Source organism: Lucilia cuprina, chromosome 4, assembly GCF_022045245.1.
Source record: "Lucilia cuprina isolate Lc7/37 chromosome 4, ASM2204524v1, whole genome shotgun sequence".
Taxonomy (NCBI): domain Eukaryota; kingdom Metazoa; phylum Arthropoda; class Insecta; order Diptera; family Calliphoridae; genus Lucilia; species Lucilia cuprina.
In genome coordinates, this window is record NC_060952.1 from 17,049,168 (window position 1) to 17,121,256 (window position 72,089).

Consider the following 72,089-nt stretch of genomic DNA (forward strand, 5'->3'; position numbering starts at 1 on the left):
CCTTAAAAAACGGAATTTTTTTGAAATATCTTAGAATTCCCTGAAACAAAATTTAAAATATTACAATTATAATATTAATGTTTTAAGTTATTTAATTAATTATTATAATTATTATATAATAAATTTTTATACTTGTTTTATAAACCTTTGATAAATTTTTATAAAAAAGGTTTTACGTTAATAGGTTTCGTATAAAAAACTATGTTTTTATAAATTAAAAACCTGTCAAGACCAACATAGACCAGCAACGACGAGTCAAAACTAGAGATATCTTCGTATTCAGTTCATTTTTGGAAACGATTGTGGAAAGTTGATGCAATAATTAGCAGTTATATACTCGATTATTCAGTGTATTCCATATCATGGAAATGAATAAAAAAAAGGAAAAAAATCTCATTCATACACTGAAAATAATCCATGCTTAACTTTACGAAAAATATGTTCGTAATATTTACTAAAATTTCATGTATAATACGAAATAGTAAAAAATTGGTAAAAAACTATTCATATATGTCTTTATATATATTATGAAACTTTATTTTACAAAAATTACGTTATACACAGAAAAAAGTTTCACCGTAAATATTATTTACTAAAGTTAATAATAGCAACGAAGTCTTAAAACTAAAGATATCAGTTATATTCAGTGCACTCCATATCATGGAAATGTAGTGATTTGTTGCATTCATACACTGAAAATAATCCATGCTTAATTTTACGAAGAAATATGTGCGTAATATTTACAAAAATTTCATGTATCATACGAAATAATAAAAACGTGGTAAAAAAACTTTTCCTTTTTTGTCTTCGTATATATTAAGAAACTTTATTTTATTTTACAAAAATAATTTCGTTATACACAGACAAAAGTTTCACCTTAACTATTATGCTTTCATTGACTAAAGTTAATAATATTTAAGAATAAGTTCCTAATAGTATGATTTTTTTAATTTTTATATTTTTAAACATAATCAAGAAGGCTTTACTTAAAATATTGCGAAATCTTAATATTGTTCTATTTGTTAGAAATATTTTCTTTGAAAAATTGTTTATTTCTTTATAATATTTATATTGAAAACAAGGAATACCTTCAACATTTTCTGAAGAATGAATGTTTTTTATTTCATATTTTGTTTTCCAATAGTTTTATTTATTTATCATAAAAACTCCTTAATATATGTTTATTTTCTAAAAAAATTTTAGACTTTCCAACTATATAACATGAATCTATGATCTTGCTACGTAAAGTTCAAATAATAATTGCTCTAGAAAATCTATCTATTTAACAGCTTTTTCTGTAATTAAATATTAAACTGATGATTTTTTTTTATTTATACACCAGACACAATTTTAAAGAAAATTATTGCCTTTAACTTTTCAGACATTCCATTAAAAAAGATTTCTGTAGAGATAAATTTTAAGAAAATAACTTTCTTAAACAATTGTATTTTAAATAAAAAACAAACCTTCAGAATAACTGTCAACAACATACGATTACACATATACTCGTATAGACAGACTTGATGGGTAGACTAACTTTTATTTTACACACATTTTCTAAGCAAAATTTACAAAGTAAATAACATACATACTTAAGTACTTGTTAAAAGGTTCTGCAAATATTAGTGTTTTTTTAGAATTAGTGAAAAAATGCCGTTTTTATTTTTTTATTTTTGTTTATAAACTGATAAAAATATTGCACTTCTTCAACTTAATATTAACGTTTTTTAAAGGTAGATGGGAAAACAGTCTATTAAATTCATAATAAATAACCTTAAAGTAAACGTAAATTCCGCTACCCAAATTTATAAAGATGGACCATATTTACCCTTACTCTTCTATGAGCCATCTTGTAGAAAATCAGGTTTGAGAGATCATTACTTAAATCTTTTTCGCAGTTCACTAAAGGACCTTTAAAGGATTTTGGCTCAACTTAACCTAACCTCTACTTTTCTGAAATTATCTCAACGGGAGTATTATAAAATTTATGTTCTTATTGGGCATATCCTTAGAATCGTGTAAAAACGAAACTTTAAAGAGTATCAACTCTTCACAACGCAGTCACTGGAAAAATGCGACCATATTTCCCTATAATTTCATAAAATTTATCTGTTACATGATCATGCGATTTAACACCTTTGAACAGTATTAAATATTGAGTTTATACGAAGACGAGTTATAACGATTACAACATCATTAGCCTCGACAATTCTTAAGCTACGTTGATACCTATTAAACGTTTGATGAAAAAGACGTAACCACTAATTTTTGTAAATTTATTTTTGATTTTTGTAATTGCAAATATTGTCGAATAATAAAGACGTTCTGAACTGATGTCGTCAAAGATATATTATGTTTATGCAAATAAAAATATATTTTAAGAAAATCAAAATGTAGATATTTTAGTGGTCACGTTATTTTCGTCAAATATTTGATAGGTGTGAACGTAGCTTTATACAATCCAAATAAAGGCAAAAGTCTCCCACAACATTATGATGATGTTTAACACTTATTTGTCATACCCCCTATACAAATATACATACATTCACAAGTATGTAAATGTAAAAATATTTTTACAAAATATTATGAATAACTTTTTTTGGCAAAAAATTAAAATTATTTTCTATAAAATATAAAGAAAAACGAAATCATACAAAAGATATACTTTCAGCACGTCTTCCTACAACAGCAAGCCTAGATGTCTTATCTTAATAATATACGTATAAATTTCTAAACAACAACAAGGACATGTGGCAATGAACGGCAGCAAAAAAAAAATAGGCAATTTTCCAAATAATATGCAAAGCAAAAAAGTAGGAGTAATATAAAATATAGAAAATTGTATCAGTATGAAAGTAAACTACATATATTCATAAGAGTGGATGTGTTTGTTCTATATAGTTGTGTATGTACATGTGTCATTTTCAATGTCAAATATGAATAATTCAGCGGAAGTTATTACTTGTACCAGTGTGTGTATGGTTAGAGGCATATAGGAATGCTTACGCATTTATGTAAAAGTGTGTGTGAGTTGGCTTTTGCTTTGGTTGGAGACATAACCCAGTAAACATTTGAGTTTTACTTAAAAAATTAAAGTTTCATTTTTTATCCACATCGACTTATGATTACATATAAAAATTTGTTATTTTATAATTTTCTAAATCAATATTATATCTTTGTTTCAACATCATTTTCATTTATACAAATGTTTATCTGGTTACATATTTATAATTTACATACGTATGTATGTATACTTTTGCAGACATGTGTGTAAAATATTTATAAAATTATTTGTAAAATTACATGTGGGTGAGTCACGTATAATTTATAAATTGTTTATGCGTGTTTTATCATTAAAATGTATCAAGATACATATTTTTTTCATTTTAATATTTTACTTTCTCTTTTTCATTTTCTACAGATTTCTAAAATAAATTTTTATGTAAATTTTTGATTGCATTTTAAGTGTAACAAATATTAAGAAATATTCATGTAAAAAACGACAAAATCTCAAAGGATTTAAAAACAAACTAACAAAATTGTTTGAAAATTATTAATATGATTTTTTTGTGTATTTTTGCTCCTTTCAAACATTTCACACATGTTGACAATTTTTCTTGTGTAACGTTTTCTTTTTTAATGCTTTTTCCTTGCAGTTGTATTATAATATTTCAATTTCATTATCCTGGCACTTTATCATTTTGCGGTTAAAAACAAATACGTAGAAAAGAAAAACATGTGTGTGAATTTTTATTTTATTTTTTATATCCTCAGAAAAAAATTCGTTAATGCTGGAAAATTCTCGCGAAATTTGTGGTGACATTTTTACGGGATAATTCTTTTTGATATTAATCACTAAAAGAAAAAAAATTAAGGCAAATGTTTTATATGTGAATATAGTAGTATAAAAGAAGTGTAATTTTGTCTACAGCTTTTATAAAAACGTATTCGTGCGTATGACTTCACGTTTTTATCGTAAATTTTCTTAAACAATTTTTCACTTAATATTAAGGAAACTAAATGGAATACTTTTTAGTATTAAAAATAAAATGCATCTGTGGTGTAGTTTATTAGAAGGTAAAATGAAGAAAAGTGCATTTGCAAATGTATGTATGTATGTACTATATAAAATATTTATATTACAAATTTTATTTTAATGTGATTGTACTTTTTAAAAGCTACATATATACACAAAGAGAAAAACGCTAAAAAAAACAGAAATTGATACAATCCTTTTCAATAGTAAGCTTACCACGTTTGTTTACATTTAGGAAACGGATGTATATAAAATTTAGATTTCGACAAGGAATTGTTGCAATTTTGGCAATGTTGTATTGTCGTGTGTATGTATATACTTTGACAACGGATGTTATTGAGAAATTTTAAACACTTTGGTGTCAATTTGGTACCAGGTAGGTTAATTTTAAAAGAATTGTTTCCTTACACCATTTTATTTCAAATCTTGCGAAGTCTAAAAATCTACATAGATCTACATAGAGCCCTTTAACTAAGAATTGAGAATTGAAAAATATAGTTTGTGAATAAGAGTGGTAAAATAATAAATTAATCCCAAAATGATTTAAGTTCGATTTGTACCTGATTTTAGATCTCTGATTATTTTAGCAAAGATGGTAATTGCAAACATTCTTTTTTATATATACAGAGTAAGTTTTTAAGATTTTTTTCAATCAGTACAGAATTCATTCGTTCCAGTGAACTATATGCAAAAAAAACTTTTTTGAAATAATTAGGAACAGTCTCAAAACAGTCGTTCTTTTAATCAGTTTCTTTCCGTTTTATTAATCATTTAAAATTTTGTATTTTTCATTTATCGACAAAAATTTAAGGAAAAACTTTAAAATGAGGTTTAATCAGTGTTATTTTTAATTTCCGTATATATTGTTTTTTTTTTTAGTGTAAACAAATTGCTGTTGCACAGTGTTATGATTTACATTATTTCCTTTATGTAATTTACATGATGATTACGATTAGAAGCTGAGACCACTTATAGAGAAATTTCAATCTTTTTCCTAAACAAAAAAAAAAAAAATAAGCAAAAGATAACTTTACACATTTAATGTTTAAAATTATTGTAATATGTACATTGTTAGATCATAAACATTTGTGTATGTTGCGAGTTAAGCTACTACATACTGGTACAACAATAACTACTATTGCTGTTATTAAACTTATTATTGTAGTTTGTTGTAAGATAACATTTCCTTTAGCAATTATGTTTAAGCTACATTTTTATTATGAGCTTCGTAGGGGATTTACAGAAGTTGTATAGAATCTTAAGTTTGTTGAATAGTTGGTCAAATATAAAATATAATGAGCTATGGGAATTGTTAATCATAGTTTGGAAAACGTAAAAGCAAAACAATTTTTTATTGTCAGCTAGATTTAAATATAAATAACTTTTATTATGTAAAAATTTTATTTAAAATTTCGGAAAACAATTTATATATTTTTTTTTTTTTTTGAATGCAGGGTATTTTAAGATCAGTTTTCATCTTCATGTCACTTTTTATAATCACTACTACTACTTATTCTTATTATTATTGTTGTTGTTCATTTAGGCCTTCCTTCTAAAAGTTTTTATGGCAAACAATCATGGCGATCATGATTTTTTTCCTTCTTGATTTTTAGTCTTGCAACCAACAAGCAACTAGCCATTGAGACAGACAACAACAGCAGCAACTGCAACAACAATAACATATAATCATAATATAACAACAAAAATAATAATAACAAGTTACATTGCTGGCCATAAGAAACGTGTACAAAATATAATCATACTAATAACCAGAGCAGAATAAAGATGAAGTTGAAGTTGCAACAACAGCAATAATAATAATAACAACAGACACAACAAAAAATGCTTTTTTTATACAGCATTATAAAAAAACACCAATAGCAATTTTTAGTACAAAATTAACTTAATTTTTGTTGTTGGTTTTTTTTCATTTCAGATCGTTTTTGACCGTGAAACTGCCAATTTCATTTATGGTGTTTTGGGTAAGTAGAAATCACATTTTATGCCAACACATCCATCTATATATTTTTGCCATTTGTATCTGTATATTATATAAATATGTATATCTGTATGTATGAACGTTTTATTATATTGTTATAATTTCCAGTTTCCTTTTTGAAAAGAACTTTGTAGCAATAAGTTGCAAGAATTCTTCGTTTGCGTTGCAACAATGATTATAGTTGTTGCAATTTTACAGCAGTTTTTGTTTTTTTTTGTTGTGTGTAGTTTATGTTATTCGTTTTCACATGTTGATGTTGATGATGATTTTTGTGCCACGCCTCAAATGATTTCGAAATCATTTTTCATCTGAATTGCATTTTAAATTGAAAATATATACCAGACTTTTTTTTGGTTTTATCGTATAATATATTTTCCAATTCATTCATATCTGTTCGTTTTAATTTTGGTAATCTGCTGTAGGCTTTAAATGTTGTCATTAAGATTGTAAGGATTAATATATGTATGTTTAGTGTTTAACTTTTGGGTTGAGAATATCAAAGGAAATTTAATATTTTTTAATCTTAGTTGATAAAACATAACTTAAAAAATTGTTATGGATGAAAAATTGTTGGGAATATTGAGAAAATAGCTATCTAATGTCATGTGGACACTATTTCTCCGGGACCCTGTATGATCGAAATGTCCAACTTTAACCCTCTGTAACTCCAAAAGTTAGTGACAGAGTGGGTTGTTAATATCTTAACTTTCATAACATACTATTTATATTTGTTGTAATTTTCAGTAGGTTTTGATCAGGTTTTGGTTGCATATAAAGAAATATTTTTAGCCTAAGAGGGAGATGATTGTTTACAGCAAAACTCTAAATTAAAAAAACGTTTTTGAATATATACTCAATGTAAAACTGGATTACATATTTTTTGGTTAAGGTTTTACTTTAATAGGATTTTATAAATGCTGATTCTACACTTCTGATTTTCGATCTTCATAGCTACTACTACACAGCAAAAATAAAGCTAAGTACTTCCATAAGAATAACGTCTATCACCACTTCAAAAGTGGCAATTAGTAAGATTTTATTTATTACATACAATATATCAGTGCTTCATAAGGTAAATTTCCCTTCTTTTTTGCCTCTTTGTAACTTATTTTTTTGCTGGGTACGCATGAAGTCATAGAGGTTAAGCTTTAATGACTCTAGTTCCTAGGCATAATTCTGCGATAATTCGTAGACAGCGGTTGAGTACAAATATTAAGTTTGAAGAAAAGATTTGGTTAATTTCCTAGTAAATTCATATCATTTTTCAAATTCAAAATATGTAAAATTTAATCTCCAAAATAATTCCTTTTTGTTGTTAACTAAGTTAAGTCTATGTACATATATACATACTATGTAATGTTGACAACGCAATGTTGTCAATATTGCAACAAATCCTTGTCAACATCCGTAGCCAATAGTGAGCTGCCAAGTTTGTTAACATTTAGACATCGGTTGTGCTTAAAGTTTAGATTTCGACAACGAATTGTTGCAATGTTAGCAATGTTGCGTTGCCAACATTACATAGTGTCGTACGTTTGTATGTATTTTGATAACGAATGTTATTGAAAAAATTTAAACAGTTCGGTTTCAATTTGGTACCAAGTGTGTATTTTTTTCCTTGGTGTACACTACATTAACTCTATTTTTATATATTATTATTAAAAAACCCATTATACATAAATTTCTAATCATATTGTTTTTGTTAAACGAATTAAATAAATAAGTAATTAGATGTACTTTTATGTTTATTCCCCCCCAATAACATATGTTTAACCCAACTTAAATACCATTGTCAATTAGAAGTCATTATATGAGAGATATAATAGACAGGAACTAACTACTTTATAAAGAATCAAAAATGAGCAAAATTGTTTTGTCTAACAATTCACTGTTTTGTTTTTTTTTTTCTTCTTAAAACTTTTCCTTTTTCTTTGTTTTATTTTTTTTTGTTTCCAAATTAGTTAAATCCTTTTCTAGCCCTTCTGTTCGTTATACCGTTAACGAATGAATGTTATTAGAATTTGAATGATTTGTATTGTATTATATTTTCATGTGTTTTTCATTAAGTTTTCTTAACATTCCGAACACGCATTAAGTTGAGTATATTTTTCCTATTATTTTAAAGCAGTCATGCGTCAAGGTGGTACTAATTTCCTTAAATATACACTTCACTTCATTGCAATTCAATTGAGGGAAAGTGTTGTCGATGAAATTGTTTTCTTCTTCTTCCTTTAAATATTAAGATTATTTTTTTCTTACTTATTACTTATCTTTGTAAATTCTTATAATTATTATTTTATGTTTTAAATAAAAACTTCAGTTTTTTAAGAATTAGCTTAAATCTAATAGATGAAATTGTGTAAATTATTTTTTATTACAATAAAAAATTCAAATACTTTTATGAAACATTGATAAACCTAATTTTCATCTTTTTTAGAATTTCTTTGATGGAAAAATGGTCGGAAATAGTTTTATTATTATTTCTAAATAACTTATTTTTCCACTTACCGTTGTAGAGTAAAAGTGTTAAACCATTAAAATTTTCAAAAATTTAAAACCATTTAAAATACACTGCAACATTGGTTCTACGTACGCTACTTTTTCACCACCTACCATTAAAATCTTTGGCATTTTTCGTTTTTTTTAATAAACATATATTATCCATTTAAAATGCGACAAATATTAACCAAACTCCAATAAAATTTGAAAAAAAAACTTAAAAAAGTAACAACCAACATTTGCATTAAAAGCCACAAAAAATTAACGATGGCGGTCAATAACAGCATGAATGTATGCAAGAATGCAAGCAGCATCAAATGAAATACCAGTCATGTTGCACAAAATTTTCTTCCTAGTTCTCACTCTAACTGAAACACAGTCGCATACGTACATACTATATACAACCAAACTAAAGTGACAAGTGAAATGTCCGATTATTTGCAATAATTCACAATTTATTTATAATATAAATATATGTATGTATGTACGTAAGTATGTAGTAGTCACTGAATCAATGTATGTATTTGTTTATGTATATTTAAGGATACAAACCAACATCAAAGTATTTTTATTAAATTTGTTAAATTTTATTTTTTTTTCGTATTTTTTTACCATTGCAATTGTCAATGCTTGTGGCAAAAACACAGTCGTGCAGAAATTTTTTTGTTGTATTTTTTTTTTTTTTGTTCTATCGTTGTTATTGCTGCTGCATTTTGTCGGTGGCGGATGTGAACTTTTACATAAATGGCTACGTTTCCGTTTGTCATTGATATTATAGATACGTATGATTATTATTGTTATTTTAAATATTTTATAAAATTTATTTATAAGTTTTATATCATTTCAACCAGTAGTTTATGTATTTTTTGCTTTGCTTTACATTTATTTAATATTATTTCGATGAATTTGTAGTTAAATATTTTAATGTCTGCATCACTTGAATAAGGAAATGAAAAGTATGGATGAGATTTTTTTCGTGAAAACGCTATTATATCCATAATTGGTATTTTTTTTACCAAAAATCTACTTTTCATCTAAATTAATCCATAAAAAAGTTAATTTTTTTTCTTATAATTACAAAATATTTAGAAAGTTTGTTTATTAAATAATGTTTGGTTTTTGTTTCGATTAACTGTTCTGTATTAGATGGAGATATTTTTACATATAACACATTGATGAATTTGAATGCAAGTATTTCCATGCTCGCTTAAAAAAAGGGAGTTAAAGAAGTACTTGCAATTTTGCATACAAAGAAGTCATTAAGTAAGATGAGCCATGTCCGTCCGTCCATCTGTATGTTGAGATCACGATAGGGAACATACGCGAGGAGCCCTATCGATAAAATTCGACATAAACAAGTTTTTTGTATAAGCCTAAACTCTCTACAAATTTTGTGAGGATCAGTTTTTATTACACCCTTACCACATATAACCCCTTCAGAAAATTACTTGAAATACAAGTACAGCAACGAGGTTCTGCACAAACAAGTTTTGTAAGAACCAAAATCTTTCAAACTAATTTTATAAGGATCGGCCAATAATTGATCCTACTCTCTTCAAAAAATGACTTTTCGTAAAACACAATACAAAATGGTAAAGTCGATAATACAGTACTGCTATATAAAGTTAAAAAAAGTCATTACTACAGTACAGTAATGCTTTGAAAAGTAAATTGTTATGTAAGTACAAAACATTACCGAGTTCTTGCTGGGATCTTAATGGATGTAATATGTAGCATAGTAGTTTCCCAATAACTTAATAGTAAACAATCCACCTAATCATTTTAATTACTTAAAAATTTCTCCCATAGAAATTTATCAATTTTATTAAATATTTACCGAAAATATATCAATTTAATCTTCTATAGAATATAAAATTACAATTAAACTAATATTTAACCCCTTTCGTTTTAGTTTTGGGAATTCTTCTCTAAAGCATCTGTTTAAATTCCCATTATACATGACATTGCAATATTTAAGACATTCTAGGAGTTTGTTTGCGTATTTCGAAAAGAAAAGTAAACATCTTTGTAGTTTTTTTTTTTAATAAATAAACATACGAATACCAGTAGTATATAGAAAACTAATATTATTGACTTTGTGACCAAAGTGATTTATGTCCCCGGAGAGACATTTAATTGTTCCCCAAATGCAGTGAAAGGATTATATACATATATACAAACAACACAGACATACACACATTTGTAAACAAATGCACACATAAAATCCCAGAAACACACGCAAACATTGACGCAAAATTGCAATTAAAATGCATTGTAAAGCAATAATTCATTCGGTAGAAAAAAAAACTACAACAAAGGCAAAAACTTATTAGAATGACAGAAGGACAGACGAGAAGATAAAGTAGCAATGAGAAGTCCAAAATGTAGAAAAAAAAACTACACGAAATGGTCATAATTGAGATGCAGTTAAAATAAAGTAACTATTACACTGTTCTACTACTACTACTTAATGTTGACTTATATAGTGACCTTTCACTAATCAGAAATGTTAATGAATAAATTCATTGATGGGAAAAATTTGAACGTGCCATTTTAAATTGCAGTTTTTAGGGAGATCGTTCGTAGGATAATGTTGGTGTGGATAAATCTGGATGGCGTTGTTATTGCTGTAGTTAGAGTAAAATATAGCTTAAAACAAATTTGATGTAACTCCATATTGATACTGTTTCTTCTAGCCTAAAAAACTCCTGATATACGTTCTATACAGTCCCAAGTAAGTATGCTTATTGGAAGCTATTAAGAATTGCTATTAAAGCGTAAGAACATTTAGTTGTTCGATACGACAGCCAGGGGAATAGGAATATATTTTGAGAAACAGTTTCTTCATCTTCTTACACCCATATCAAGATGACAGGGCGCGGTCTAAATTGGTTGTACTTGGTAAAAGGAATACTGTTGCTTATGGAGTTAGCGAGTTAGACTACTAAGTATAACTTGACAATATCGACCTGGTTTCGATTCCCAGCAGACGTCGATCAACATAAGTTTTTACATTGGAATTTCCGAGCCAAGACTCGTTAAAGTTTCTGAACCGTAGGTGTATACTGTGATACTTTAAATTCTAAGAATTCAGCTATTTACATAACTGTCTAATGTTTATGGCAACAGTATCTTAATATTTCAAAACTTGTAAGAGAATAGCAACAGAGCTGTATTTGTACATTTGTAATTGTAATAAAGGGTGAGGACTAGATAAAAGGATTTGCCAATAATTATTAGCAAAAGTCAAAAGGATATCAGCATTAAAAACATTAACAAACACAAAAACAACAACAGACGTATACAATAATATAAAGGGTTGCAAAAATACGCACTGGGAACGCTTACAAACCCATCTGGAAAGGGTGTGATTTTCCATTCAGAGAGAGAGGGGTACAGTGTGGGTGTCATGTAGAATAAGCAGGAAACGGGTTTTGTTTTGTGAGTCTTTCAAATTCGTATTTAAATTTATATTTAAATGTTGTTTTACACCCTGCTGTTTCTTGTCGTTGTTGTTGCTGCTGCTGTTGCTGCTGTTGTTATACTCGTTCAAGTATTGGAATTATTAACAACGCATTTCTTTAATAATAGTAAAGTAATAACAAAATGTTTTCGTTAATGTTATTGTTGCTGCTGATGTTGGTGGCTTAATGAAAAACAGATGCCTTACATTTTCCTCTATTATTTCGGTTTAGCGTTTATTTTCAATTTACTTTAGAATGGTATGGGGGTCCCGTAGAAAGGGTAGAATGTTACATAATTTAAATTTGTGTAATTGTATTTTACTTCTTGAAAATAACACCTATTGCGTTGCTAGTCTTTTTTTTTTTTTTTTGTGTTATGGAAGAGCTTTAGCGTTAAAAAGGAATTAAAATTATGTCATGTTACGCTTATTTTCCTTTCGCAATAAGATAAAGGCATCACAGAAGCGCGCAAAAGGATTTTCAGAAAATGTAATGTAATAATGAAAATTCATACTACAAGTAAGAACAAGTTTATTTGACAATAGACAGCAGGGTAGGAATGTTTTCTGTACAGAAGGAGGAACAAAAAAAAAAAACAAAGGAACAGGTTGTTTATGAAGGAGCCAAGTCGTTGGATTGTAATTTTTAGGTAAAAAATACAGTGGAGCAAGTTTTTATTAACAAATATCTTAAAATTATTTGCATTCCTCGTCTTCTAAGCTGCTTAAATGTCACAACCTTACTTCAATAATTAGAAACGCACTGCTGTCACTTTTGGTATAACTTTTATTTAAAGATACTACAGGTATCAACTATATTATAAAACTTTGGTTATATGTTCTTTAATTTTATTATCCATCCCTACAAATATTTAATCTATCACAATCATCCGCAGTTTTCTTAATTCATAACCACTGTTCAAACACTTAAACACTACGTACTTACATATATACTTATTCTACACTTTAGTTCATCCTTTTAATATACATTTATTTTTCAATTTTCTTTAAAATGTTAAAATGCGGCATAATTAAAATTTTCAACATTAATTAGTTAAAATAACAATTTTAATTTGAAAATAACAGACATACATTTAACGACATTCGCAGGGCCTAACGGCTAAAGTGGTCATAAAAATTCTAGTAATTTTCAATTAAATTACCGAAAATAGACAATTATGTACATTACTTTTTTTGCAGTTTTAGCATTTAGACAAGGCAAGAAAAATTCATAATTTTAGATAAAGTTATGGCCAAAATTAGAAATTATCATGTCATATATTTAACAACAAAAAGCCCTTTTTTATTTTTAATATAAATTCACATTAACTCTAAAGAAGCTTTTAAAATAATTTGAAAAAAAACTAACAATTAAAATGAAAACATTAATTGACATTTAGAATGATAATAATTTAGTGTAAATGAATATTTTAATATCATTTACAATGCTATAAATATTTGAATGGTTATATTTTTGTCGAAATCCTTTTCTGTTATAGAATGTATTTTGTTTAAATGTAGGAATTTGTTCACCTCCCTCGAGATTTAAATGCATATTTGCATTTTTGTTTTATTTTTTTTTTAATTATTTTGTCTAGGCAAGCATATCAAATAAAATATTTAAAATTTAACCGTGTAATTAGTTGGAAAATAAATAATATTCATTTGCCATTGTGAATTCTGTATATTAGGGGGCAAAAATAAATTTATGGACTTTTGCAAATATGATTATGTACTGGAAGCAAATCAAGATTTAAGGTGTTTTTCAAATTATTTATTTTACGAAAAAAATGTTTGTTTTGTTCTTCCGTCATTGTGATATTAGTATAATGGTATGCAACAGTGTTTTATAATCATAAGCTATTTTGATCTGACGTGGAATGGTGGAAAATGTTGAAACATACATGTATTATACTAATGCTATGTATACACGGTTGTTAGATCTTACAACGTTGGCAGTAAAATGTCTAATAATACTGTCAACTGATAAATTTTGTCTTACAATATTTTCGGTAATGCCTCTTTTGACAACGTTGCAAAAATTGTAATTTCGGACGATTATTAGAAATTTTCTGAACATTTTACTGACAACGTTGTAAGATCTGACAACCGTGTATCACGGCTTTAAGGAAGCTTATTTAAAGTAGTCTATATTATCGTCCAATTGTTACCTCATTGATAGTGAATATCCACAATTGCCGAAAAACAAATGAATCTATAGAAAGTTAAAATTTTGTGTTGATATTTTAGTGGTGTTACCATTCAACCGATCTATATCGAATAAGGTTTAATTGAGGCCATTGCATTATGTATGTGTGTGTGTTTGTTCGAATATATGTTTGGTTAAAGTCTTTTCGCAAGGTGCCACGCCCACATACAAAATAAATATTTAATGTTGCATATAGCAGACAGTAATATTTAGAGTCCTAAAATATGAAATTTAGAGTCTTAAATTTTTTGGAGCTATCTTAGTATGGACATAAAAAGAGCTCCTCCAATATCAATTAAATGCAATAGCTTTTAATCAGGGAAACTATTATTGCTGGAATATTTAACATCCGTGTGAATTAGAGGGTCTTCGAACCGCCCTTGTTCATTTAATACAAAAATCCGTACATCCTAGGAAGTAGTAGAGTTTAAATCCTCAAATTTGTACGAGCAAATCTAAAGTGCATAAGTATGTTTGAGATTTAAATATAAAATGTGATTATCTGTAAAACTATTAAAGCTTGAATCTATAATTTTGAACATATGAGGCAAATTGTATAATCCAAGTGAATATTTGGGAACTAGCAATAGTTGGCATGTCTATGTCTATATATAAAGTAAATCAAAAAATAATTTTGTGAACCCATTATTACGCACATTTTTAATACAAAATTTCTATAATAAACTATAAATAATTTTATTCTTTTTTGAATAAGGGCAATAATCTTCATAAATCGTAAAGTGAGTTTATTATTTACATCACTTTTAGGTTGCGAAACTCTCTGGGTTTATTCACAGAAAATTCTATACAATTGTATGTGACATTTGTACGTTTGTACAGTGGAATAGATTTTATAAAATAGGAGAAATTAAAAAATAATGTTGTAATCTTCTTCAATAAATCTGCTGAAAATGCTTTTGAGAAGTTCGTTAAAATAGGTCCATAAGTAATAGGGATATTAGAAAAATTCCGAGACAACCTCTGAAACCTATTCGTGGGTTACAGTTGTATGGGGACTAGGACCGATTTCAACCATTTCTAATAGAATTCCGAAAATTGCGACCTGTAGCGTGCGCACAAGGTTTACATGGATACACAGACGGACAGACGGATATAGCTTAATTAACTCAGAAAGTGATTCTGAGCCGATTGTGAAAAACACACTTCATATTAGCTTTTACTCGCTTGTTTTAAAAAGAACAAAGTCCATTACTTTATCTTTACCCCTAATTATTTATTACTTAACGCAAAAAAAGAAGACATAAATAAAATACTACCAATGTTCATGTGTCAATTTGCCATCATTTGGCAATAAAAAAATAACAAAAAGGTTGCTGTTCTGGCTTTTCTCTTGTCTATTCTTTTTTTGTGCCACGTAGCTTCCACAATTTTGCTGAATTATGCATTTACTTCGAATTTATAGAATGATTTTGCTCTCTTTAATTTTTTTTTTTTTTTTTTTTTTGTTTGCCTTTTAACAGAATTAAAATATTTTTTGCTTATTTAGCTGATTTTCTCGTTGATTTTTTGTAAATAAAATAAAAACAAATTTAAATACGTTTATAATTGAAGCTTTTACAGACAGTTGAGGTTTGTCATGCTTGGTTATAGCCAACACTGTTACTTACATACTTACTTTATGGCAAAACTCCATCTACCATTTAAAAAATCACCACTATATGTATAGAAAAAAAATCAAACGCATCACATACTAACTAACTAACGGAAACAGCTATTGTACGGAAACGGATAAAGCTGGTCATTGCTTGTTTATGCATAAGTATAGAATTCAGTATGGAGTATGAAGTTAAAAGAGATGGTTTGGGCAATGAGGTACATGTCTGCGAGAGAGAGTGTGTAATTGTGGTATTAAAAAACAGTGGTTTGTGATCAGTTTATTCTGTTATGTATATTAAATATAATTCATGTATGTGAATTTAAATTGATACATACACATTTTCCTTGTATATATAATATATGAGTTTTGTTTTTGCTGGTTTGATGTTGGTTTATTTCTATAGTGGACATATTTTGTATAAAATGTATTGTTGTTCAATTGTTTTTGTTTTGTTTGGTTGTAATGCCATTCATGAATGTTTCATAGATTCTTGTCCAATTATTTGTTATGCACGTTTTAATATAGTATTTATTAAATTTTGTTATATTTTTGTTGCTGCCAATACTGCTGTTGTTGTTCTTTTTTTGTATTAATAAACAAAAATGTCAAGCAATTTGATATTATTGCTGTCGTTGCAATTGCTAGAATGTATAGATAATGTCAGGAGAAATATTTTCAAGTTCTTAGAGTTTATGTATATGTTTAACAGAATATAAAATGATGTCTATAATGTAATTAATGCTAGTTATTTAAATGCATTTAATAAGTGTTTTTTTTTCATATAAATTTATATATTCATATAGAATTAAATTTTCTAATTTAAATTGAAGTTTTAAGTAGATTATTCGAAGGAGACCTTGTATGGAACCTAGAGAGATTTAGATTCGAATAAGTCTGCTAAGTTCTGTTTTGTGTCTGTGTCGATTTATGATCCGATCATCATACTGTTTTGTAAAAAGATCTTGGTTCGTATAAAACTTGTCTATGTCGAATTTAATTTCTATACTTGAATTCCTGAAAGAGTTGTGACATCAAAAACAGTTTTCTGGCGCCGCTTGTATATACGAAAACGTGGACCGATAATGTCCATTTTCAATACCAAACAAATGTTACCTGTTGGGAATATTTGTGTAAAATTTTAACCTTCTATCTCTTTTCGTTCCAACCATATCGTGCTTTTAACAATCAGACGACGGACATACAGACAAACAGATATGGGAATCTTTGAATTTAAAAAGGTCACAGAATATCAGATCAATATTTCGATGTGGTACAAACGGAATGGCAAAATCAATGTACCCCCTATTTTTTATGGAGAATATAATAAATAATAAATGTTATTAATAACGACCACTCATCGCTTTTAGCTCTCGTGCGAAATTTGTCCTTTCTGAGTAGTTTTTTAAGATCTGGTATAATTTCTTGCTCTGCTGTTTGCAGCATTATAATAATTTGCTACTTTTTTCTTTTTTATTCACCGGATAGTAAATTTTAACACACTATTAATTGGGATTGAAGGACCAAATATAAAAGACTATTTCCCATGTATTAATTAATCATGGCACTGATACGGCTTGAACAAATTAATATTTTATGTTGAATGAATCGAATTGCAATAACAGGTTACTATATATTGGATTCATCTGGAAATTATTTTTATACAAATTACTGTGTGAATTGAAAATTGCTATGACATTGATCAAAGTAAGACATTGATAAGGCATTGACATAGATATCATTGACAGTATCTTCTCTTTCAATTTCAGAATATTACATAAAGAGATAATTTAGTTTGTTTTATTTTAAAATCCCTAATCAGACGTATGAATATTAATATAATTCCAGATTTCCCAAAATTGCTGTCAAAAAATTACTCCGATTCAAGATCTCTTTACTTAAATGGAATTTGCGGGTCGGTTGAAATACATAAAATAAAAAACCCTTTTGTTTAATTGTGACATTCTCCACTTAACATAAATAATGGCCTATTAATTTTCCATTGAGTCTTAATTAAATATTTCAACCACACCTTTTGCCAACCATAAACATTTAGAAAAATAACCAACCTTACCGACTTCTATACATAGTATTTGTGCCCCTTCCTTTGACATCATTACCATTTGGAAAAAAAACATAACCCATCATAATGACTTTAATACTCACATATGACACCATTAAAATTACGTTTCATCTTTTTGGAACACATTAAAATGTAAAAAAATAGAAATAAACTTAAGAAAATGTGAACTTAACAATCAGCAAACAATAACACAAATTGCACAGCATATGGTGCCAATGATGATCATGATATTAAACCTTTTTTTTTTGCATTTTCACCGGCTGGTGAAACCAGCGAAAAGTATAATGGAATGAGGCGACAATGAACACTGAAAAAAAGGATATGTCGTTGATGACGAAGAGAATGAGTCCGTAGACTATGAAAATGTAAAGGAGTGGATATGAAATTTGTAACATTATAAAATACTTGGTAAATAATATAGACTTTTCGTATTTTCTTTAAATATGTATGGTGACAAACACAAAATCACATGCATTATAATTTCTCTATTATACTCATGCGTTACTTTTAACAAAAAGTTTCCTTTTTATGTATAACTTAAATGTAGATGTATGTGAAAGTAATTGTAACAATCCTTTACTTTTCTATGAGGGTTTTTTTCCAAAAAAAAAAGAAATTGTTATATTTGTTTTGTAACTGGGTAAATGTAGCTGTCAGTGATTTTAATGTTTTTTATTGGAGTTTTGTTACTTTCCCTTTGGTTTAATGCATGAAAGAGTTGCTTGTTTTTTATATGAATTTTTTTAATCTCAGGTGACGCCGCCTGGGAGTCGTAAATCACAAATTTTTTTTTCTCCTCTCCTCAATATGTGGTTGCCTTCTTTTTTACACTTTTTATTTTTTTGTTTTGAAACATGAAATTGAGTTGTAATATATAAAGAGTAAATAGGAAACAAGGATGAGGGTTTAAGTTTGTAATTGTATTGTTGAAACCAGCACAAGCACATGTATGTATTTATACTCCCATATAAGTGGATCCTTGTATATTTTTTTCTTTTTTTTGTTTTTTCTTGTATTATTTGGTAGATGAGATATTGATAGGAAAATGTAAAAGGATTTTTTTTGTATTTGGTTTATAAGCTTGGAGTGTTGATATGATTATACGTAGGAAGCCATTATAAAATTCCGGATTATTGAGTTTATATTTGATGTACAGTCTAAATGAAAGGTGTTTTGCAAAGTAAGTTTTTTTTTTTTTTTGCATGCAGACAATATAGAAAGATTTATTTGCAACAATTTAAATTTGTTTATGGATATTGTGTTGGTATTGTCAATTCAAAATGATCAAATTTCAAATAAATTATGTAGCAAGTATAATGAAAATTTTTTTATTTATTTTTAATTTATTAAAAAGATTGTATTACACTAGAATTTCTATCGAGGAAAATTTTATGTTAGAAAGTACATATTTAATTTTTGTGTAAAACAAATGAAACCGTTACCATTTCCCATATACCGGATACCTTTTGAAATACATAAAAACTATGAACTGGGGTTATGTATGTATTTAAAAAAATATATATTTTTATAATTTAAAATTTTAAATATAAAATATTTTTAAAATTTAAAAAATATTATAAAATTTTTTAAAATTTTAATTTCATATTTTTATAAAAACGAATTTATAAATTGTAATTTAGAAAAAATTGTAGGTCTACAATTTTTTAAAATAGCATTAATTTAATGTTTATAATAAATGCATACAAGTATCCTTTAATTTACAGTTTTATTTAAAAAATGTTGCTCCTTAAAAAAATAATAATCATTAGTTAGTTCACCCATCATACAACACATGTAGCTGTCACAAATTTCATTTACATGAAAAGTAACTGGTGTTAATGACAATATTTCTAAGAAGATATACACTGTATAACAAAATTTAGCAAACTCTTTACAAACTAACAAATGGTTATTGTCTATTGTACACTTTGCGAGTGTTGTGGTAGAAATACAAAAAGAACAACAAAAAGTCATACATACATATATACATAAATGACAAATTACTTATTAGAAAATGTTAAATGTTATTTCACCCTAACTTCATCTTAAATTCCACTTTCAATACATTTAAAGGAATCTGGCTGGAAAACAAAACAAAAATGTTATTTCTAATTTACACCATTTGGTTTACTCAAAATAAACCAAAACGGGAGTTGAAGAGCATCCTTTATGGGTTTTCTGCTCAATAAGTAACACAGAAGTAAATTTACTTTGTCGACTAATATTCGTATTGCAATGACATTTGCTGCGATAAGAGCCACATTTGCACACATTCATATAAGGATTCACATTCGGTTTGTAAACCTTTAGCTTTATTTTAACTGTAAAACAAATACATATGTATGTGCGTTATAAGTGTTCTGCATATGTATGTAGTATATCTGGCATAAAAAAGTCACATTTTGTAGATTGTAATAAATCAAATTGCAATTACACCAAATTAGGCATGTAGTTTTCATTTCAATGCTGTCGTGTTGTGGTGTTTACGACTACAATCCTAATGTCGTTATTTTTTTCTTTCCAACCGTGTAGTGGTGTCCTTAATGAAAAAAAGGGTTAATATTTCTATTGTGTATGTTTATAACTTCGTTTATTTTGTTTCTTTTTAATTTGTAGTTTTGTGGATTCGAGATGCTGTTGTGCGTTTTAATGTTTTTAGTTAGAGTTTTATGTGAATTGTACTCGTATCACTTAAACATTAGTGTGTGAGTATAAAACATATGTGTCTGCGTTAAGTTAGATATTTTTTAATTAGAAATATTTTGTAAAAGGGTTATTTTTTCTAATTCCCAGGTGTTTGGTGGAAACAACAATTTTTGAATGCTCTCTAGATAATTGCTTATATGAACATATTAAGATTTTTTTTGTTTAATTAAGACATAATTGTTGAAGCATTCAAAAGTTTTAGTTTTAAAGGATTAATTTATATACATTTGTTCTGAAGAATTTATAAAGAATAATCCAAAAATAGCCTTACTTTTACACTTTTCATCACGACGGCGACCTTGTTTATTTAGTTTGATCTCCAGTCTTGCAATAATCGATGGACAATTAATTCTACGTAAGTCTGAAGTGCATAACTGAACCATCTGAATAGTATTCTTTAAGTTAGTTAGTAAGTTTGCTAGTTAGTTAGTTAGTTACCAACCACCGACCTGCGGAGACCACAAATACCTCCAATGTGAAATAATGACAGAAAATTTCGTTGTTTTTGGTGTCCTGAAGAAATATTTGGGAAACTATTTTTTTATACTTGGGGAGTTTTTTACATTTCAGAAAGAGCCTTACTAATTTATTGATCATCCTTGCTAACTTATGCAGGACTCGCTATTTGCTTCCCAAATGGATTTGCTGGGATTTAACTTGAATAAAAATTAGAAATGAATTTCTGACTTCAAAAGCTAATTAGAAATATTTTTTTTTAAACGTAGATTCTTTAATTTTCGTAACTACAAAATTTTTTGTAGCATATATATGTAAATCTTAAGTTATTTCCATCAATAAAACGGTTTATATGCAAATTATTTTATTTTAATGAATTTCTTAACACTCTTTCCAAAAACATTTCAACTTCATCAGCGGAACGTAAAATAACAAAAAAAACTAGTAACTTTCTGAAAAAAACAAAACTACGTATTGCTCGTTCTTATGTATAGTACATTTGCGACAAGCGTTTAATTTGAATAAGCAAACATGCAACATTGCGCTTATAAATACACTCATCACAAATGCACAAAAACAGCGTAGAAACTACACGCCGCACAACAGCAACCAACAATAACAACAAGACATTTGTGTCCCAAATGTACAAGATTTTAACAACAACTACCAGGCAGCATCTGCATCATATCAAACTGAATATTTCGTAGATGCAGTTAAAAATCTTTTCCATTTATTTTTTTTTTTTTTTTTGGTTTCTCTCTGCTCCACAAAATGAAATCAAAAACGCATAGAAATGGAAACAAAAAACAAAGAAGATGAAGGAAAATAAAATAAAGTGCGTGATTTGCGGATATTTATCTTATTTTTCGTTATTCGCCAGTTTTATTACAAATCAATTGAAGCATCATTAGCATAATTTATACAAAACGTTGTTTTAATGATTGTTGTCTGTCGGTATGTACGAACGTTTGTTCGTCTGTATGTCTGTCTATCTGTCTGTATGTTTTTCTTTAAATCTCTGTTTGTATCTTAGGAAACAACTTGTGAAGAGCTTAACAGAAATAAGTGAGGTAAAGAGGTGAAGTATGTAAGTGAGATCTAGCTTAAGTCTTGCAATATAAATGCAGCGTTGCTTGCCTCTTCGTTGTTGCATGCGTTGTTGACAACATGGCACAATGACGCCAAACGCAATGTTCTACACATATTTAAACTAGAAAAGTTTTATTTTTAAGAAAAGCTAAAAAAAACATAATAAAACTGCTGCAGTGTTGCAACATCAACAACGTCGGCAACACCAATCGTTCAATACAGCACCATATATATGAAAACATATGTGTGAGTTTATATACATTTAGTCTTGCCAATATGAACGTGATATTGCGACAAATGTTTAGTATGATATCAAGGATTTACTATGAACGAAAAAAAAAACTATTTACCTAAGGATTTACAACATATGAAGTCTGTACTTCATTCTTAACCGCCTGCTGTATTACAAACCATGTTAAAATCTTATTTTGCAACATGTTGCAGCAATGGGATTGACACTTTGTTCTTACATGCGTTGTTCGTTTGTTTGTTTTTTCTCTGTTTCCTTACTGTATTTAAATCTTTTTTCACTGCGTTTTCTATTTGCACTGATTGCATACCTTTGGGGATTTCTCACATTTATATCAGTTTTTTTTTTTTCTTAAAGAACGTCTGTCCTTTCATCCGTCCGTCTGTCCATCCATTCTTCCTTCCATCCATCTATCTGTCTATTTCACAACATTTACTCGTTTATATCTATTGAATACTAAGAGGTAGTTCTGGTAGTTAGTAGAGCTTTGACTCAATTTGTGATCACATCACATATTTCTTAGCGCTTAGAGGCTTGTTTCTGGCTTAACCAAGTAATTAATGTATGATTTTTGTTGCTGCTGTTTTTGCTATTATTGCGCCTATTCAAAGTTTGATTTGGTATACAATTATCTAATACTCATGGAAAAATATATGTATATACTGTCGTATATTTGAGTAAATTATAATGAAATGAACTAAAAAAAATGGTCAATATATTTGTAATGCTGGAAAAAGTTTTCATATAAAAGCTTCTAGAAGGACATTAATAACTAAACCACTTCTAAGTAATAAAAAAGGTAGGTGTGATAATAGCTGCAGAATTTGCTACTGTATGGGTCGACATAGTTAATTGTTTCGATTTTAAATAATATTTTCTTGATACCATAGAATACCACTGCCCATGGCAACACACCATCATTTCCCTATTCAAATTTTACTAATAGTAAAATTATATATGTAAGTATGTACCTATGTATATGCCTTATGCATATATTTATAATTGGCATATGTATATGTATGTATACTCCTGTATATGCTAAATAACATGCTAATGAAGTAAAATAATCCAACCAATCTTCTCAGCCCATTCGTCGTTGTCGAAGAAGCATCGCAATACTCGTAGTCAGTCAGTGAATGTTGGATGTAAGACCATCATTAGTTTATAGATTAGTTAGAGGAAATGTTCGATTAGTTTTCAAGTAGCCATCATAATCAGGTGACTCAGAGATTTAATGAGATGGTTATTACTGATTGCATTAAACATACACACACATATCTACATATTACAGCAATCATCTTCAATATGTATGGATGTATGTACATGATTAGAAGCAACTCTTAAGAAATGTATAATGACAGGCAGGATTACTTTAATATATTTTGGTAACTGCAAATTTATTTTATACAATTTTGTAAATATAAATTTTTATAAATTAAATGCTTAAGAGGCGATAATTTGTTAAGTCGAAATATTCGATTAACTATGTTCAGTATTTAATTATAAATTAGTTTTTATATTTGTAATAAAAGTGAAAATTGTCATATATTGGAATCTTCTCTTTAAAATTATATAGTTAAAGCAAACATTTTTTAAATTCAGTTTTGTGGTCTTGTATAACAAAATGTCTCGTTATAGAAAGTGAAATGTAGTTTCATTTCTGGGCAGTTTTAGAAAAGAAGCTAAAGTCGGAGGATTATGCGTTTGTGCTGATGTGTATAACATCTAAAAATATTGGTCTTACACCCACCTTAAAATATACCAATCGGGTAAGAATCACTTTTTGAGTGGATTAAGCAATGTCTATGTAAACCTTATGCGCACACTGCAGGTTGCAATTTTTAAGATAATTTGATGGAATTTGACACATAGTCTTCTTTTGATCCAGGGACGAACACTATTAAAATGTACGTACCTCACGAATAGTGCCTTTGGGTTTATAACTATTTTAAATTTTTTATTATGTCATCAAAAATCGGCAAAAACTTGTTTTAAAGAACTTTAAATGATACTACCAATTTTTGTTATGATCGGGTCTCATTTCACCTTAGCACCCATACAAACTCCCTTTCAGAAAATGACTTGAAGGTCAAAATTCACTTAAAAATACTAATAACATGATTATATTCTACTTAAATAACTTTGAAATAAACGTTAACTACTCTACCAATATTGACAAAGATAGGCCCATATTTACCCCTACTCCTCTAAGAGCCCTGTTAGAGAAAATCTCTTTTTTAATCAAAAATTAGTAAAAATGTTACGGAATAAAGTTAAAAAAACAAATTAAATGCTTTATGTTTTACAGAATAATCCACATTTTTAACATACTGACTGGTGTAGGGTATCATATGGTTAGCCATGCCTGACTATACATTCATACTTGTTTTTTTCCAAATTTTCATTTCTATGTATTTAAAATATTTCCGAACACCTATCTACATATTAGTAGATCTATTTGATCTTCATACTACCCCAAGTCTTTATCTAAATATTTTCATAACATTCAATTCCACCATCATCAAGGTTGAAAACCAAAATAATCAATCTTGTCCGTTTGCATTAAAAAATTTCACACTAAACGCTTGTGGTTTATGGCTACTGAACTCTAGCCTCCATATTTGATCGCAGGTAAATACAAATTAAGATGGTTTCATAACTTGCAAGTTGCAACTATTATTGCCAAACCGCATGTTAAAAAAATTAATAATAAAAGCTGATTAAGTCGTATTTTTATACAAATACATAAGTATGTATGTACATTCGCATACAAAAAGAAGCTTAAAATGAGGCACACAATTATGGGCAAAGTTTAAAAATATATTTTTGTGGCATACTTTTTTTTAACAACCAATACCAATAAAATGCAGCAAACTACTAGTACATGGGGTACTCTTGGACACACGACGAGTAAAATAATGATAAAAAAGTTAGTCTTTGTCAAAAGGATTTTTGCCGACACTCATAACTGCATTTACAATTTTCATTATTTCTTTTTCTCTCATTCTTTTTTTGGAAAAGTGTTAATTGTACGAATATAGAATTTGTTGTTTGTAAGTTCTTTAGACTTCTGGATATTTTATGAACGTTTTCGAAAAAAATTGTTTGTGGAGCTGTAATCACTTGTAGTGCTTTTAAAATTGCAACCATTGTTATGAGCAGTATGATAGTGTTGTTGCTGTTGATGATGTGAATGCTGCTAATGTTTGTTATTGTGTGTTGTGTTTATTACTTGGACTTTTGCAATGAAGATGACAATCATTTAATTAGAAAGTTTCCCATAGGCTCTTAATTGTTGTTGATGACATTAAGTCGTCGTTTGTGGTGTTTGCTGTTATTTGGCTTTGGCCTAAACATTATTGGTAGCCATAAACACTACTTTACTCCAAACCATTTCTACTTATGTTGTATCTTCGGTTTGTTGCTATTGTACTTTTAGTTAGTACGTTTCGCTAGTGTTAATTATGTGTTATGAAAATATTGTTGTGCCTAGAGAACCAAAATGCAAAAAAATAAAATAGGTACAAAATTTGTTTAAAAATAAGCACAGGTGCTGCTGTCTATATATACTTTTTATACATATGTATATTACTTGTCTATGAGTTAGCTTTGCGAATAAAAGAAATTATTCAGAGAGTTCGTTTTTTAGTTTTGTGTTTTGTAAAGTTAATTACAAATGAAATTTTTAGCCTGAGGTGTTCTCGCACACAATGTCGTATTCGTTTATGACAACCTCAAATATGCGAAGTCAACTGAAAAAGTTTTTTAAATGTTTAAAAATTATTAGGATAATTTATTTGCTTTATCCTAATACTACTCTTAAAGCTTTAGTTTAGGATTGGCTATAATTGGGATTTAGATTAGTAATATTGATAATGTAATCTATTTAACGATTTTCGTCGGAACTTCCAAAGGAGTTAAAGGGCGTGGAACTCCTCTATATTGTCCGGTAAATAATTCGGAAAGCTAAGATGTTTTATACAACCATTTTCACCGGTAATTACAATAAATGGAGATCTCTCCTCCGGGGGATCTATAGAAAGACAGACATTATTAAAACGTCTAAGATTCTTTTTTTAGATTTAGATTATTTAGGCCTCCAGGAATAGCTTCGCAGACAAACGGACGTCGCTAAATCGACATTTTCATTACTAAAAGTAATTTATTACTTTATAATTACAGTTAATGTAATCGGAATTAAAGTTTTACCATTTACAATTACTTGCAATGTGTAATTGATGAAATTTCCATTTCCATTCTTATTGTAATTGGAGTTTACCAATAACATTTACTTGTAATTGTAATTTTTGTATTAAGAATTACAAATATCAGAAAAAATTCACAATTACAAGTAATTGTAAAGCTTTAATTACAATGACTTCAAATGTAATTGTAATTAAAAATAAAGTCATTATCACTCAAACCTTACGTACTTTAAGGGACCTCGAAATAAAATTGTTAAAATTATCAATGGAATGCTAAAAAAACTTTTCTGTTTGCCCCTTAACGAATTTATTCCTTCTTTCTGCTAACTTAAATGTGGAGTTACCCGGATTCGATTTTTGTGCCAACTCGCCATAAGTTAAATTGTCTTTTTTTAGTGATGTGCCACCACCAGGTGAATGATAGTTTTACAGTAGTCACTGGTCACTCTTGTGTATGCTTTTCTAGGTTCCAAGTATGTACTTCTGTATTGTATGTAATTGAGAGAGTTGAATGTTAAAAACATTTTTTTTTTGGTGTAATAAATAATTTTGAAGTTTGTTGTTTATGTGATTATTACTTACACTTACACAGTACTATGTGTTATTTAAAGTTTTATTTCGTATTCATGTTCTTTTGTCTTTTTGTTAAATAATTATTAAAATGTTTTTTATTTTTTTCCAACATGATGTTGCATTTTAAACATCATTAATTATGTGTGAAGTGTATAATATATCATATTTAATAGAGTGTGAATTTTAAAGTTCACTTTATGTCCAGTTCAATTAAGGTTTCTAGGAATTATTCAATTGTCGATTGTCATCGTGTCAGCATGTTGTATAGAATTGAGTGAAATGTTACTGTTTGCTAGTTGTGGGTAAAGTTTGGAATATTAAGTTTAAAGGTAAGGCTTTGTGGAGTTTTAAAATTTTGAAAATTGCAACCAAGTAGTTAACTGCTAAAAAAACATTTCCTTAAATAAATTTATCTAATAACAAATTCCCAAACGTTAAGCTAATGACCTATTGTATCGTTTAAATATACATAAGAAACGCAAATATTTTCTTCCTCAAGATTAATATCTACGCACGCTGACTCATTTATTATAAACTACAAACCACTTTAGTGACATAATACACCGTATTTTTTAAACCATTTGGACACTTTGCTAAAATCATAACACAATCCCATGACTCAACTCAAGACGCTACTCTCTGATGCTTACGACGGCGATCATCATGATGATGATGACGAACCATAAAGGTAAAATATATGCAACCATAAAGCGACACTTTATATTCCACATGATAAAGTCATGAAGATAATACCAACAAACGACAACATACTAAAGCTTTAGTTTGGTTGCACTCATCCAAAAATACAACATAAAAATCCAACTTAAATAAAACAGGGAAATAACAACACAACAAGGTGGAAGCAATCAAACACACAAATAGCTGCATGATCGCACAAATTTAGATGTAACTTAAGCTAAACTACAACGAGAAACCGATCATAAACCAATAGAGCCAATAAATAAACATTCAATAGCGAACAGCAACAATCCGGACAACAAATAAAATAAACAAAGATGCACAGTTGCACATTTCAGGCGGCAGCAACAGCGTATCTCATTTAGATGATCGCATACCATAAATTCAATAAACGACATTTAATGCTTCACTGACAATTTTGGCCAACAAACTGCAACAATCATAAAATTGAAAAGGACGCGCCCACTACTACTACAACTACTTTGCAACATATGTTTGCCGTTTTGCAATTGCAATTCTTATGTTGCTCTGAATGCCAATAAATGTGCCACATGTTTCAGACAGTCATTGTAAAACTAAAGCAAATGAGCAGCAATAACTGACACTGCAGCAACAACAGCAGCAGGCTAGATTTCATATTGTGAATTCATTTCACAAAAAAAAAAAAAAAAAACTTTTGCATGATGTAGCACATTAGCTTACGGTAGCTGATTAAATCACGATCATCAGTCAAATAGAAACATACTAATATGTGTGAGTGTAAACGAAGAAAAACCAGCAACAATGAAAATGTCAAATCATAACCCAGCAAACATATGCAATTGGGAGACGCAACTAAACATGCATAAAATTTTGTTGTTGTAAAGTAGTTCATCTTTTAAACACAAAAGTTAAACGTTTGTTGAATTTCAAAAGCTGACATTGGATCTTCAAAAACTTCGAACATTATTTTTTATATGTTTTATAAAGGTCTTAAATTCTCTTGGTATAATTGAATTGTTACAATATTTTCAGAGTAATTAATTGAATTCGTAACATCATGCAATGTCCACAACTGTACATATTTTTCTTACAGTATATTTATATTATTATGTACCGTCCTCGATTGCTTGTTGGCTCATATTCCAACGATTTTCTTAGGAGTAATGGCTCGTCATATGGACTCTATTTGCCTAGACAAATGAGACATTTTAGCCAAGCATACAAACGATGATTGTCGCCACAGATAATGCCATAGCAAATGACAATTTCAGCAAAGTAAATTTTCTTGTAAAATAAAAAAAGCAACGTATGAAAAGAACATCATGGCCCTTTCTCTTAACAATCTTTATCCAAATAGCAAATCCATTTAATAAAACGTTTAAGTGGTCAAGTAAAATTTCCTACGAATGCTAAAATCATGTGCGTAATGGCGAGACCTTGATTGGGTTTGGCGTTAAAATTGAAGTAATACAATACACAAAAAATTAACTTGAAATGAGTGGCTACTGTTAATGCCACTCAATGCTTAAAGACAACATAAAGTTTAGAGCATATTTTCTCCTACATACGTACTTACATAAATATAACGCAGCCTATCGTCGTATGGTAGATGTCAATATTTAATTGTTTCTAAGACTAATCGTTAGTTTCAGATCAGAATTTTAATTTTTATTTTTGGTGCAATTATCGTGTGGTAACGATCAATTCAACTCAACCATATAAACCAACCATGCAACAAATCATGCCACAAAGGTGTGTTTGAAAATATGTTAGGATTGGCTTTTGCGTATTTACAACTATCGATCAATTTTATATATTGTTGGAACGAGTGAGTATATTGGCAGGTTAAGGAAATTAAGCCACAAAATATTTGCTTAGAGAAAAAGATGTATGCAACTGCATATGAATATTTTACATATAATCCCGCAAATAACGCGTAGATAAATTGGTTTAACAATAATGATTACAGCTCATGAAAAAGAAGATGATTATGTGATCACTTATAAAAACAAAACTGTCATAAGTTTGTAGTGTAAATTAAGCCAAAGTTTGTTTAAGATGTATTCTTTAGACCAGAAAAAAGTTGTTAAGAACATATGTATATGTTTTAACAAATAACGGGAATTTCCATGAAATGTTTTTATTTGTATGCATTATAAAGTACTATTAACACGACTTTGAGAAGGTCGTACGTGTATGTTATGGCGTCTAATTTAAATGTGACATTTGCAAGAAATGACGTCTATTATACAGTAATAAATTCTGCAACTTTGACAATAATGTTTGATTAAATGGAAATTACTTTTATTACAATAAACAAATTCAAATTAACTTTACAAATTAATTACTCGGAATTGTATTAGTTTTGAATATAGTTAAATTTTTGAGAAAAGAAATTTATCATTGATCTGTAGAGCTCGTTCCTTTAGCTTACGACTAATTAGAATAGACAACTTACCACCACCCGTTTATGGTTGGTTCCGCTGGTCCATGCTAAAATACTCGTATTTAAACGAGATACATAGACATCACTTTCGTTTACAATCTAATAGATGAGATGACCTCTGTTTATTAGGCAACAGTACTTAGTAATCAGAACTACGAATCCATCATATGAGTCAAAAACGTTGTCCTTACTCATAAAGAACACACTGCGGCAAGTCTGGTACGTACAGAATAAACCCGGAACAAAGCTGACAAGTAAAGAAAAATATAATGGTGTAACTAGTATAAAAGTACACATACCCCAAAAGTGTTGGGCCAACACCGCCCTATATCATATACACACATTTAACACCAATTAATTTCTAATGCTTAATCTCACAGTCACTCTTCTACAGAGTATTTGTCGTCTCGGCAACAGCACCAAAGCTATCTGTGGGCTACCGGTCACCGTGGTACAAATTAATAAAAGTAACTAGTTCGTCTCCAGTTCAAATCATTGTAAGGAAAGGTCGAGAATATATTCGACACCACCTGTTTATAGAACCGGCAGACAAAAGTTATTGATAGCACCTCATTTCTCCTGGATTGGAATAACACTAAGATGGTGAAGATAAGATACATTTCTCCATCAAAAATTTGACTAGCTCCAATACAAATGAAATAATTCGGCAATACTACATACATATGTAATACCGAATTATGCTCCGAATTATTACACCATGCAACAATTTTGAACAAAAAGCATTCATACACAATTACATTCCACTTACAGCAATTCTGCTATAAATTTAAAAATTGAATTTCAAAAGGTCTCATTTTCGACACAAAAACCCTTAAATACTTTTTTGTGCAAATTTTCTTTAAGATGTCCATTTCTTCTTTAATCCTGATGAATTGAAATAAATCATATTATTTTGTAGATATTAATACCAACTTTTTTATATAAATTTGGAATTCCATCTTTTGAAATCGTATGTCCTTTAAACTTTAAAGCTCTTTTACATAAGAGTTGATTATGAAAAACTGAGTACACAGAGTTAATACTAATGGTCCATAGTTTCCTGTAAACGTAGATTTTTTTTATAAGTGAAAATGGTTGCACGGTGTTATTTTAGTTTTAAATTTATCAAATGTAAATTTCTAAATATTTTCGAAGAGTTAATAAAAAACTGGCATATAGGTGAAGGATATTTAAGATTCGGCATAGCCGAATATACAATACTACTCTAAATTGTATATTTTTGCATCAGACTAAAAACTCACTTATGGATTTGATCCGTAAACTGTCACTATATTTATAGCTCTATATCATAATTATACCACAATTAAATTAAATACAAATGCTAAAAGACCAAATTCTCAAATATACTATATTATCAAATGGATTAAGATTAATTTACTTACTCTTCCAACTTCGATTAACTTTACTTTTCGTTAATGAGTTTTACACCTAAGACTTACAACATTAATACACAAAACTATAAGTGAAACTTCTTTAACTCCCCAAGTGCTTAATAATATCGTATAAAATAAGAAAAAAACAAACAAAGAAACTTTTCTCATTTCAACTTTCGCAGATACAAAGCTTAACACATCTCTAATTAGAAATATACATTATAATGTAAATTTCAGAAAAAAAAGAAAATTAAAAAGCAAAAAACAACTAAATGGAAAAATATACAAGACAGACTAAAATCAAAGGGAAAAAAAACTAAAAATCTCTACAACAAGAGTCTGTGACATAAGAAGACAAGTTGAAATTTCCATTAGCGCCTTATCATAATTGCAGCATTAATCTGCGCTTCCAACTTCAGCATTACGTTTCATGATTTTAGTAAATTCAAATGTTCACAAACTCCCAAACACACTTATACAGTCTTAGATACAAAAGTTAAAATTGTCCACATATGAATAGGAATCTGCGGAATATATAAATATTCCTACACTTTTTCAGTCTTCATGATGCTCCTAACACTACTACATTATACAACAACATTCCTTTGGCAAACCAATGTCTCATAACTATTTAACACCATAACATACCAAATACAAAAAAGTGAAGAAAAAAACACAACGTAGTACATGAAACACACACGTAATGAGACACCGGAGACACGTTTGTGGCAAATTTGTGAACTTGAAATGTGAAAAATATGCAAAAAGTATTTAATGCTTATTTCACAGTCGAATCTTTTCTACCTACCAACTAACCGAACGGGCCGAACCAGCTAGCAAGCGACAAACCATTCATTCCAATCGTCTGCAAAAACTGGTGGAGAGGGCAGCGGTTTACAGTGGTGGCGGCGCGTACTATTTAAAGCTTAGTTGTTTTGTTTTTTTTAATGTTCTTAGTTGTAGTCCAAGGAAAGCCAAACAAATACAAAAATTATATTTGGTCCCTGGTCTGTACACAATTAAGCGTTGCCACAGTCAACTTTTAGCTGCCTGATTATCATGACAGTCGCTGATTACTCGAATTCTCGTACCAAAAAAAAAAGAAGAACCCAAATGAAGAAAATGTGGTCACAAAACAAACAACAAGAAATATCGTTAATATTTGTAGTATGGAATGGATGAAAATATATAAATATAAAATCACATTAAAATTAAGCTTAAGAATACAGCAAAATCAATGCATTATAGAGAGAAATATACACATACACACTCATGCATATTTACATCATACATATTATCCATTCATATAGACGACAAATATCGTTAAGTAGTTTGGGTTTTTGTTAGAGACCATACCGATTTGCCATAGTTTGGTTTCATTGGTTTCGTTACATTTAAATTGAGTGTGATGTTAATGAGCTTTTGATGAAGTTTTGATGTTGTTGTCGATTTTTTTGTCCACTACTTCTTCACATTTATATTCATCTTTTAAGTAGAGGAGTGTGTAGACATCACAGTTCAGTTAGTGTTTTTTCTTGTATCGATTTAAAGCTCGTTAATAGGGTCGTTTGTCCGAGAAGAGGTAGAAGAAAAAAGTAAAGAAAAATCATCATTCTATTGATTTGTTAATTAAGATCTTGATTTCTTTTTATGATTAAATTATACAAGAGCAATTTGTGCACAGTTAATGTTCGGAAGAGTTGCTTATGAAATGACTAATGAAACTAAATAGATTTTATTTATAATGATACATACCTAATTAGTGGCAAAATTTACGGTGTAACAATTTTATATCAAATTTAAAGCCTTTCAAATTGCTTTCTTATAAAATATTATCAATAGAATTTTTCATATTTAAAATTTACGGGTAAAAAAACACTCTAATTTCGGATCGGTTATATACAAAAGTACTCAGCAAAAAAATAACTTACAATGAAGCAAAAAAGAAGTAGGCAAGAAAGTTTTAAAAAAGTCCTAAAGAAGTGATGAGTTTAACACAGGATTGTCATAGGAAGGATGTCCTCTTTTTTTGTTCTAATATATCTATTTATGACTTTGTTCTATCTTATACTTTAAAAAGTATAATTACTTTGCCGTTATTAATTTCGCTCAGAAAAAGTGATCATTTGAACCAATGTCCAATTAAAAATTCAATATTTCTTCAAAAAACATTTAAACACCTATTCTAAAATAATTATTTATATAACTGATAACGCATTACTAAGTAATGTGTGAAATAACGACATTACCTCCAATACACAATACCAAATATTGAAAATATCTGGATGCTTTTGCACTTGTTAAATTATTTAAAATTATGAATGGTGCTTTCCAACGTTTTTTCTTAATTTTTACTAATTTCTAAGCCACTCGCGGTGCTTTTGTTCTTGGTAGTGTTGGCAGCATTATCATGATGCAATTAATTTTTATAACAGCTTCAACCTAACATCGAAATTGCAAAGGAAATGAAAATAATATACTAAAGCTTTTATTAAAGCTATATCAAAAAGTTCTTGACTCTTTGGGTATTGTCGCGATAGGACATGAATCTGTCATTCTTACTTTAAAAAAAGTTAAGTATTTAAATCTTTTAACTTTTACATGAAAATAAAACGAGATTTAGTTTGTATAATAATACTAACAACCTTCATAACTTAAAAAAATATCTACTTAAAAAAACCCAAATAACTTCAAAGTTACTTCAAAATCCTAACGATTAACAAATAAAATGAAAATACTCATACTTTAAATTTTCATTTACGCACCCCATACGTTCATAACCCAAACACACAAAACAATTTCCGTTTCAATACAAACGTATTAAAATAATGTTGGATAACATTTAATTCCATTATCACAATAACGCACAACAAATCAAAGCAAAAAAAGTCAATGAAAAAGAAGAAAGTTTAAATGGAATCATGAAAATCCCAGCGTCCAAAAATGTTAAAACCATAAATCACTGCAAGTGCCAAAGTATACAGAATAAAATAAGAAATTGGAAAAAAATAAAATGAAACCACCATCTTAACCAGATCTTCACCCCAACTCCTGCAAGAAACAATATGCATACAGTGAGCACGTACCACTGTTTGTAAATCCTTTTTTTCATATACAGGATACATATCAATTGAAAATATATACAATATTTTGGTTTTCCCATTTTTTAATAGGAATAAATATACATGAAAATAACAACAAGGACAAGAGAAAAAAATCTCCATAATATATGCTAGAACATATCCTGTACACAAATTGCAAAGACACGTATCCAACAGAGCAAACTGTAGGTTTGGAGAAAAACGAAGAAGGATATACGCATAAACTTGCTGGATAAGGTCCATATAAGATATTTACGATTTTGTTAAGAAAAATAAAAAAAAAACTAAAAAAGGGTAGATGGATAGACAAAATATTATTTTTAATTTTTGTTTTGTACAAAAGTAATATGTATTTGCAAATCTATATAATGTTTACCGCTTTATGGCAGATTATTAGCATAGACCTAATGCTTTCGATCATAAAGGGGCGTTATATTCTTATTAATACTACAGAAATATAACTATATTTTTCAACGACTAAAAAGTACCATAAACTATAGCAATGAAGTTCGCTATAAAAAACACACTTCTTAATGCTACAAATGGCTTAACCTATACAACACTACTTTTTTCTAGGACTCCGTAGACATGTATGTTTTATGTGGGTTTGATTTTCTTCCTATTTATTTGATATAAAAATTTCGACATATTATTAAAATCATGTTAATGCATGTTCTTCATGCTGTTTATTTAGCCATCTATATATATTTGCATTTATTTTGAAATATTACCATATTTTCACTATAAAAAGATTTTGAAAAAAAATTACATTTAGAAAATGTAAGAACGTAAGGGGTTGGTCAAGTGGGAGGGGCTTCATGTATAAGTTTCTTGTTTGCAAAAGTTGTCAGAAAATGAATTTGATATAAGATGAATTTTTGTTAGAAATAATATAATTCATATAACTCATACGCATTGTAGAGAAACAAATTTAAACTCTTTAGTTTGTATTTTGATTTTTGTTGCTTTTATATTATGTCCTGCATGATATGGCGTGGCAAAGAGGAATACGAGGGCTGCAGTTGAAGTGATAAACTTGGGCAAATGCAAATTAAATAATTTGTTTTTTTTTTCTACTTCAAACGAATCTTTGTAAAATTCTTCTTGCATAACACTCAAAAATACAGAATATTTTAGAGCAATTACAGATTTTTTTAACAACAAATATCGAAAATTCCCATTTTTATTTTATAAACGGTTTATAAATTAAATTTTGTATGGAAATTTTGTTTTATAAACCTTTAATAAAATAACGAGTGAAAATGTTACATTCTCTGCTGAATCTCATATACCCTCCATCAATCCGTATAAAGAATAATCACCTATAAACATCAGGGTGATATTTGGAATATGACTTAAAATCTTTTGAATTAACTAAATGTTAATTTTTAAAAACAAAATATTTTTGTTGAATTTTAAACCCTGAGCGTATGAGTAATTTTCTGAAAAGGACCTATACTCATAAATTTTTTATGCAGATTTTGTTTTATTTATGTCAGATTACATCACTATATGCGTATTTTTAAATAAGGAGAACTAATTTTTTAATAACCAAAACATTCTCCTAGGGGGAACCTTTTACAGGGTCTGGCGTCAGTTATAGAACAGTCCTCATTAAATTCGGAAGGAAGAATTATGTTGGTTGTTAGTTGATTTTATAGGAGGATATACATATATACCTCAAATTCGAAGAAATACACCTTATCCTCTATCGGACCTGTTGTGCGTTAATTAACCAGTGCCTCAGATGGGTCTACCAGACTAGCTCACTAACCTACAGGGGGCCTAATTTTCCTAAGTACAAGCTTTTGTCGATTTCATTTTATAAAAAGGGACCTTATATAGGATAAAGTTCATTTATGGTCCGATCGTTGAAACAATTTGTAGAGAGTTTCATCGCTATACTGGCATTTTTAGGCCAGTAATGATTTCTAAAATCATTTTCTAAGGGGGACCTTATATGAGGGGTACGGCTATTAAGGACCGATCCTACAAAAATTTTGAAAAAGATCTCGGATTATATGAAACTTATTTATCTCCAATTACATCGCTATACTCGTACTTCTAAAACAGATATGGCCGTTAAAGCTGTTTTTGGAGGTCGTCTTGTATAGAGGCTTCCCGAAAATGTGGACCAATATTTCCCATTTCCAATACCATACAAACCTTTGCAAACCTTGCAAATTTTTTCATACTTAATCCATATGGTCATGCCCATTTTTGCTAGTTCACTCATTATGTTTCCAATTATACCAATGGATGGTGATAGTTGCCAGAGCAAAATTTTGAAGCATTTTTTCAGATATGACTTTCAATACTTTGAATGTGGGCCTTATTCTACTTGAAATTTCAAAGGAAAACTAAACCATATTTCCCTTTAGTCATACAACAATAAACAATAAAAATATACTATATCGCTTTCGCATTTACAAAAGTAATGTGTAAATTTTTTTTAAATTTGTTTAACAACAAAAAATTTGATTTTCAAAAAAACCCTATTATTCTATTTTAAAATCCATGGTTGACTCATAATTCAAAAAACTCATGATTCGCAAAAAACACCTAATAAACCTAATAAACTTGAAGCCATAATGAAATCATCATATCATGATATCTGGCGTTGAACCTTTGTTTCAACCCAAGAACATAAAGCCTTATCCTAACAACCCTCGTATCCTTCATACATTTTTACATCGAAGTAAGTGGTTAGAAATTCTCTAGAGTACAAAAAGAAAAACACTCTTACCAAGTAAGTTACGCTTGGTTTGCATGCCAAAAACTTTTGCATGCTGCTGAATTTTCAACGAAAAAAAAAAACAAACTTTTTTCAATTCCGGATGGAATAAAAATAATAATAACGGTTTGACGGCGTTATATACACAATTTTATAAAAAAAATAAAACAACTCAAGCTTCTTGATAACCCACTCTCTAAATTGATTACTACAACTACTATATTGTTGCTCTAACAAAATACAAAATAAAAAAATAGATTCTGCCAAATATCGACACTTGAAGTTAATTTATAGCTTTTTACCCTTTTATTTTTTTTTTTTAAGTTTAATTTTATTCCTTCCATTCTCTCTGCAATTCTTTGTATGCGAGGGCATTAGTGGCATAGGAAATGCTGTAAAACTATTGAAACCCACAAATCGCAAAAGACTTCAATGCTGCTGCTATTTTTCCCATCAGTCTATATTTTAAATTTTTGGTTTATTTTTTTATACTTTTTATGCTCTTCTCAAAGTTGTTCTTGTTACTCTTATTTGCATCTTAGTTTAAGTTTCTATTTCAACAAAATAACTTCCGTTTCCACTTTGATTTTTCGTTAAATTTTTCATTCATTTTGTTTTTTTTTTTTTTTTGCTATTTTGTTAGTTTCATTTCCGTTTCAGTTGTTGTGTAGGGAGGGGAGATCAGCATATTTGTTGTTTGTGGCAATAAAGTTTAGCCTTTATATGTGTGTTTGTTGTATTTGTGTTGGTAGTATGGGTTGTGTTCTCTTTTATTTTTTGTATTTTTAATTTCAACTTTATTTAAATTTTTCATTTTGCTGCTGTGTTAAGGTTAAAGGGGTTACTTACTACTTCATGGAGTTTTTGTTAGTTTTTTTTATTTAACTGTATTTATTTTCTATGTTCTTTGACTAGATGTTTGAATTTAAATTGAAAATCTCTTTTTTTCCTTTCAATGAATAGCATGAGATTTGATTATGCATAAAGTTAATTTAAATTCATTTGAAAGTTTGAACTTTTAAGTGAATTTCGTAGTGGCGGGTGTAAGGAATTTTTTTAAAAAATGTAAGTATGTTTATGTAGCAAACTTTAAAGAATTGAGTAGAAGTTTTAAAGTCTTTTAACTATTTTAGTGTAAAAATGATTCATTATTAGCGCCTATAGACATAATACAATCACAGGAAAACATGGTAAAGACTTGTACTTACTCAAGACCTTACTTTCAATGACTTCTAAATACCGTCTGCATTACTGAAAAGTAGTGTAGTATTATAATTACAAATTTGAAATCTAATGAGAAATTTAAAATAGGTTAGAAATTGAAACCCGTTATTTAACCGTATATTAAGATTTTGGAAGTGTTTGGCAAGTTGTATTTATATTTTAATAAATTATTCGAATAAAAACTTTTATTAGTTATTCTTTTGAATAATCGAATAATTTTTAAAATTTAGTCGACCACTCAAATTAAAAAAAACATATTGTAAGTTTTTTTTTCTAATAATTTTATACGCGAATAATTGACAGAGCTACTATTTGTACTTTTTAGCATTAATATTGAATTAATAGAAAACACAGTGGATTGATCCCCGTATGCTATTTTTCTCATAAACACAAAACTACTAAATTTACTCCTTATTTATTGTAGTAAGTGCTTACCTTACTCCCTACTTCTAAGCTTAGTCGGCCAAGTTTCACTAAATTTGTAGTTATTAGATGTGGTAAGTGCCTACTTGTAAGCTTAGTCGGCCAAGTTTCCCTGAATCATTAATAGTGGAACTTGTCAATGACTTTCCGGATAAGATTATATAATTACCGGGTTACTAAAATAGCCATCTCTGATAGGGAAAATGATTCTTTTTTACAATTTTATCGACAATGCTCTGATATTTAATCTGATATTCACACTTCTCATTAACTCTAGGTATTTTCACATCTGTATGTAAATAAATGTCTTTTGTTTTTCTTCGATTATTTCGAAGAACTCATTAGCTATGTATATGTATATACAATTTGAAATTCTTATAAACTTTTGTTTTTTTTTTCTATAACCATGTTATGCATTTATTAAAAATCAAATATATACACCTCTTTACAATTAAGGAAAGATTCTGTGAGATTTTTAAATTCTTGATAAAAATTTAATTAATGTCTCCTGTAGAAATTTAAGACACTTCTGCAGCTAAATACATTGTTTATCGACTAAGTCCGCTAGACTTTCAAATGTTTTATACGTTTAAAAGAATGCAAAATTTAACAGTTGGCGAAATCTATACAAAATAGTCAGACAAGTTTTTCTTGAAAAATTATGCCTCATCATTATTCCCATAGCCGTCGTCGAATATACGAAATCAGCATCTGCATAATTTCACGAAAGAAAGAAAGACAAACAGACCACATTCTAATTAATATGTGTAAAAACTAATGAATCCACAGAATCTAGAAGAAAATAAAGTGAACAAAAAAATGTAATAAATTGAAAGAAATAGAAAAAAATATGCGTATGAATTAAATTATGGAAACCATACGCATGAAAACTGAAAATGAGGCAAAAAGTTATTCATTAATAAAAATTTCAAGCAACTGTTAATGAATTTCGAAAATAAATGAGACAAATTTTCTCTACTAATTTAACCCTTCGTATTAAAATTTAAGAAAAAAAAGGAGAGAAAAAACTAAAATGTGACAAAATTTATGAATTAACTAAAAGGGAAGACAACAACTGCAGGCTGGCAGTGATCGCAATGAAAATCATGAAATGTAAAAGTAAAATAAAACATACTTAAACATGGCGTATACAACATGGTATGCCATTTAAATAAACATACTCACACACACACACTTTCTACACCCTTTAACAGTAAACAACAAAAGTGACACAAAAAAAATCCTAAAAAAATTAAATTAAATGAATCCTATATTTGGTTGATTTCAGCTGCCATGTTGTTAAATATTTTAGATGCAAAATCTGAAGAAACACAAAAAAAACAGACAAATTTTGCAAATAATTTTTACATATGACGACTTATCTGTCCGTCCATCTGTGTGTGTGTGTCTGTCGGTTTTGTTATGTCCCATGGCATGATTAGCTCTAAGGCATCCATGAAGTTTCTATACTATAACATCTCACCGTATTGCATGTAGCATGCAGAATTTTTGCATTTTTTCCATTTTTTGGCTGAGTCTGGTGGGTTGGATAAATAAATGTATGAATGAATGCTTGGATGGATGGATACATGCATGCATGTGTACACTCGTATGTAGAATAAGTATTACTTGTTTCCAAAGATGACATTTCATCTAATTACAGGGTGTGTTGCATGAATGCCTTAAAAATAAAACAACAACTACAACACAATACTGGCAACAAAATGTTAGCATTCATGCATTAAAAGCAACAAATGTAAAATCTGTATGCAAAACTATTGAAATGATATCACATACGCAAAACATCACCTCTTTATATCTTTGTATACTATATACTTACTTACAACACACTGTTTTCGGATTTAAAAGACATTATAGATTTTCACAGTTTCGAATATTGGTATATTGCAGTTGCTATTGCTGCTGTGGATTCTACATGTTTGAATATATATTCACAGTTTAAATGTGTGTACGTTAGTGTGAATAAGATTATGCGTGCTGGTGTGTTGCAAGTAACAAACAACATTTCGTTGTTAGTAATTAAGAACGCAATGAGGCTCCACACAAATGTTTAAAAGCGTGCATTTCGTTCATGTGATGAACGAAAAAGAAAAATGCATACGTTTTCCTTATGGCTAATACAGTGAATGCTAATGTAATGGGTCAAATTGTAATAAATGAAAAAAAGTAAAAACTATCTATTGAAATTTATTATATGTTTCTGTTTATGTTGTAAATACTACGACGGTCGCGTACCTTCTTGCTAATCTGATAATTTATTACTCTCACCTTCACATTAATGTCAAAATTGTTATTGCAAAATTTAAAGATTCTATCTGAAATAGATTCTCAGATATTCGAATATTTGTACTTTATTCATATGGATGTGTCATGCCACTAATTCGGCAATATATTACTCTAATGTTCACATGTCAAATTCGCTCTAAGAAAATATGATGACTCTAATATTTTCTTAAGAAATAATTAAATATTTCAGTATATCGAAAGTGCCATGCCCACTATACACAGTCCGAACATTTTCATAAAAGTTTATATGGATGTTGTCCATACAAAATTGGAGGACTCTAGCTTTAGCAGACGTGGTATCTCGCCCAGTTATTTTCAAAAAAAGGAACACATTGTTCCTTCCAAAAATAGAAAAACACACAGTTAAGATCGACTTATACAACTTTCAAATGTCAATATATTCTACTTTAGCAAATTTTTAGAACTTTCACTGTAAGATTATTTCTAACCCCACCAATATTATCATCAGCGTCATCAGCGGCAGCAACCACACCAGCACCATTATTATTATCGATATGATGTGTAGTGAGTGTGTACCTCTTCTTTAGCTCCATTAAGATTAATGAGGGATGGATGTTTGACAACGACGACTAAGAGGACTGCAAGGAGAATGATATGAATTTAAGTTGGTTAAGGGTTCTAATGCGGTAGCAAAATTTAACATAACTGTACAGTAGTTGCAAAAATGTTCTATTAGTTGAAAATTTAGCTTGAAAAGCCAATATCGAATATTTTAAATTACCTATTTTACCTTGTGGAGATTACTGAATGCTAAGAAAGCTTCTTCAGTATTTCCTAGGATTGATAGCTATAAAATTAAGTACCAATTCGCCAAACGCCAATCCTGTTTGCCCACTGTGCACTTTTGCAAATACTGATATCACTTGCACTTCTACGAGCTAAATAATAACTATGTGTGTACTTTTAAAAACTTCAGATATTTTTTTGTTTTTTCTTTTTTTTCATTTAACATTTGGAAATGCAAATTTATCATCGACTTTGGATGGTCGATGCTATTTTGCGGACTAGCGCTGGCGTTAATGAGTTGTCCATGAGCTCGCGTTTTACATGTTTGCATGTTGAATTAAGGCATTTTTGTTGCAGTTCTTTAAATGTCTGTATGTTTTCAGATTGTGCGTTAAAAAAAAAAAAACAAGCCAACGAACGAGCAATATAAACAAAAATTTTGAACATTTGTTTAAAATCATTGTAAAAATTTTAGAAAGAAACTTTGATACTTTTTTTGCTTTGGTTTTTCGTGCGTAAAGTACCAGAAAAATGAAAAAATACCGTACTCAACTTTTATAATGATGCTGCTGGTTGACTGACTATATGTGAATATTGCAGTTGTTGTTGTGGATAAACATATTCAGTATAGTTGTTGTTGATGTTGTTGGCGCGCATGTGTATTTGTCATTGTCAACATCATTTCTCAAATGTTGTTGGTCGCTTTCACGCAGGTCATTAACATAAATGCAAAATGTCATGTTCATTTTTTTGTTCTCCGTCTATTCATTTGTTTGTTTGCCCGTCTGTCCGTCCGTCTGTGTTGGCTTGCAACAATCACTAACAACGCATCCACCTAAGAATAATGTATTATTATTCTTGTACTATTCTGTCTATGTTGCAAGTTGTCTATTTTGTATTCTTGAAAACTAAACTAATGCATGTAAATACAAAAGTAAATATTTCAATTCCTTCCTTTTTTCCAAAGTTTTCTTTTTTGCCTTTAAACTCCCCTTTTTTAATATTTGTTTGTGGAAATTTTAAATTGTATGTTTAATGTTGTTTTGCATACGAAAATTTCGTTCGTTGTAGCGTTCCTTATTAAGTGTGCATATAATCATAAATTCCAACACTTTACCACCGTCATCTTCCAGACTGCCACAACATACTCCCACTTGTCTCGTCTCTTCTGGGTGTATTCGTATAATTTTGTTGACTTGTGTGATTGTTTTTCTGCACTTTGAATTTTCGCTGTCTGCTTGAAATTCGCGCGGGTGTTTTTCCTTTAGTTTATTACTTGTGCATTAATATTGAAATTATAAATCATTCAGTTTGTTTTGGTTTGTGGTTGTTAAAGGAATTCATAATGTGTTAAGTGTTAATTTTGATTAAGACATTTTACTTTTCTTTTTCAAAAAATTTCGTATCATAAATTGGTGGTTATTGTTTCAAATAATATTTATGAGTCATTGCAATTTTTGATCAGGGTCGTAAATTATTATTTTGATGATAATACTGTGATATCAACGTGCGACTGTTTATCATAAGCATTATAAAGATTTTACAGAAACATATTTAAAAAATTATCTGCATTTGTAAATAAGGACTTGTACAACAGATGATGGATCGTATTTCTTCAACCGAATTATCGCATATGCGTGATCGAGTAAACTTGATTATATTTTTTTATCTCGTACAATAATTTATCTTAAATTTTTTTTTGATGCAAATTTTTTTTGTATGAATAATTTGGTATATGAGCAAAATCATTGCATAACTTCCGATGCAGTATTTTATATAATTTAGATATACAACATGCTTCCAAACAAGTGAAAGAATCCAATTTTGTTTTAAAAACTAAAATTTCTAAATGAGGCTTTATATAGGTCAAATATGGGCCGATCCTCGGTAAATTTGGGGAAAGGATATATTTTTAAATAACTGATAGTTTTGTTGAGATTCATTGCGATACAAATGGTTACAAGTCAATTTTAGACGTTTAAGAAATTTTTTGAAGGGGGGTTTCTATGGGGGCTAGGGTCAAATAAGGGCCGATCCTTACGAAAATCTACAGTGTCATTTATACTTATTTATATTTGACGTAATTATGGCATAAAAAGTTCAAATCGGGAGGTACGGTTGTATGGGGGCTAGGTGAAATAATGGACCGATTTCAACCATTTTCAATGGGCCGAAAAACATGCTTGGTCCAAATTTCATCAAATTATCTTGAAAATTGCGACCTATACCTTGCACACAAGGTTTACATGGACAGCCAGCCAGACGGACGGACATGTCTTAATCGACTCAAAAAATGATTCTGAATTGATCGGTATACTTTAAGAGGGGTATAGGACCAATATTTTTGTATCTTACAAACATCAGCACAAACTTAGTGGTGTAGGGTATAAAGAAGGTATATTTTTTTACTGAAATTTTTTGATTTATCCCATTTATTTATTTTAATATTATTTAAGACAAATTAGTGGTATTCTTTATCAACTTCCTAATAACTTCCAAAAAAAGAACATAAAAATTACAAACTTAATACTCTTCCCCAGTTTTATGATTAGTATAAAATTTGTCATGCCTTTCATATGGACACTATGATAATTTTTGGTGTTTATATATCTTTCAAAAATTTTATTACAAATCAATTACAATTGTGTATATGTTTGCGTGTAGTCTTCAAACACATACATTGTAATGTTGTCACATGTCCTTTGACATTTCTTAACCGTTATTTAGTTATTATTTTATGATGACATATAACTTGACCATATAACCCAAATACCGAAAATACTATTGTAATAAAAATATATCTATGTACATAGTACATAAAACTAAAACTCATCTCTGTGATCTCCCTCAATCTATGTGTGAGTATTTGTTCTATATGTTAACCGTTAGTTACCTACACATATCCAAAAAAATAAAGCACACAGACATACTTATTTTCTTCTTCACTGATTTTTATTCGTTGTTTGAGGATACGCAAATGACCCATTTGGGGGTTGTTATAACACTACCACATACTTGTGTATTTATTGTATAACTGACTATATGTGTCCTTGCACAAGTATACACAAGTAAAAAAGGATAAACACACATAAACTTATGTAAAAATTGTGTGAAATCTATGTAGTCTCACGTATGCGTGTATGTAAGTAAGTAAATGTGTGTTTGTATAGATTTTTTCGATTATTTGGACGTTTATGGCACATGCCAAATGAGCATATAAAAAGGATAAAAAAGTAAATAAAAAAATTAAAAGAAATTATTTTCACATTGCAATGCAAATAGGTAAATATGACCAAAAATAGCAACAACAGCAGTTACTATAATAACTTTTTGGTGACGGGCAAGTAAGTAGTCTGTGGTTGGTAAATACAAAATCTTTTGCAAAATTAAGAGAATAGAGTAGAGACATTAATACTAACATATGAGTGGCGCTTGGTGAATGTATAGAGTTGATAAGCTTTTGTCGTGAATACTCCATGCAGGTAGGTGAATTGATCAGGTTGCAAATAAAAAATGTGCTGAAAGTTGCAAGCACATATTTGTCCGTCCAAAGTTATTTTTTCTATGAACAACTAGAATCAGATAGCACTCTAACGAAGAGGCTAAAGAAAATGAATGTCATTAGCTATTGGCTAAAACTATACGAATAGTTTACATTTAATGATCATTTATGCTTTTAAGTATCGCAAAATATATCATCCGCAGTCTTTTTAATTTTTCTACAACAGGAATCCATCTAGTTGAGAGTGCGAACAATACAATGATTTTTGGAATAAGGTTAAGTGATCACTAATCGTATAAGGTCCACTATTTAATACGACATTAATCACAGATCTATAACTAATTTGGTGTAAGAATTCTGGACGTTTTATATGTATATTAATTGTTCAATTTCATAGGCATTAAGAGACCACTGTTTAGGAACCTTATAATAGAGAGGACCTAAATGTATATTAGTGACTAATCTGTTTTTTTTTTTTTTTTTGGCTACTGAACTTATTAAAAAATCGCTCAGAAATTTTCAAATTAACTTAGCAATTATCCCACATTCCCATTAGCAAAATGCTTAACAAAACAGATGGAACAACCATTAAAAAGAAGTGGTAATTTTTCATGTAATGTACTATAGGTGAACACACATCATTTTCGACAAATTCAACACAAAAGCATCATACTTTTGTGTATCCAGAACCGATCATTCACAACATGTTTAAGTAATTTCAACAGGATAACATCGTGCTCAGAGTACGAAGAGTACACTTCTTTTTACTGATTGTACAAAGTGCTCGATTAAATATTAAAGTCATCACTAATCTAAAACATCTTTGCCGATTAAATTCCACACCTCCATAAATATAAAGTGATCACTGATCTAGAATCTTATAATTGGATTATATAAGTGATTAATCTGCGTTAGCGTTTGAACTTATTAAATGATAGTTCAGAAATTTTTAAATTGACTTAACAATTAGCCTACGGTTTCACTAGCAAAAATTAAAAACCATTCATGATTTCTGGGTTAAATCGGGTTCTTTGCTTTTGTCATTACAATGCCAATGGTCTTTTGTTTTTCCTCTTTTTATAGATATATTTTTTGGGACCACCATATGAGTTTGTTTTATATTATTTTTATCAAAGAAAATCCAGGTTCTTGTTTTTGCTGTTGTCGTTGTTTTTTTATACGAAAATTGTATTTAAATGGTCGTAAAGGGAATTATTTGTTGTTTTTTGGTTTCATTTCAAATAAATTTAAAACACAGCAGGAAATGTATTTGCAAATGCTAGAGAAAACAAAAAAGGGGTTAAGGACTTTAAGTAACATGAAATACATACATATAAATAGTTTTGGAAAAATTTAAAAACATATTTAATAAAATAAGCAAACAAAATAGCCAAAATACACAAAAAGAAATATTGGTTATACGCCCTAATAGTATTAGTTTTAAAAATGCATTGAAACTAAATACAATAGTTTTCTAAACAAGAAATATCTTTAAACAACAATAGAATACAAGTTTTATATTATATAACAAAAATATGAATTACACATAAAACTCCTTTATTTAACGCTTTATTTTGTTCAAGTACATTCATAAGACTGGCTTGAGGGTCAGGAAAAAGGAACAAATTAATTCTTACTCTCATTTATTTAACATTGTTGTTGAAAGAGCAAAGAACCCTTTTTGGCTTTGGCGAACATTTAAAAATTTCATTAAAAAGACTGACAAAGCGCAAAGGATATAACATACACATAGAAATGAAAACAAAAGCGGGTTATACTCGTATGTAGTTTTGAAAGCATAAAGCGCTAAAAAGCACCCACAATAACAATAACAACAAACAATCAAACAAAATATGCACACAAACACTTTAACAAAAGAACGACTTAAATATCCTGACAATGCACACAACAGAAACACATGCGCCAAGTGAAAACATACCCACAAACACACACTCTTCTAAACAAATTTTACACACTTACACACATCAGAAGGAAATAAAACAGAAAAAGGGTTAAATAACAATATAGTAGGATTTTAGCAAAGAAAAGGGATGGAAAGGATAGCAATTGCATCAACAGTAATTTTCACAGCATTCCTTGCAATTTGATCTCTTTCATCTGTGGTAACTATCAGACTAAATATATAAAACGTAATTTCAACAAAACACAAACTTTACTTTAAACAACAATTGTGTTGCATAAAGAAAGCATTAAATTTAATTTTGTTCGAATGGGGTTGAACAACATAATAACGTTTAAAGGATGCAGGATATTCCATACTATGTATTCCATGACAAAATCTTAATTATTGACACACACTTGCAAAATTACATTGTATGTATATAGAGTTTCAAAGACAAAGTTAAATAAAATCAATTAAATTTATTTTAATAATTGAATTTAGTAAACTATTTAAAACTAGTCACTTGTCCTTGAAAGACGGGATCAAATAATGGACTACGATGGCAGTATATATCTAATTTAGCGTGTTCAAGGTTAAAGCATTGTGAGGTGAGAAACTGTCGAATTTCATTTTATTATTTTCTCTCTAACAATAACAGTTAGAACTCTTTAGCCGCTTAAGTATTAAAATGGGGGCGTGAAACTTCCTTTATAAATTACATACAAAAATTCGGAAATCTGAGAATCCATCAGAGCTAGAATTATAAAATTTTACACGGGAAAAAAATTAAATTCACATGAAAAATTTGGGGGAAAATGGTTGTATCAGCAATAGAGGACATCACACCTCCCATATGAAATACAGACGAAAGTTCGTATATCTGGAAAATTATTCCAAAAACGTGCACAAACTATTTTGGTATCTATGTAAATATTTCGATAATAAAAGATATTATACGATCTATTTTCTTTTTATGTAAATCAAAATCTTTTTATCTTTTTATGTAAAAAGATCAAGAGTTTGATCCTTATCTTGAACAATGTGGTAAAGTGTACTATTTCTACATTCTTTGGATGTAATCTTCAAGAATCGGAAATCTGAAACATAAACGAAAAAAAACATACACTATTAAAGGTATAATAATGTCGTAAGAAGTTTTTCATTCCGTTTGTAATTTCTATAATATCATTTTCCGACCCTGTAAAGTATAATTATTCTGAATTTTTATAGATAACGGAGTCGATTAAGCCAAGCCCATCTATTTGTCATTCTCTGTCCGTTCGTCTGTCTGTTTGGTTAAATTAGTTTTTAGTGAACCCCAGATATCGACAAGATCTGAATCTTTATCAATTCTATTAGAAATGCTTTTGGCAAGATCGCTATTTAAAATCAGTAAAACCTCTGAAAATTTTTATCAATAATTGAGATATTTTATTCATGCTCAGACAGAAGCTTCAAACAAACAAAAACAAAACTAATAATCATGTGGTTAATTTTGTTATTGTACTAGAATGTTTATAAAAACAAAGCAAGAGATTCACTAATGTATATATAGTCTAGATCCCCATACAAATGGATTTTTTGGTACTTTTTTCAAAAGGTACTTTTTGAATTTTCTATAATAGTGAACCTATAAACATGAAATTAGGTATGTACAACGTATGAAGGTGGATTTTTTAGTTCTCTTTCCTTTTTCAAAAGGTACTTTTTGAATTTTTTATTATAATGAACCTAGAAACATGAAATTAGGTATGTCGAGCCCTGATTATGTGAGAATATAAAAAATATGACTTTCTGGTACTGACTGTTTTTTAACACATCATGTTGAAAGGTATTTATATAAGATTCAGCATAGTCGAATATATAACTGCTACTTGTTTAAATGTAATAAAATGAAAATTTAGTAATAGGGCGTATGAGCTCCTATGTAAAAATTCGTATATCTGGGAAACCTTTGGTGCTAAAATCCTTAAATTTTGCATGAGCAAAGTGTAGCGAAGCACAGTGGATATAACTAGCTAGGTTATAATAAAAGTCAAAGACATTTTCTGATCAACTCCGATAAATTACTATACTGAACTGCCAATAGTACAACGTTTCCTCTCAATATATATTGTTTTAACATATAGTCGTGTAAAGTCCGGTTTAATAACTGTATTTAAGTTTGTGTAATATTAAGCCTTATTAGAAACAAGTATAAACCCCCTCATATAAACCCATACATAAATTTAATCATTTATTTCAATTGTATAGCATATTTTCAACATTTTTTTCATGCCGTAAAATTAGGATAAAACAATCCAATATAAATAAAATCCACAAAAAACACACACATACACACGCCCGAAAAATAACAATTGACACTACATTGACGATTATGAGGTTTACCAAAATGCTGATGTTGATGGAGCTACCGTTGCTGATGACTGTATGTTATGACCGGTTTTATAGTTAATTTAACTGGATAACAAAAGACATCAAAAAACAATGACACTACCACTAATATACAATAAATAAAGGTATAAAAATTAAACTTAAATCCTATTAAACAGCTAAAGGCTATAATAACATCTATATAAAACGCACAGTATCTAAAAGGACAACGGGATAGATGATGGGATGTTGGCACAAACAGATCTTCCTGAAATAAAAATATATACAAAAAATAAGATTTTGTAATGTAATTCTTATCTTTAATGTTAAGATCTCTGTATGCTCTGTGACGAGGACGAAAAGGATGATGTTCTTTAATCTCTTTTGTTACATTTCTTACTGCAACAATGACTACTTTAGAAATAAAAGCAGCAGTTTTATTTGCCTACCCTCTAAGCCTGAAATATACAAATGAATTTTACATAATATACCCTGAAGTCTTATTATTGGTTAGGAGGAACATTTACTTTAGCCTTAAATGTAAGAATACTGAAAACGTAGGTAAGCGAAATTTTTTTATGTACTAATAAAGCTTTGCTTTATAGCAGTTATGAAAAAAGTCCTGAGATTTGAAAGCGTCATTCGGAATCGTTAATTATCGCGAAATATCAAATTTAAAGAATATATATGGTTGCAAATTACTATTACCCTTCACCAATTATCCTTTTTCTCTATGCGAAACGTAGTGTTTACATTCATGTTTATTTATCTTACGTATTTAATCTGTAAAATTTTCACTGTGCGAAATTGCATAATTTTACAATTTTCCAGAGTAATGCTTCTCGCCGGCAAAAGTATTTGTGATGTGTAAGTATATCTATGTATGTGTGGTGTTCTTTTCATTTCTGTATGATTCTTTTATATATTTTATTTTGTTGCTTCCTATTCTATTTTTTCGGTTGAGAAGCATTCGTTTAGATGCTTGTCTAATCAACTGTCATTTGTTTGACATTCCCTGAGGAGCAACAATGACGAAAACGACATACAGACAGACACACAGACGGAGAGATATGAATGTTGCAAATAATAGACAAAGGACTGCGAACAACAAAAGCATCAACAACCAAATGATGAGTTCAGCTCAAAGATGAAAATTGATAATATTGTTTGTTGTATCCTAGTAGTTGCTGCTTGCCTGCCTGCTTGCTTGCTCTTGTTTAAGTTACTTTTTGGGGAGTTTTATATTTATCCGCTTTTTACCATAGTTTTTTTCTTCACAGTTTCTTTCTGTTACCAAAGCTGTATTCTATGTATTGTTGTATAGTTGTTGCTAATACCTTATTACTATTGTTATATTATTGTATTTGTTGCCATTTAAATTAGGTAACTGTTTATTTTGTTGTTGTGTCGTTACTTTTATGTTATTGTTATTACAAGTCGTCCTTTAAAAGCACACACAAAGGGATAACAACACCACTAAAACAGCACTAACACCACTTAAAAAATTACACCCAACAATCTTCTTTTAACTGCATATTCAGTGAATTTGATGACTTTTTTGTGAGCATTTGACGTTTTGATGTGTCATTGTCATTTAGTTAAAAATCTAGAACATTTAAGATGTCAATGGCGCAGGGCCCTCTTCTATTATTCTAATCATCAACATTTATTAACCCACCAAATCTTGCTCATCTTTATCTCATCTACCTAGCAGGGTTGTTACATTTTCCCAATTTACTATTGTTGATTTGAAGTGCTGCTGTCTGTCGCCTGTCACTCCTGGGAAATTGTTTGCGGACGCGAATTTAGTGTATTTTGATGTTTGTTAAATTGTTTCTAATTAGAGATTGTGGTCGTTAAGATATTTTTGGTTATTATGGAAATTTCTTTATGTGACGATTATAAAATTAAATGTTCCGAGGATTATTTAACATTTCGTAAAGGATTATGACTCATAAAATGTAGATTGGCTATATTAAAGCGAAACTATCTGGGTAAATATGATTATGGTTATTTTTAATTACACCAGGAGCGTTAAGTTTATTTAGGGTAATAGAGGAAGTGCACGTTAAAGTGGGACTTAAGTATTAAATATAATGTGTGTTCCGGATTAAAAAATGTTTCCATAAAGTGTGTTTGCGATAAAGTCAATTCTTTTGTTTAGCAATTAATTATGATAGTTCTGCGAAAAAACCAGTTAAAATTAAAATTATCTTAATAGCGTATTACGTCAAAAATTTACTTGGCATGTTATTTTCTATACAGTTGCTAGTAGGGTGTCTGGTGGAATACTTTTTTTCTAGGAATATAAATTTAATATTGGCTCTTGAAGGTGCAATCTGTTTCGGGTTTTTTGAATTTGTGTGATAGGCATAACTTTGGTCTACAAATAACAATAATTTTATCATATGACAGCACTGTATACAGTGTACAAAAAATCTCATAGCATTACTTATAAAACCGCTTCTTAAAGTTCTTTTACAAACACTTTGTCTGTTTCTTTGTAATTTTTTGAAAAATAATAATTTTCATTATATTTACCCAACACTTTGTCATCACTAAATTAAAATTAATATTTTAGATTAATTTGACACAAAACACATTTAATTAGTTCACCTTTTTGTGATAAAAATCTTTAAATTTTCATGCAATAAAGTAGAAAAAAATCCGAATAAAAAATATATGACAACAAAAACAAGGCAGCAACAAAATTTACGTTTCCTTGAATGAGTTATGCGAACACACACACACACAGCTACATACCTATAGAAAATGACAAATATGTGTGTAAGTGTGTTTTTAAACTGTAAAAGAGAAGACAATAAATTCCAATTATGTCACAAGTGAAATATTTTAATAAACATAAGCTGTGACTACTCAAGAAAGCCCAGATACAAAGATATACAACAACAATATTATTATTATTTTTATTAACAAGACATAACAAATAAACTCGTAAATATTCAAACAACCGCAATAGCAGCAGCAACAACATTTTAAGAAACACACTAGCAACATCAGCAGCTAACAACAGCACCAACTTTGTTTTTTTTTTATTTTTGTTTGTATCAGCCAAATATAATAAATCATGAGCAGAAAACGGCAAACTGCACTGATACTGTTGTAGCAAAAGGAACTACTACAACAACGTTTTTAAACGTTTGAAGAACAGCAACAACAACAATAGCAACTATAAGAACAGAAGGGTTCAACGTCTTATTGTTGCTGTTGTTACTGTTGCTGCTACTACTTAGTTTATGTATAGAAAATAACAATAACAACAAGAGCAATAAATAAAAAAAGCAACCAAAACAACACACTAAAATCTTTAACACAGTGAGTGGCTCACTGTCAAGTTACTCACTCGCGCAATTAATTACAAGCTCATTAAACAACGAACAGACCAAACAAATTAACAACAACATTCAGGCAACAGCAACAATAATAATCTCAGATATTTAAAAGTTGGATTTATGAAATGGCTTAATGGCCGAATTATTTTAAAAAATTATATTGTGGGAGAATTTTGTAAAGTTCAATAAGTCAAGAAATCGGAGACTCTCTCTGTTTATATAAAAGATATATAATTTTTGTCCCATATCCTATAAAACTTTGTTTTGTCGAATTTAATTACTATATTTTTGTTTTTAAGTCAGTTATAGGTCATATAGTCATTTTCTAAAGAGGACCTTATATCGTGAGTAGGATCAGTTAAAGTCCGAAGTCGAACACTTATTAGAATAAAATTTCTATTTTCATAAAACATTTTTTTGCATCTTTTGCAAAATTTTATCACGATTGTTGTATAATTGACATATTTAAGAATATATTTCGGGGGGCACTTGTATGGAGGCTAGATGAAATCATTTACCGATATTGCCCTTATCAATAGATAACATCTGTGCAACATTTCCGTGATCTAGCTATTCCCATGTGGAAACTATGATTTCTACAAACACACAGGAGAACATCGTCTTTTAATTTAACAAGGACTCATGGTTTCTTGCCACAGCTTTTTTAGCTACAGTCTCAACATGTTGTACCATACCCAAAGAAAGAACAAATACTCATGTGCATATAATTTTCGATAGTTATAGTCGCAACATAACATTTCCCATTTCATATTCAAAGAAATTTTCAAATTCCATTTTCATTTCTTTTCAACATTGCTTTTATTTTAAACAGTACAAATTACTTGTAAAATTAATGAGTAATCCTAAATCGTTGAGTATAATATCAATGTTTTAAAATGAACCTATTCTTTTAAATAACTTCCAGGAATCAGCCAGCAGCAATCAACTCAGACCAAACAGGCAAACAAAAAAACTGCCATCCAACCAACCACAAGTGTTGCAGAGATTTCTTAGCTTTCTCACACACATTCATAAATTAAATTTTCGTATGCGCGATTTTTTTCGTTGCTGTGTTTGCTTTGTTTCCATTTTATCATAATTTTTGTTTCATATTTTTTTCTCTTCTTTAGCATACAGAGTTTTGCTGCTTCTCGCGTTTATTTTAAAAAATTGCAAACAAATGGCAGGACAAGAATTCAGAGGAAAAAAATTGTAATTATGTCAACTTTGTCGTCATATTGTCCACTTATAGTGGTGGTCTTCGGGCAAATGTTACTGTAAATGCTGCTGCTGTTGCTTGTGCCGCCATTGTTGTTGCTAGCTTTTTAAGAATTATAGAATTGTGTGACATTTGTGACATGCATTTGCTTACGTTAATTAAATCATTTATTAAATTGTCTAATTTGTTAAAAGAATTAAACGGGAAAATACATAATAACAAAGTAGTATGAGAAAATTTATGTTTTATTTAGGAAAGATTTAGTAAAAATATAGAAATTCAAGCGTAAAAGTAGACAAACAAGTATGAAAATCATTGCTCTTTTACTTAAACTGTTCATATTTGGAAAATGTCTATATTTTTTAAAGAAATATTAAATTTCTTCAATTTTAATGTCTCCCTTACTGAGGCTATCGGTTTTTATATCCATTAACCAATTTTAATTTTCCTGCAGTACATAAAAACACAATCCCGCCATTAACTGCATTATTATTATCCGCGCAGACTTTCAACAGAAGACTAGTGAAACTTATAAGTTACTTTCGAACAAATTGCATTTTGGTTTTAATGGCTTTTTATATACCTTAGGAATTACTCATTTTCCTCTAACGACTTTTATTACCACCAGCAACAAAACCAACAACAAGTAATATAAAACAAAATAAAGGAAAACTCTATTAAGTAAAGTAAGAAAATCTGTTATTTCTTTTGTCTCCCAAAAAAGTAAAGCAAAACAAAAGCTTAAGAAAAAGAAATAGGTAAAACAAAAAAAGAAATAATGGTTTAACAAAATCCTTTATGACTTTATTGCAATTTCGAGATGATAATAACAGTCTGTATGTTTAAATTTCTGGTGGCTGCCTGAAGGGGTTGAGTTAAAATGAAATTTTGAGGGAAAATCAACAACAGCAGTAGTCGCAGCAGCAACAAAAAAGATATAAGCCTAACTACTCCCAATGGTGACATTTTCAACATTTTGCACATTTTCCTTATTTAACGAAAACGCAAAACAAATACAAAAAGGCATAAAAATCTATACTACCCCCTCCTTTAACTCCTGCTCATCATGCCTTGTTGTAACTACTAGTATTAAGGTTTTTATGCACAACATCCCATTAAAATCACCACAATATGCCATTAAAGGTGCTTGTTATTACTTACTTTACTTCTATTTCATGCAGATACATATTTACGTATAAAACCAATGAGGAATTCTTGGCATTGTTCAACATCTTCAAGTCTCTTTCCGAAATAAAAAACTCGGTTTGAAAAAAGGATAATATTGTTAATGTTTTTTATACCCGTCTAGATAATAAAAATTTGATTAGTTTTTCCACAAAACAATGTAAATCTGTAACAAATGTAAAGCAACAAAAAAAAACTAAAAATTTTATGAAAATTATAATGTTCATCTATTTGTTTAACAATCAGTTTTGTATAACTTAACAGCCTGTTTTATGGTTTTTATATATTTTAGATTGTAAAACAAAGAGGTATACATGATTTATCGTAGTAAGGGTAACATTTTGATTTGAAAATACATACATATTATGTTCTTATAGGAAATAACGAAGTTGCAAGTTTCAAAAAAGTTGTGTAATTGGAAATTATATTAAACGAAATAAATGTGCGAAATTGCTACTCCATAAACAGACATTAATTCATGTAAATTTGATTACCAAATGTACGAATTTCTACCATTAGATGCAATATAATGAACTACTATTAAAATTTAACCTTCCAAGGTCCCCTAATGTATATAATTACTAGGAGGACCCGTGGATTACAACCTTCCTAGCGATGCGTATTTAGAAATCAAATGAGAAAAATAAAAAAAATTTAAAGGAATCAATTCCTTCCTAACCAGCGGCTGAAATTATTGTTCCAAAACAATATGAAAGTTAGTTATTTAGTTAGTTAATTAGTCAATTAACTACATTAAATAATTATATGTAAAAAATATCCGAAAAAATACGACATTTTCAATTGTCTAATTCACAATCGATGTTATATGGTTGTATCGTAGTATGTGTTAATTTTTTTATTATTGATTTGTTTATGTTTCAAAAAATTTTATGACATACAACGATTGTGAATTGGACAAAAACTTTTGGAGTTGTATACAAAAAAGTGTTATACCATTTAAAACGACTATTGATATGATACCAAATATGAAAAAGGTTTAAAAGCTTCAAAAAAAAATTTTATACTTTGATCAAGCTCACCAAATACTGACTTCAGGACAAAAATTTTGATAAATTGTATCTTAGAATGAACTAAATTTTCATTTTCGATGGAAACATCAGCAACTTCCATTTTAGGACCACCCTAATGTATATACATTAAAACCGAAGAAATGCACCTAAGCCTCTATCGGATCTGTTGTGCGCTCCTTTACCAGTGGCTGAGAATCGAACTAGAACATTAACCACTAACCTACAAGAGGCCACAACACAATACAAATAAACATTCATCATAACATCTTCATGAAATTGGTCTCAAAAATTCCGTAATTTTAAGCTCTCCGCGGGAATTACAAGCTTTCTTTCTCTGTGAGAACATCAGTACCTATTCTAACTTCTTACAAATAGGGCCAACCTGAAATTTGCTGACCTGTCGTTTCCACATTACTTAAAAAACACTAATCTTAACGATTATATTATAAACAATGAATGCTTATAAGAGTTCTTCTAAGCTGCAGGATTTTTCAAAATGACCAAAAATATTGATTGTTGATCTGTTTTTTTAGAACAGCGAAGCCCAATTAGCTCTCAAATGAGCTGCCTTATACTCTTTATTTTACTCATACGTATGATAAATACTTTTACTCTCAGCATTTCGCTGCTTTGGAAGTTTATTGCTAAGGGCTAAATAATATGATCTGATGACTGTCTAAAAAATTAATAAAAAAAGTAAAACTAAATCATCCAAACAAAATATTACTGGACTAGGACTAAGTCCATCCATATTTATAGAGTTTCAATTCACTTTGATATATGTACTTAATTTTAAAAATCAATTCAAATTGCATACTTTTGGGTAACTCATACAAACATAATGTAGTGTATAAGGCGATTGTCATATGCCATACTTTACACCTTATACAGAAGTATTATTCTACAGTTAGAAGATCTATAACAAAACCACCTATTTCGACTTTTAACGCCCTTTAGAAACTGGTACCTTCAACTTAATAAGAAAAACACCTCCTCCTTGTTTAACTTTGCTTGTATTACACTTTTCTTGCTTTTTTTTGTGCTGCAGCAAAAACCTTATTAAATTATAAAAAAGAACTGAATATTTTGTTTGTTTTTAGAAAACAACATCAACTTTGTTTTGCACACCTTTTTCCTGTTTTGACATGCTACTACTATTAAATGTGTAATATCGTTGATACCAGATTCTTTACTTCTCCAAAGGTACTCGTATCCTTAACAACCTTCTTGTGTGTGTTTTTTTATTTTTCTCCACTTATTGAAAGGTAAAAAAATGAGACACACACAAATATTCAATTGATTTTGTGGGGGTTTTATTGCGAAACACAACAGTAGAAAAAAATCAAGAAAATTATGTTGAAAATTGAATTTCAAAGGCGTATTGATACCAATTTCTTTCTAACAAGCATATTTATTGTTTTACAACCTCAATAATACAATTTTTTACAACATGTTTTTTATAGCTTTGTTAGTGTGTGCGTTTGATTCTTTATATTGTTTGGAAATAAACAGATTTCATTATTTTTTTTTTTCTTCCACGATTTTGCATATTTTATGGTTTAGAAATAATTTGATTTTTTTCTTTATTTGTTGTATTAAAATTGAATTTGTAAATTTTGAATAATCAATTATACACCTTTTTGATTTTCTTACAGAGCCATATTTCGAAGGCCTGGAATTGGTAAGTGTATTTATTTTGTTTTTTTTTTAGTTTAACCAAATGCACTCACAACTAAAATTTAACAAAAAATGTATTTCTCAAATCTCATAAAAGTGTTTATTTTATGAATGAAACTGTTGTAAAACAGCTAAATTAAAAAATATATTTTATGTTAATTTCATAGTTTTAAATCTTTATGTCTACTTCATCCAAAGAACAATACATCATTTCACATCATGGCAAACTAAACAACAAAGTTTGTTAATTTTTGTTACCAACAATTTTTTTCAAGCGTTAAAATAAAGGCTTTTTTGCAACAATTTATGTTTTACAACTTAAAAAATTAAGAAAAAAAATATTAAACTCTCATTACCGACTGGCCAATATGTGGCTTTAGATTCTAGTCCTTTTGTTTCATTCATAAACTGAATATTTCTTTTAGCGTTTGTTGTTTTTTCATAGTTCCTTCTTTGTGAAAGTGTTTAAATGATCTGTGTGTAGTTAAAATGAAACGCATCTGCAGTCATAAAACAAGCAACAAGAAACAGCACACAGCATGTTTAATTACAACTTCAAAACTTCAGAAATCTCACACCTATTAAATCTTCTTCTCAAGACCAATATGCATCTCACAACTAACTCATCTTAGTTTATCCTTTTGGATACTGCACTACACACTTGTACACTGAAAATAATTAATGTCTACACGAAATTGTCTGAAATATTTTATTTTAATGCAAAATAATTTTAGGTAAAAATTCGATTTTATTTCGAAATATTTATTTAAATTACTTAATTGTGTCTTACACATTTATCAATGAATTAATTTCTGTTAAATAAAAGTTTCTTAATATACACGAAAATTTCATAAATATTATGAATTTTACGATTACGGTTTTTTTTACAAATTTATGCATACGATAATTTTCAGTGTACTGTTTTTTACTTAATTTTTTTCTTACTTTATAAGTTCCATAATATTTTTTGTGAAAGAAGGCATAAATTTGTTGCTTTAGCGGCAAAATTTTATGGCTAAAGTTTCAGTCATCTTCATCTTCTTATGTTGGTTTCGTTTGACTCCCTCTGGTTTTTGAAGGCAGTTAATTATTTAAAGAAGTTTTTTTTATATACATATTTTTTATTTTGTTGCATTTACTCGTTTTTACGAGAAGAAAAGTAATTAAAATATCACTGCAGGCTTCCTTGTTCTGTTGTTATGAGTATATTGCGAAAACGAAAAAGTAATACAATTTAAAAATTTAATTAGTCTTTGAAGAACAAGTTAAGTTTGTATGATTCTAATTTTATTAGAATCCGGTTACCATTTTAAATGTCAGGGTCATTTTTCCTTTCTTACTATGATAACAAAGATCTTCAATAGACCATGATCATCTTATCTCTCATGTTCTTAAATACATCAGTAAGTTCATCATATGGTCGATCAATAAAGGAACTCTGTATGTTTGTTAGCATTATAAAATTTTCCTATAAGTTTAATGAATCTTTTAGAGTTCCAAAAAAAATATATTTCATGATATTAATCGAAATACTCAATATGGAGTCATTAAATTCCAAAATGTATAAAACAATACTAAATAATATCTTCGATTGTAAAATAGGTTAATAAATAATTTATAAATTATTTAAATAATTTAAGCCTTTTGCATAATAATTTCATATTATATGTTCTTGGAACTATAATGGGCGTGCATTATAGTTCCGTTGGGCGTTGCACCTCTCAATCAATCGTGTGTCAAAAAAGTAAAAAATTAATTATCAATTTTATTTAGAAATAAAACTTGGAGGAATATGAATAGTGGGTGTGGCAGTTTTTATTAAAATAAATGTAAAATAAAATATATAAAAACAGTATTTTAACTTTTTCTAAATTCTTTTTTCATATTTTACTTAGATCAAGATCAATTAATTGCTGTTAATTTACTTAGACCCCTTTCGAAAACAATTAGTTTTATTTTTCTCCTACTAAGTCCACTAATAAACATGAGAGGTATTCCTAGAAAAAGTTGTCTACGGGACACTATATTTCAATTTATCTTGTACGATTCCAGTACCTATGTTAAGTGAATGTTTTATCATGTTTAATGCCACAGCATAATATTAACTAAATACTCTACATTCCTTAAAAAATGGAAGTAAATTTTGCATTAAAAGCTCCTTGACAGCCATTAAATAATCCTTTAAATGAGTAAATTTAAAATGGAGTATAATTTATATTTAAAATCTTTATCTCTCCAAATGATACAGATTTGAAGGGATTTTTTCCATCCAAAAAAAGCAAATGAAAAAGGTTTCCACTTTACATTTGAAATGAATATGACTGTTTGTTATTTTTTTTTTTTAATCCAAAAAAATGTAACGAGACTCTCACTTTCAAAAACAAACATTTTGTTTCCTTACATACAATTTACAAATTTGTCTGAGTATGTAAAGTATTGTAATGAAATTATACACATATAAGTATATAAATGAATGTGTTCGATAGAACACAGATACATATGCTATAGACAAAAATAAAAGCGAAATGGTTTTAATGGCATTTGAAAAGTAAATTGGTGAAAAGCAAAAGCAATTAAAATTACGCCCCAAGGACACATAACAAAACAATATAAAACACTACTGTATGCGAGGGTTAATTAATGAGTAAGTTATTGATTAAATTTAAAGTTCAGTTTATTAAAATTTTGTTTAGTTACATAAACATTATAAGGAAGCAAAAACTGTCTTTTAAAATTTGATTTTTTTTTGTCATTTCTTTTTTTATGATTCTAACAAAATCGCATGTTTTTGTTTTACACAATTGTCAATTTATCCACTTATTCCTAGCGTCTCATGTAAATTCACAATGGAAAACTTTCGTTTATTTATATTGTATGTTTTCAATACAATTAAAAACTGTTTTATACACATACTAGTTAATATTTGAAAATATCTTTAAACACTTCTATATAGTCCCTCAGCATTCCACACTGTGTAGCAAAAATTCTTTTTCACAATATAGAATTATTATTGTATTAAAAATTCGTAAACATTCGTACCGAATTAAAAACTTAAATAATATTTTGGGAATTAAATATCGTATTAAACATTTGAACTAATCCCTTTTTTACTAGGTCCTTATTAAATTCTGAGACGACCTAGACGGACAGACATGGCTGTCTTTCGTGTTGAAATCACTAAAGAGACCACATGGGAGGAGCTAAACAGTTGAAATTTCGAATAAGTATTCTCTTTTAATGAGCTTTGGTTTGGTATTAAAAATATGTCAAATTGGTTCACGTTTTCGAATAGCTCCCATACAAGTGGCCCCCTGGAAACGTGTTTAACAGTCATAACTGGTTTAAATTACCATTGTAATGATGAAATTTTACATATATGAGTCTTATGAGAACGTTAACCTCTATACGAATATTTTATGAGAATTGATCCATAATTAACCCTATCTTCCACATTAGGACCCCTTTAGAAAATGTCTTAAAAGTTCATTACAGGCTCAGAAATGTGAATACAATGATGAAATTCGATAAAAACATGTTTTGTATGCATTAAAATCATTCTACTAATTTTGTGAGTACCAGTTTTTTACTGATCCTACCCCCATATATGGTTCCCTTCAAAAATGGCTCACAAATTCGACATAAGCTAGTTTTGTATGAGCAAAAATTTCTCTACTAACTTCTGTGATACGGTCTATATTTGACAGTATCCCCGTATAAATTTCCCTTCAGAAAATGTCTTTACTGCTCATCATTAGTTTAAAAATACGAGTACAACGAACTTATTAGCAAATTTTCAGACGATCGGTTAATAACTGTCCCAAAAAGGAAAAGGTGGGTATATAAGATTCGGCATGGTCGAATATACCAATCTTACAGGTTATTTCTATTCAGTTGATGTAGTCAAAACTGTTTAAAAATCATTATTTAACAGTTAAACATTTGAAAATATACAATAATAATTATTACAGTTATAGATTATTTATTATTATTATATTTTTATAGTGTCACACCCACTATTTTAATTTCGCCCTCTTTTATAAAAATATGTTTAATGGTGATGTACAATTATGACTGGAAAAAATTTAATGACTCTATATAGCGTATTTCGTTCACTGTGCAGTGATGTCATTTAATCAGTCTCTGTCTTATATTTCCACGCAGTAACACTAAATTCAACTTACTAAGACAAACCACGAATTCATTGATTCCAAATCATTTATTATAAATATAATTAATCCCTTTTGTGTTGCCCAGTGTTATTACAAGTACTCTGTACTAATTACTCTTCTAAGAGTATAATAGTAATTTATACTATATGTCTTCTAGGCATTTTCTATCAAACTTTGCGTCTTTTCATTAAGTACAAAAGTACTCGTATTTTGTGGTTTCTATTCATCATTACAACTAGAACAAAAACAAACCAAAAAATAAACAAATAAAAAAAAGTCTGAAAAGGATTTAATATGCCGTAAGACATCAGCGATAGCAAGCAACATCATCATTCTCACCATCAACAGAAACATTTGTAAGTAAATAAGTATTTGCTTTAGTTATTATTTTTATTATTGTGTTCAAGTAATTTCTTATTTGTTTTGTTTACTGTGCTTTTGTCTTTTTTCCAGTCTTTCCCTTCCCATTACATTTGGTTTTATTAACATTGATTTCCTTTACAAACGAGGACGTATTAGTTTCAATAATATTTTTATATAGAACACGCGTTTCATTCATTTTGGTATTTTGGTTTATTTAATTTTTTTTTTTTGTAAACTTTGGAATTGAATCGATGTGTGTCGGTGCGTTCATATTTTTTTTTCTATAAATACCTACTTATTTGTCTTCCTGCTCCTGTTGCGCATTGCCAATTGTTTGCGGCAAATACAAATGAAAATCCAACAATAATACCAAACCAACAACAAATAAAGGAAGAGAATTTTAGTACACAATGCTCATATCAAATGCAGCATTTACTGTTACTGACAGTTTTCGCGTGCACTTCAAATTGAAGTTCTTTTCAATTTTTATACCCTCTTTTTAGACAAGATGAGAACACGACATTGGTGATGATGCTGTTTCGTATAATTCCTTGTTAGCTGACTGCCTTTACTTTACTTTGGTTTATTTTATTTTGTTCTTCATTTAATGTTTGTTTTTTAAATTTCAATTTCGTTTTTGTTGTTTTTATGTTTTTAATTCCCTTTTTTTGTGGTTTTAACAAAGAGTCCTTAAAGGACAATTTTTTATGAAATTTAAACGGAAATGATAAATTTGTATTTAATTGAAATTAAATTTCTTTAAAATTAATTCTTATGATGGTATGTTTTTAAACATGTTTGTTTAACTCAAATTTTTAAATGTTGTATAATTATTATATATAAATATAGTTTATACATAGTATTTTATTCTCTCTGGCTTATGTCAGTTTCAAAATATACGATCCAGACATTAATGATTTCTTTCAGAGACACCTCTTAGCAATAAAATTAGTGGTTATGGTAGGGTCAAAAATTAAGTATTTCGTATACTGAAGATGTTAACGGTTTGTTTTTCTTTATTTTTCCAAATGTTTCTAACTTTAAAATCTGTTAGATTTTGCTTCTTAATATGTCAATATATACTTAAATTAAGGACCTTACATAAGACTGTAAAAACAGTAAAAAAAAAATTGTAGTCAAATTAATGTCAGAAGTCATTGATGGTGATGACGAGTCATAAGTATGTATCAATTACCAGTGCTAATGGTGGCATCTCATAATGTCCATGGAAGTTATGACACTTCCAAAAGTGTCATAGTATCTATGACAATGTGACACTTATAAAATACAAATGTAATGGAATATTTGTTGGTGGCGTGTCATATTGTCCAGTGACATAATGTCCATGGACGTTATGACACACCAAAAAATGTCATAGTGTCCATAGTTATGACAATTCTTAAAAGTGTCATTTTGTCCATGAACATTGTGACATTTTAAAAACAGAAATATACTGAAAAATTTGTTTAGAATTTAGAACAAAATTTAAAGTTTTGGATTAATTCGAATAACGGCATTGCTTAATTATAACTTTTTTCATAAATGGAACTTTTTTAAATCCATAAAATGTATGTCTAATCTCCAAGGACAATGTGGCACTTTTCAAATACAAAAATTCTTTAGAATTTCAGAAAGGGACACTGTTATTACGAAATGAATTGCTCATAAATTTAGTGAATGTTGCATTTTTTAATCCTTTTTAAAAGTGCAGGGCCTGGAGCATTTCGAAATTTTATCATAAACTATAACTCTAATTGGTGCGATATAAAGTCATTGAACATTGAATTTAAGAAATAGGTAATCTTATCCGTAATCTGCTCCTAACTATGATTTGATATGTGTGTTTTATGTTTTGGTTCCTTTAAAGACCAGAATAGCCGTACTTTGGCTAGGTAGGTTATAAACTCTAGGGTTTTTCGAATACCAGCTTCACTAAATCAGGCCTTTTTTTTTGGAAAAAGACTATTTGTAATCCATGTCACTTTGCTCATAGACATTGTGACATCTTCGAAAGTATATTATGACACTTTAAAGTGGAAATTATAACACTTTTTAGGGCGTCATGGTCATTATGAAAGGTTTTCATGTTAAATATGATCGCCAAATGGATAATATATATAAAAGATTTGAGCAGCGTATCTGTGTATATCTAAACAGAAACCCAAAGTAGCTACCCTGGTCCTCTCCCTCTTATATCTCGCTTTTGAATTCTTCAATTATTTTCATTAAAGCAACAACTAAACACTCTTTTTATTTTAACATTCCAAACATGATTTCATTATTATGCAAATCTTGAAATGCTCTAAAAAAACCAACAACCAAGATAAAAAACACAAAATCATGACACTTTGCATACATTTATTATGACTCTTAAACAAATGCAATTGTGGTAATTTTGTACTCATCAAATAACCAGACTAAATGACTTCATTAGCATAAACAAGACGGCAAAATATCAAAAAAGAAAAAAAAACAGCAAGAAACTAAAATTCAATTGAATTTTTCCACTGCCTAAGGGTGAAAAACACTTTACTACAGTCCAGTATAATGATGATATTTGCACCACACACTTGAAATTTTGCAGAGTGGGTGTTAAAAAGTGGTTAAAAGAATCTCTACTTAATCTCGGTATAGTATAATTTTGTTATAAAAATTGAAATGGATAAAATTCAATTTGCAAATATATTCAAAATACTCACTCTCAAACGAACATAAAATTCAATTAAATGAAGTAGTTACGAATCGTATAAAGAAGGTGGGTTGTTATAAATCGAAATAAAAAATAGGAAGAAAGCAAAAAAAAAACTCAAGAATTTCATTAAATCTACATGAATTATAAATTTAATTTTTTCTGTTCAATTTTAGACAGACATATTACGAACATGTTTGATTTTATTCTTTTTTGTTTCTTTGATTTTGGTGAAAAACATGAGTGTAGGATTTTAAAAACTATACGCATAAATTTAAATAAATGATTTTTACTGCATTTATGTACAAATATGATTCTTATTTTTTAAATCATCATCATCGTCATCATAAATGTTTTAAATACCAAACAATACATACAATATATTTAGTACAATACTGCATTATTTACCACAACAAATTTTATACATAAATAAATTCTTTTATTTTTTTTATAGAATTTTGATCATAAAAGTGTATTGCAGATATTGTTTTTTGTGTTCATTTTTTCATTTATGTATATTTCAACAAATTCTCAACAAATAAAGCAACAAAAAAAATAACTAACAAAAATTTGAATATGCAAAATATTTGATTATGAAAAGTTTTGTATTGCACATGCATTCGTATGCAAATTTAATAAATTCTTGTCGTTTCATGTTCTTTTTTCGAAATTTGTTTTTTTTTGTGGTCATCATATTTGCAATCTTAAGACCCAAAAAGAATTAAGCTATTTGTTGTTTATAATGTTAAGACATTTTTGTTTTTGTTTCTGTTTTATTTTTTTATTACAGTTAAGAAAATGGAAAATTTAACATAATTTTTAAGATTTCCTTATGGAGAGATAAAGCAATTATATGTAAGAATTTTTAAAGAATACAGGGTGTATATACAAATATTTATTAAATGTTTTAAAAAGATTTATATCTATATGTAAGACAATAGAGAGACAGAATACTTTCGAAATTACATAATATTATGGTATAATATGTCCTAACATATATTTTTATTTTGCTAGTAATATTTTAACAACAAATTGCTAAGGTTTTTTAATGCTAATTAGTAATCAAGAAAGTCACTTAGAATCTGTGGTTTTAGAAGCAGAATATACAGAATTTAAAAAATATATATTACAGCATTAAGTCAGAACACAGGAACAAACGGTTTCTTACATGAATCAAATATTTATGCCTTTATGTATAAACTTGTTACTGAGTAAGTACATGACAATGCCAAGTTTTGCTAAATTGGATATTTTTAATCAATAACTTATTTCAAATGAACTATGTACATCTGATTTTTGAATACCAGTATTCACTAATATATTTACCTTTAAAATCTTAATATAAATGAAATACCCTGTTTTTCATTAAACTACATTAAGAAAAATACTTTTTCTTTTAAAATTCTTATAAAATTGTCTAACATGTATATTATTGTTGTATCTTGTCATATACATACGTATGAATATACATACATATATATTTTTATATATTCATATATAAACACACATGAAAATACATATATAATGTGTATATAAGTATGAAGATATGTGACATTATATCCTTTTCATTTCAATTTATTTTATGAGACTTTCCGTTTATGCTGCATTGTAAGCAACAAAGATCGTGAAGCAGTGTGAGACATACACACACACTCACAAATAAAGTATATATAACTTTCCAACCTTAGAAACAATTTTTTACAGATTTTATATTTAATTTAAAAAGAAAATTCAATGAAAATTTTATATATGAAATAAAGTTTATTAAACAAACATACACACATATGCCCTCTATTTAAAAGTTTGTTTGTAAATTTGTGATCTCAATATAAGTGTCTGCATGTGTGTGTATGTATTTTACTTGCTGTTGCATTTTCTTTAGATATTAAACAATGACATCAACATCATTATCAACGTCTTTGTTGTCAATGTTTTTAGTATTATTTTTCTTAACGTTTGTTTTTTATAACTTTTTATTTTCTTACTCTTTCTGTGAATACTTACTTGGCATTTTGTTGTTGTTTTTATTTTCCTTTTTATGAAAAATATATTTAAAAAGTTTACTTTTGTTGTTTGTTAATGTTTTGTCTCACTAGCACTTTTGTATGAATGAAAGTGTGTGTAGTTGAAAGCATTTTCTGTCACATCCTTGTTACTCGTCCTCGTACAATACATATTTTAAACTAAATAAATGAAGTACGTTTTATACTACATACAACAACTACTACTTCAACTAGTGTTGCGTGAATAGTTGTTAGCTTACAAAAATACAGTTTTTACATGCATTTGTATGTACGTGTGCATTATATATGAATTAGTTTGCACTCATACACTCACATAAATGCAGTAATTTTATTGCGTTTAACATTTATAAGAAGTTCATATATTCTTTGCAGTTAAAAGTAATTCAGTATGTATGTGTTGTGGAAAGTGGTATATACTGCACAGTGGCAATTTCTTTTCATATGTCATGTTCTTTCTGAATACTCGTACAATGGTCTCAAAGAAAGACTTTATTGTAATCGAGTGTAGAAAAGTTTATTTTCTATTTTTCCTACATAGTAACTTTAAAAGTTACGTAGCCCTTTTGTAGCTCGTATATATTGCAAGGAATTTTTACATTTATACTTAATTCAGAAAATATTTTTTCTTGTCATTTATAAATGTGAAAAATATTCAAAATTATTGTGCAAGAAAAGTGCACCTGAGGCGTTTCGAAAGTACATCGGTCAGTGAAAGCATTTACAATTGGGAAAAATAAATATATCCGACACCAAAGTGTTTACCGTTGTCAAAGTATATACATGACAACGGATTGTTTGTCAACAATGAGCTTGCCACTACACTTTTCGTTATCCAAATTGGGAAACCAGAAGGTCCTTGTGAAACAATTTGCTTTGGTCTTAGATTCTGACCTGTCAAGTTTTTAACACATTAGATACTTGTATAATCTCATGTTTATATCATTAAAAACTTACATTGAATGAAAACGTTTAACATGCTAGGGAGTTAGGTAAGTACTTAAATAAAGTATGTAGTATTAATTTTGGGATTTTTATCACAAAGTAACGCTTTTATCATAACTTATTAAAATACTAGGTATATATGTATGTAAGATAATTAGGGTTAGAAAATGTATGTGTTACGTCTTCAGCATACAATTAGATTTTAATGTATTTTAAAATGTTTTTAAGTTTAAATTGTAGGGATCAGTTAGTTTAAACTGAAAAATTTCACTTAAAAATATAAGAGCATAAGAGCAAAATTAATCCAGCATAAGCTTTCCTTACCAAGTTAAGGGTTAAAATGCTAAAATTTACCAACACAATAACATTATTTTAAGACGATGTTATCAGTGGTGTCAAGCACTTAACGCAATCGCTTAAAAGGAATTAGAAAAATTATTCAAAGTTAATCTAATGAAAAAAGTATACAGTTTTTACAGCTTCATCAGGACGATGACTAGTGATTTATATAAAATATTTTAAATCTGTGTTTCTGTTTTTTCTAGTTTTTTTATAAAAACCTCTGAAAATGACCTTACTGTCCTTTGATCCATATCACCGAACATTGATTTTAAAAACCTGTTAATTTGCTATTAAAAATTAGCATTTACTTTCTATATTTATAATCAAGGCTATAAAAAATCTCAAAACTCCTATGCAAGTTTATTGAATATCATTCAAACAAATTTGTTAAAATGTTCTAAAATCTTACCACCTGAACTTAATCTGAATCTACCACAGCAATTGCCACCAAAAACACACACAAACAATATTGCCACACACACACACCTACAAACACCAAAAAACTTTAACATGTTTTAACTATTTTTGTGTATTACTGCTTCAGTTCTTTCCTACCATAACCAAACAAAAAATCACAAAAAAATAAATAAATGTTAAGCCGCCAATGGAAAATTGTTGTTGACATGATTTTGCACTTTCGCATTGACTGCATTCTGCAATTAGAATGTCATATAAAATTGCAATTCCTAAAATAAAGAAACAACAACAACCACATCAGCAATAACAACTGAATACAAACAAACATTCTATAGAAACAAACTAGAGCACAAGCAAAGTGCATTGATATGCCTCCTTCTTCTTGTTTTACTTATAGTCATATCACACTAAAAATACACGGCTCGTAGTACCTCTACCACCACTACTATTCCTAAACGTGTTGTATATATTCTACGATTAGTTACAATTGTATGGCAAACAACACACTTACAACACAATATTCAATCTGTATTACCAGGAAAAAAACGTACCATTTATAGCGCCACCTTGATATACATATTTAACGAAGGTTGTATGAAGAAGTTGATTATGATTCTTTGAAAGTTATAATTTTACTTATATATAGGCATAAGCCAGTCATTTTCAACACCTTCTAATATTTCATCAAATGCGACTCCCATTGCACCACAGTCATCAAGAAACTAAGTTAATGGGAACAAAATAACAAGTGTTAGTGAAGCGGATTAGAGGACAGTAGTACAGTTTATATAGTGCAGGATATGAGGATGAAAAACGAAAATAAAAGCGATCCAAATTATAGCATAATTTATCTTAGATTTAGTATACAAATTTATTTCTAGTTTTCAATGCTTTTGAACATATATTTAATCTAAAATATTCTATAAACTTTAACGATCACAGGTGTTTCACCATCAGACAACTCTCGTATGCAACATTTTGGGCTGTGCCAAGAATAGTACTTGATAAGATGAAGAAAAATGTAGGTTTCTTGTATTTCGGTTTCTATACACACAAAAAAATACACATAAGTGTTAAAACATCACCGTATTTTAAATAAAATGTTATGAACTCAATATCAGTTGGTAAAGTAATTTATGGCATGTATTTCAAATACAATGTACTCGCGTCTATGTATTGCAGTTGTAAACCCCAGCAGTTCGATAAAGAGTTAAGGCTAAAGTCTAATCACCTACTTACCTCTAATTTGTTTTTCATAACGAATGAGCTGTTTGTAAACGACAGTGGAAACTTTCGTCGATTACTACTCCAAAGTCGCTTCTTTACTGTCCCCAAGTAATCTAGAAAGTAGATACCTAAAACTAACATAAGTGAAAAGGTTTATTACCATGTAGTGAGTCTTCTGGACTTGTTTTCTGACTGTGTTTATGAAGTTACGATTGACTTTCTTCTAGAACAAGCACATGCTGAAATAGTCACGTAGGTAGTCGGACCATGCCCCCGAACTGCTGGGACTTGAATGTAAAAGTTTCTTTAAGTTAGTGGCAAAGTTCATGATCTGTTTTGAAAAATAGTAAGTGTCATTTTAGTTTCTCATTTCAGTTTGTTTTTGCAGCGACAATAACAGCAGTATTTTGTTAAATGATTTTGTTGAGATTTCTAAAAGAACTTGGTCTACTTTTTTAGGAATCATGTACAAGATTGTTTTTTTAATTGATTTATTTTATATCCGCATAAGAGTGATAAAATATTTTATCGATTGCTTGATATAACTAGATACTGCTAATTGTGTTGAAAAACGAATGATTTATAGTTTTAGTGAAGGTATTGATTATTTGTTTGGTATTTTAGATTAAATAAATTAATAATTAATTCAATTAAACTTATATTATTTTCTAATTAACATGTAAACGTTTTTGTCATCTGCATGACTGGCAACCGGATTCATAAAACGTTAACAATATTAATTTTTGTCTAAAATGATAAATGATTGAATATAATGCTTCTCAAAGCTTCTGTAGATCTATGGTTCGAAACAGGCTCAGATCCAACTGAAGCGTTTAGGTGGGAACTTTTTTCTTTCTTACTTATTTTCTTTTTTTCTAAATTTTAGATTTTGTATTAAAATGTTTTTTTTTTTTTTTTTTTTTTTTTGGGGGGGGGGGGTTGGTTGTGTGGTAAATTTCCGTATTGATACATTATAAACATTTGATACTAGGCGGGTATATTATTTTACCTCTGTGTACGCATCTTTTGAGAAATAATCCTACCAAAAATTGATTCACGATTGTAATGTATTGTCATCGTTAAATATCGATTTATCTTCTCACAAAAGTTTGTACTTTTGTCCCAATTAGCTTTTGGTAATATAATTCATACATTGTTCATAAATTAAATAAAATTTTGTTGTAAATTAATAGCGTCTACACCATAATAAAACTTAACAAAAATCATTAAATTTGTAGCACATGCCCAACAAGCAATATGCATTTTGCATAATTGTTATAACATCAATTCAAGCAACTACAACAATGACAACTAAATTAAAAAAACAAAAACATCAACAATAGATTTCAGCTAAAATAGTAACAACAATAATAATGAAATTTAAACCAATCTACAGACAATAAAACACTTTGCATCACAAATACCCCAAACCA